At 34.6% G+C, this 72,089-nt stretch overlaps 3 protein-coding genes and 1 pseudogene across 3 annotated transcripts; all 4 read right to left on the bottom strand.

Moving 5' to 3' along the window:
- Nucleotides 1–41,072: 41,072 nt before the first annotated feature.
- Nucleotides 41,073–47,547, bottom strand: LOC114180649 (uncharacterized). The gene is made up of 10 exons (XM_085672003.1): nucleotides 47,514–47,547; nucleotides 47,236–47,294; nucleotides 46,892–47,105; nucleotides 46,542–46,783; nucleotides 46,250–46,456; nucleotides 46,081–46,173; nucleotides 45,913–46,014; nucleotides 45,617–45,832; nucleotides 45,270–45,372; nucleotides 41,073–41,281 (listed from the first exon to the last, which is right to left on the bottom strand). The coding sequence occupies exons 1-10, from the start codon at nucleotides 47,545–47,547 to the stop codon at nucleotides 41,166–41,168; spliced, it is 1,386 nt and encodes a 461-aa protein (XP_085528129.1). The 3' UTR covers nucleotides 41,073–41,165.
- On the bottom strand, nucleotides 43,907–44,799 carry LOC114182667 (BEACH domain-containing protein B-like). The gene is made up of 3 exons (XM_085672128.1): nucleotides 44,461–44,799; nucleotides 44,173–44,357; nucleotides 43,907–44,048 (listed from the first exon to the last, which is right to left on the bottom strand). The coding sequence occupies exons 1-3, from the start codon at nucleotides 44,686–44,688 to the stop codon at nucleotides 44,036–44,038; spliced, it is 426 nt and encodes a 141-aa protein (XP_085528254.1). The 5' UTR covers nucleotides 44,689–44,799; the 3' UTR covers nucleotides 43,907–44,035.
- Nucleotides 47,548–47,599: 52 nt separating the features above from the next.
- LOC146887053 (uncharacterized) lies at nucleotides 47,600–48,338 on the bottom strand (annotated as a pseudogene).
- Nucleotides 48,339–48,349: 11 nt separating this feature from the next.
- Nucleotides 48,350–51,240, bottom strand: LOC146887052 (uncharacterized). Its single transcript, XM_085672001.1, has 3 exons — nucleotides 48,656–51,240; nucleotides 48,469–48,574; nucleotides 48,350–48,358 (listed from the first exon to the last, which is right to left on the bottom strand). Exons 1-3 carry the CDS (start codon nucleotides 49,243–49,245, stop codon nucleotides 48,350–48,352), a joined length of 705 nt encoding a protein of 234 aa, XP_085528127.1. The 5' UTR covers nucleotides 49,246–51,240.
- Nucleotides 51,241–72,089: the final 20,849 nt, after the last annotated feature.

Raw genomic sequence — 72,089 nt, 5'->3', positions numbered from 1 at the left:
CTTCTTCTAGCTTTGCCTCATAAGCTGCTGTCATTTTTTTCTGTCTGTTGCTCCATCTTCTTAATCCTAACCTGTGCATTTCGCAGCTTGTTTATTGCCTCCCTTTTATCTCTCGCCAATTCTTCACATAATGCAATTTTCTCACGTTCAGACAATGCCACTGCTTTCTTCTCTTTGCATCTCAAAGCTAACTCTTTGTTAGCTGCCTCGAGATCTTGTTGTACTCTAAAGTGATGGTTTCTTTCCTCTCTCTGCTTCTTTATTAATACATCACAAGTTCTGATCCTGGCTTCATTGTCATGTTTGAGATCTATATATTCATGGTGAGCTTTCTGAAGATCATTAACAAGCTTAACATTTTTATGCTTCATCTTTTCTATTTCTTCCTTAAGGGTTTTGACTTCCTCACTCTCCATATCTTGTTGTTCTGGCATGAAGGCAACTGGTTTGAACGGTAGCTTCACCACTTTAACCCTATTCATTACCCATTGCTGATAAGACGTCTTCTCATTTACTACCCATGGCCTAGAGTCTTTCTCTGCACGCACCACACTGCCCCAAGCACTTCTAATTCGCCGGAGTAAATCATTAGAAGTCCCTTCTTCATAGCAATTCCACACTACAACTAAAGATTCTGGATTTGGTGCACCCCGTATAGGATATCCAAATTGTCTTTGTGCTAATATCGGATTATAATTAACACAATATTTGGTTCCTATAAGAGGTACATTTGGGTACTCCCCACAGTGTATGATATGTGATCTCTGCTGCCAGGATACCTCTCGTTTGATCATTCCATTATGTAACTTAGCAAAAAAACACACCCATTCTTGCGCTCCTTTAGCTGTTGGCTTGTAATTTGGACTAATATGAGAAGTAAACCATTTATATAATACTGGCAAGCAACATGACAACTTCTTCTTCTTAGATTCATAACACATATTCAAATTTCCATAAACATCAGCTAAAATTGTTGTGACTGGGTTTTCTGCATTGATCTTATATGCTATGAAAACATTGATGGCTGAGAGATCAACAAAGTTATCAGCCACTTGACGTAGATGTCCCTCTAGAAACCCTTGAGGAATGCCTTTGATGGTTCCCTTCGTAATCATTTTGCTTTCTAACTCTGCAGAGTGTATCTTCAAGATTCCTGCTAGTGTTGAAACAGATGTATTTTGTGTTGCATGCTTGTAAGGAATCTTGCCTTCTAATGGTAGATCTAGAATATCCCCAAATTCCTCCACTGTCGGCACTAATTGAAAATCCTTGAAGGTGAAGCACCGGAGCGGCGGATCATAGTATTGGACCAAAGCAGTAACAGCTGGAACCTGAGTATCAATCTCTAGAAGATTCAGTAAATTCCCATACTTCCTTCGAAAACTGTTCCTCTGGATAGTCTTCATCTTCCCCACCAACTCTTGAAGATAAGTCAAGTTTCCTTCCTTTGCTCTAATTGACTGCTTCTTTTTTAGTAACTCTGAACCAGAATGCTCTCCAACTCCAGATTCCCTATTAATTTCCATTTCTTCTCCAAGAAAATGACACAGCTTTATAATTTTCTACCTAGAATGGATACAATGAAAATGTAAAAGAAAAAAAGAAAAAAAAATTACAGACTACATGATGCTATGAATAATTTACATAACTTATTACAACCCAAAGAAAAGAACACAAACCAAGAAATACAAATAAAAAAATAAAAAATAAAAAAATAAAAAATAAATAAACAGAGAAGGAATTATAGGAATACACATCTCCCTTTCGTGCCTTATAGGGTTCAAGCGCATCATAGGATTAAGGTATGTATATGTGCTCACTAGGATAGTCGTCTATGTCCTAAGGATAAAAAGTCACTAGAATTATGGCCCACTTCACGACATTTCTAACAATAGCTGGTAAACAACACGATGTGAGAGTATCAAATGAAACAAACAGACTCTAGCTGGGGTTCTCACAATGACCACTTGGGAAGTACATCCACTATGGCACTGCTACACAATCTCCTTCTAATTCTAAGCTACTCAAACCCGGGTATAGGGTCACACTCATGTCATGTACAAAATATAAGGTGAGTGTGTGAAGGGAGAGAAAACATGCAAACCTAAACCCCTACCTGCAAAAGAGATCCATACAAAAACATATTTTCTACCCTAAGGTTCAATATCCACAAATATGTCATACACCAACAGGAATATATACATAAATTGAGAAAGGGAAAAACAAAAACATCTAAATTTAATACATCGTGCCCGCCCCAAAGGCGGTACCTTTAATTAAATTTGCAAAAGAGATGTGTTTATTTTAAATATTTATTTTTCCCAAAAGTAAGAACATAATTATTTTTGAGTGAAAAGGACCCGACAAGGATTAACCTTGGTCCTACGTATTCTCATTAAAAATGAGAAATCAGGGCTATGTAGTTCTTTATAAAATTTTTTGATTAAATGATTTAATTTTTGAAAGTTGTCTTTTGACATATTTGAAAAGAAATGTCGTGCGACGCGAGCGGTTGATTAAACATCAAACACCTCTTTATAACTTATTTATTGATAAGAAAGAGAGTGTCATGTGACGCGAACGGTCAATTAGACACCAAAAACATTTTTAATATTTTTGCATTTTTAAAGAAAGGGTCGTACGACGCTAGCGGCCGATTAGACACCAAAATAATTTTTATATTTTTATATTTTTAAAAGAAGTGTCATGTGACGTGAACGGTCAGTTAGACACTAAAATAATTTTTATATTTTTACATTTGAAAAGAAAGTGTCGTACGACGCGAGCGGCCGATTAAACACCAAAACAAAGAATAAAGAAAATAATTTTAAATTTTTATTTATTCTTATTTTTGAAAATTATTTTAATTTTTATTTCAATTTAAAATATTTTTATTTTTATTTTGAAAATGACGTGATTGAAATGTGAAATTTACTTAAAAAACGCGGAAATGTGATACATAAAGAAAAACGTGGGGTGCATAAAGTAAACGCAGGGTGCATTAAAGTAAAACACGGGGTGCATAAAGTAAAGCGCAGGGTGCATAAAGTAAAGTAAACACATTATATTTAAGAAGAAAAATAAAGGAAATGGGTGTGTGCTTAGTGAAAACGCATGTACGTAAAGTAAACTAAAACTTAATGAAAGGGGTGTGGCGTTATTACATTGGGGAGTGCATGAAGCAAATAAAAGCAAGCGTGCATAAACTGAAATCTGGAAGTGCGTGAAGAAACAACTTAAATATGCTAACCTTAATTAAAACAGAGGTGGTGCGTGAATGAATTATAGTGGTGCATGAAGTAAAAACTTAAATCTACTAACTTTAATAAAAGAAGAGGGGGTGCGTGAATGAACTATAGTGGTGCCTGAAGTAAAAACTTAAACCTGCTAACTTTAATAAAAGAAGAGGGGGTGCGTGAATGAACTATGGTGATGCAAGAAGTAAAAACTTAAACAAACCCTAAAGCCATATATTAAAAACGCAACTGTTACTTCGTCTCCTACCTCCCGCGGCCACCACCCAAACACCATGACCGTCCGTTTTTTAGACCCACAAGCGGACCACCACCGGCGGCGAACGGTCAACAACGGCGGCGAACGGCCAACAACGGCGGCAACCCCTAATGCCATCAAAACGACGTTACCAACTCCAACACCTTCTCACATCGCATCACCCCAGAATCCAACACTGGTTCAACCGTGGCTCGCTATCTCTCTTGCCGTGACCACCACAGCAACGCCGGTGACCACCGTGAACCAACACTTACTAAAGCCGACACCAACATTACACTTCCCAGAATGACAAATGTTCACCGCTGAATTTTGTTTTCCAGTGACAAATCCACTCCTTTCTACTTCTTTCTATTTCATTATTTAATTGATTTGCATTGTAAAAAAAAAATGAGAAGTATTTTTGTGATATGAAAACTATTTCAATTATTTTTACCAGCATATAATCAATCAATCAAAAGCCTCAACTCAGAACATCATACAACATTCAAAAGGTTTGAAGATAGAAAGTGCGTACCTCTTTTGCAATTCTGCTTTTGATTCCAAAAAATTGTTGGTTTACCAATTGGTTCTCTTTTGTTGCAATTCCGAATTCAATGATTTCAATAAAAAAGTTGCATAGCCATGGTGCCAAAAAAATGTAGAGAATATTTTTATGGTGAAATTAACGTGTGTGTGTGGTAACCCCTTGGTTCTTGTGTTAACTTCATTAGCAGATGGAGTGGGCAACAGTTGGAAGAAGTTGGGATAGAAGAAAAAAACTGTTCCCTCCAATCCACAATTTTTATTTTTAATTTTTAATTTTTGAATTTATTAATTAATAAAAAACGAAAAAATATTTTTTAATTATATATATATATATAAGATTATTTTACTTAACACTTAAAAACATAAATTAAAAACTTTTATTATTTAACTTTTATTTATTATTATTTTTTTAACAATTTTTTATTTTTTATCTTCTTTTTTTTATGTAACACTTATTTTTGAATATATATATATATATATATATAAATATATATATATATATATATATATATATATATATATATTATTTTATTTTTATTTTATTATTATTATTGTTATTTTAATTTATATATTTTTTATTTTATTTTTTTTATTTTTATATTTTATATATATTTTTTATTTTTAAAACAACATTATTTGCCCGGACGAAATTGGGTGTTGACAAACTTCATGAACTCAATGTGTCTCAACATGCACATCACAACTTTTACAATGAGAGGTTCAATGATTTGGATGGCTAAATCCATGGCATTTATGATCTGCTGACTTCATTCTAGACCAGAAATAATCCTTAGGATGACTGAGTGTGTTATCCTTTAGGATCATTCATTGCATTCATGTGTTTGTGATATTTCAGTTTGAGTTTTGTCAATTTTAGTCAATGATTTTAATTTCAATCGGTTGAAGGTATCAGTTTTATGTTTCAGTTTCCTGTTGGTTGTATCGTGTTCTATTATCAATGAAAGGTTATCCTCTACTTGTGTTCTTAATTTACTACTTCTATTTGATAAACCTTAAAAGGGAGAGAAAATTTGAACAAACTAAAACTGGACAAAATTAGAAGAATTACAAGTGGAATTGATAAACAAATTTGGAATTGAACCCATATTATTGATAAGGATAACATTTGCATTTGTGTGTGCTTATCTTCTGTGTACTGCTCTTGCAAATAATTTTCACAAGCTCAAGCTTAGATGGCACTTCATTAATTGAATGGCATCTAACCAAATGAAAGAAATTGGCAATAGAGGTTGATGTGATCCCCCATGGAGCTTCCTTAGAGGTGGCTACAGGTTTGCTTCATCAAATCAGGGGAAGAATGTTGACATACATAGCCTAGATGATTTGATACTTGAAGATTTGATGAAGCTTTGATGAAGATACTTGAAGATATTGCCTTGGAACCATGCTTATATTAATGAAGTTATGGAGATTTGATGCTACTTGTGTTGATCAAGGCTTGTATGCATGCCCTCTATCTGGATCAATCATGGGAAAAACAAGCTTGGAGATTGTTATTTTTTTATAGACCATTTAGCATTAATTAGATGTATAGGGTCTTTGTTATGTATTTTAATCTGTTGAAATATTTTTCAACGGGTTAAATGATGTCTTTAAAATTGTTCATTGGATTTTTAACATATTAAAATCTTAGATGCAGTAGTCTTAACTAGGACTTATTCTGTTAGTCAATTTATTTTGTAATCGACTGAGTTCACTTAAGTTAAGTTAAATCAATCGATTGATTTGAAAATCAACCTGTTGAATTTCGTAATAATTTGACTATAAGAGTTGTATTTTTTGATAGAGAGGTAGCAAGACCTTTTTTTAGCGCGAAATCATTCTGAAAACTATGAATTCTCTCTTTTTCGTGATCATACAGATTACAGTTGCTGAATATTGATCTTAAATCATTCTTGGCGTATTTTACTTGGTGTTTAAAGCTTGGAGAAGATGGTTATTGTAGGCAGGGTTGTGCTACCACTGAGGTTTGATCTTTCTCTAGCTTTTTGGTTGTGCCTGGTGGTTTTCCAGGTCTACAGGAGGTGTCTTTTGTGATGGTTTGATTCTTTTGTCATTCAAGAGTCTTTTGTGTGTGTTTTTGCATATTTTGAAAGTGTAAGGGTGTAAACTTTTTAAATCTTTTGAAATAGTTCAAAGTCAGTCTTGGGTTGCCTTAACTAACTAGATGTAGCTCAGGTTTGAGTGAACCAATATAAAAATCTTGTGCATTGCTCTTTTCTCTAACCTTTCTCTCTTGCATTACAATTTAAAGTTTAAAGAATTGTTATCTAAACCATCTTTTTTTACATTCTTGTGAGATTTGGTGTCTCTACAACATTGATCATGTTTGTATAACTCATTGGAAGCTATCTTGATTAATCTTTCACATTGATCTTGCTTTAAATCACAAATTCGCATTTCTGCATTTTCTCAGTATTTTAGTCGATTATTTTTGTGATTGAATCGATTAATTATATCAATACTGCATCTATTTAGTTAAATCAATCGGCTAACTCTATTTTTGATCGATTGAAAGTGTCCAGTCCAGGAGTGTTTGCATCCATACTTGGTTATTGAATTGATTCAATTAAAAAGAATTTTAGGCTTTTAAAAGTCATCCTATTTTTTAACTAGTCAATTCACCCCCCCCTCCCCTCTTGGCATTTCAACCGTTTCAAAACTTACAACATGGACCCCATTTTTGTTGACTACAAAACATAGGAAGACTACACTATCTACACAAAAATTGCATTTTTCTATCTTTGCAAAAAGTTGATTTACCCTAAGAATTGAAAGAACATCCCTAAGGTGACCTACATGACCACTAATACTCTTACTAAACACTAAGATATCATCAAAATACACTACAACAAACTTACAAATACAATCCCTCAAGACATGTTTCATTAAGCACATGAAAGTTCTCAGAGCATTGGTTAGGCCAAAGGGCATGACTAACCATTCATAAAGGCTAAATTTGGTCTTAAAAGCGGTTTTCCATTCATCACCCTCTCGGATGCATTGATGCAAGGATCATGTGCCAAGTGTCCTTCACAAGTGTCATGCCTTGGCACCATAGGTAACATGTGCATTGAGACCATTCTCGGCCAAGCTTCCAATTGGGCTTGAATTGGCCTAATTTCTAAGCTAATCATCAATGTAATTTGGACAATTATTTCAAGAAAGTAAAGCCTAACAAGTGGCCCAAATTAAAAGAATGTGTTTATGTTTTTACATGAAACCCATCATATTTTGATGTCCTCTTTAGCCCATGAGAAAAGCATTTGAATCCCTTGAAGATTATTGCCATCTTGATGTAAGCCCTCTTGAATCTTTCTCACCATACTTCTAGTTATTGGGCCTTTTATTATGCTTGAACTTTCTTCTTTAACTGTTAGTCATCATGTCGCCTTGTCCTCATAATATTTCGCCTGCAACAAGGATAAGTCCTCTACAAGCTTGGCCTTATCCCTATCCTTTCGGCTCTTTTTGTAGCAAGTTAGCAGCCCTTCGACTTAAAACAAGAGACTTACTATTAAACTCCAGCATAGCGTGAATCATAGTAGTAGGGTCAATTTCTTCCAACACCTTCAATACGAACTTATTAAGGGTGACCTCAATCCCATTGCGCATGGCCATATCCAGTCTCTCTATCTCAAATCCTACACTTTGCTCCAAGATACCAAACTACTACCTAGACAAAGAAGTTAAGCTCTCAGCCTCTTTCTTTCATTGTTGATACCCCTTTGAGTTGTTGACACAATTTTCTTTTTACTACTTTAAGGACGATGAGTGTCTACAATAGCTTCCTTCAAATTCGTAATGTCTACCTCTGATGGAGCTTGGTCGAGACATGGAGCTCCAAGTGCAGCGAAAATGATGGAGGAAGCATGGAAGAGTGGAAGACAAGTTTGTAGGCTCTTGCTTGCAATGGATAGGTGAAAGGGTGAGTGATTTAGAAGTAGCTCTAGCTTAGGAAAGGGGCTAGAGGTAAAGAGAGTAAGCTCTCTAAACGACGACTCTCAAGTGGCAATAGTGAGGAGTATTTTCAACTCAATGTGTCTATTGCACAAAAATTCAAGAGTGATACAAATGAGTGAATTTTTGTCTTTTATTTGAAGCCATTTACACATGAGAAAGGAGAGTCATTGGATGGTGTGGGCCTTGATCTTCGCCGTTGGTGGAAGCTTGGAGAAGGAGGCAATGTCACGCCCCTTGGATCTTGGCTTGAAGAACAAGAAGTGTTCTTGGCCTTTGGATGTGATGACCAACCTTAGTCAAACCATGAAGCAAAGGAACCTCCTTGCCTTGCATTGGTAGTCTCGGCCAAGCATGAAGAGAAATGGATTGAGCCCAATTTGAACCCCATCCTATGTTCCTTTCACGTCTTATGTATTATTGGAAAGCAAGGCCTAAACATTAGCCAAAAATAAATTCTATTCTATTGCAATTACATGTAATCCTTCATATCTTGGTGATTTCCTTAGCCCATGTGAATAATGTGTGGAAGCTTTGGTTTTGATGGTCATTTAGAGGAATACCTATTTGAATCTTTTTCATCCTAGACCTTATTGTTCGGCCTCTCAATGGGCTTCCACTAGATGTTGGGCTTGAAGGATCATGTATGCTTGGTGGGATCACATCAACCTCTCAAGACTTTTTTGCCTCCTTGGTTAATTTGTTCCTTAAGCTTCAAAATAAATTCTCCTCGGCACCAACTCTCTTAGCATGTTGAGTCATGTTTCCTGCATGTATAAAGAAGTGTTCATATTAGCTAAATAACATAAAAAAATGCAACTTTTAAATTACCTTGTATTTCAATAACTAGTTAGATGGACAAATACACCCTATATTTTTTGTAGGCAACATGGGAGGTAATTTCTTCAAAATCCCTACAATCCTCTTATATTCCTCTGACAATATATCCTTAGTCATATCCTTATATCTCCAATGGTTATTTGTCCAATAAAATGAAAATTTTGGCTTGTCGTCGTCCCTATAAAAGTTTTTTTGGCCAGCAAGCTTCACAACTACCCTACATAATCCATCTTTGAATTTTTTAAAAGATTATGAGTAGGCATTAAGTACATTGACACCCAGGGACGGTTTGCATAGAAATACATAAAACACTCAGGTGAGAGACAAAAATAAAAAGCGCGACAAAGCAATCTAAACGCTTGTACGAAACCTAACTATTCGAATGCAACTATATTGGCGCCAAAGTTTAAAGACAAAGAACACCCATGGTGAATTTGTAAAAATGGTAATCAGACGTGTAGCTACACAAAGTGACATATATATGTAAAATAACTCCTCTTCATACCCTTCTTGGCCATGACAAACATTGTCCATGACACAAACCCTCTTTGACGACACAATATTTGGTGAAACACCCCTCTCAAAAATATAAATACTTTATAACCAAGATTTCAATATCCTAGACCACCTATACAAAAAGAACTGACCTCGGACTAGAGGGTCTACCCACTAATACCCACCCTTACAAGGTAATTAATCTCAACTAGAGATGGCAAATAAACCCGTCCCCGTGGGTATTGCCCGAACCCGTCCCCGTTTTGACGGGGAATCCCCGCATTGACTGGGTATGGGTATGGGTATGGGGAATCCCCGACTTTTTCAGTTGGGTATGGGGATGGGTATGGGGATGTACATATACCCGCCATAATACCCGTCCCCGCCATATCTTCATTCTCGTTTAAATTATTAAAATATTCACAATTAATTAAGTAACTCCTATATATATATATATATTTTTTTTTTCTATTTTTTTTTCTTTTAATTATTTCATTTGTCATGAAACTCATTCTCATCTCCAATATATTTTTTATCTTATCATAACCTTTATGTAATTATGTTAAAATGATGTATGTTAATAAAAAAAAAATATTATGCCTCACATTTGAATATTTATATTATTTTTTAATATTTTTATTTATTATAAATTTTCCTTTCACATGAGAATGTTTATATTCTCAATTTAAGATAATATAAAAAAAATTCTTTACTTATTATTATTATTATTATTATTATTAATTTTTGTTTAATTTGAAGAACTCTTTTGTTTCATTGAAATAATTTTCGTTATTTTTCAACCATTAAGTATATATGTTGATATTTGAAAAGTTTTCTTAGTTCTCTAAGATATTTTTCATCTTATCATACCTTAGTTATACATTTGATTTCCTTTGTGTGATTTTTTTCGATAGTCTCTCAAATTATTTCTAAAACACACATTTGTTAGTTTTTTAATATTTTTATTTATTGTTTTTATTTTTATCATGTAGAATAATATTTCGATATATTCTATCTAATTATTTTTTATTTTATAACTCATTGTTAATCATAATGTAATTTTTTCACTTTCAATTCTGTTTGAAGTGGTTAAAATTTTATATATATATATATATATATATATATATATAATGATATTTAGGAATAGTATATGATAATTCACTACAAGAAAAACATGAAATGGTGACTGATTTAGTTAGTAACCCATATCAGTCACTATTTTTCGTCATTGGTGGTAGTAGTTGATTTATTGTCTGAATCAATGACTAAATTAGTGACTGATTCAATGATCGAATCGATACTTGATTTAGTGACCAATTTAATTACTAATTTATTTGTAATTTAATGACAAATTTTTTTGTCACTAATGATATTTCTATTTAATTTTAACCACTTCAAACGTAATTTAATAATTAGTTCTCTAATGTATTTTTCATTTTATCATACCTTAATTATACATTTGATTTCCTTTGTGCGATTTCTTTCGATAGTCTCTCAAATTATTTCTAAAACACACATTTGTTAGTTTTTTAATATTTTTATTTATTGTTTATTTTCATCATGTAGAATAATATTTCAATATATTCTATCTAATTATTTGTTATTTTATAACTCACTATTAATCATACTGTAATTTTTTTCACTTTAATTGTATAAATAACTTTTATTTACTACAATATAAAAATTTAATGTAATTGCTATGAATATTTTTTTGTCACTATCCAACATATATTGAAGTTCAAAAGATACAAAATCTATGTCAAAATTTTATTATTATGTTTATTATTTGTTCTTTGTGTCATTTTGATCAAGTGATGTATTATAACTTTTATTAGTGTATAAAAAAGAGATTTATTATAATTTAAAAAATTGAAGTAAACAAACATTTAAAATATATTTTAATTTGAATATTTTTTTTCCTTTTATTATTATGTTTATTATTTGTTCTTTGTGTCATTTTGATCAAGTGATATATTATAACTTTTATTAGTGTATAAAAAAGAGATTCATTAGAATTTAAAAAATTGAAGTAAACAAACATTTAAAATATATTTTAATTTGAATATTTGTTTTCCTTTTATATTTTTTTGAAATATTTTTTAATTTTATCAACTAAGTTCATCAATGTTGTAGTTTGCAAATTTAATAAATGTTTTGGTTCACATGAAATTTTATTTGGTATTCTAATATAAAATGTAAACAATTATAATTTATTTTAAGGTATTTGACATCGAAGAAAATCCTCCTAATATTGAATATTTCATAATATTATGTTTTCTTTACCGTAATTTTTTTTCTTTTATAAAAATTAATATTGAAGTAGTTAGAACACGGGTACGGGTATGGGTACGAGATTATACCCGTTACCCGGTGAGGATGGGGATGGGAAAAAAGTTTGATACCCGTTGGGTTTGGGTATGGGGATGGGGATGAATTTTTTATGCGGGGATGGGTATGGGATAGCGAAACCCGTCCCCGCCCCGCCCCGTTGCCATCCCTAATCTCAACATGCTCTTCATATGGATCCTCTCTAGTGTCAGCCACCATCTCCATCACTAATCACATTGCTTTAGACATCGAATCCTTAGACGATGACGACCGGTTACCCCTACTATCGGCCCCTTCCTTGTCCCCATATTCGAACCACTACGAAACATACCTTTTAGATGGAGGCCCTTCCAAAATACTCTTCTCACAAATATCTGGCTAACTAAAACAAAACACAGACACTTGACAAGAAACTAGTGTAGATGATCCCCATTGTATAGCAAAAATTTGGTAACCTTTCGTCTTCCCACCCTCACAATCCAACCATCTGATCTTTGCAAAGATCAAATGGTTAATGGAAGGTTGCAACTCTGCATCTTCTCAACCCCCTTGTTTCTTATACCATAAATAGCAACCTATCTTCACCTTTGCACCTCTTCACCTTCCCTTACCATCCTGTCAAATCAACCATTTCTTATACAACCTCTCCGTTGTTACATTTTTCGAGGTTGGGTTCTATTATGCTTATAGAAAAATAGACTAAAGAATAACGAAAATTTCTTTGCAAAAAGGCAGACAATCGAGGGCCACCAACTACCCAAACTTGCAAAATTCATAAACAACAACATTAAGAAAATATCATGATTCATGCTACAATATAACTCTATAGTCTTCAACACAAATCATGCCAAAGACTAGGGGGCTGATTACCAGCCCCTTTCAGAATAGGTTCACGCCTAGTCCCAAAAATATAACCCATGGACTCAGCCAAACACCGTCGGACACTTGTTGCCAAAACGGTAAGTACTCGACCCCACATTGTATACACAAGAGCGAAGGTACCTTAGCCAAAATTGCCAATCATCTATAGATGAGTGGGCTTCCGAGACCATGTCCTTATAGGTAAGTAGGCCCCTTATTCCAGGTAATGTACCAGCTAATGACCCTTAAGATTATTATAAATACACGTGGCTCAAGGCAATTAAGTATGTTTTTCTCATTAATCATAAAATCTCAGATTTGACTATTAACTAGAGCATCTTGTTGACTTAGGTGTTAGAGTGCCTTTTGTAGGTACATTCCTCATTCGCTCTAGGAAGGACTAGAACTTGAAAGAGAATCAGTACTCCTCAAAGAAGAACATATTGAATGATTTGATGTCTTTGCAAGGATTTACTTCAGTTTCGTAAGAACACAAACTTTTAAATAGTAAGTTTCAGAAGAAATCCACCAAAAAATATCTTCCTATTTTCAATAAAACATATTTGTATTGGATTTTAGGATTTTGATCAATAACTGGGACGATTATAATTATATAAAAAATAGAAGTCATGTTGATATGAGTGAATTTTTTTTTATTTTCTAATTGAGTTGATTTAAGAATTTCTTGATTAAATCTTTTGTGAAAGAGTTTTAACCTTGTGAGTTTTGAGCCTTAATGTAAAGGATGGATCGTCATGTGCCATTCCTATTTTTCTCGAGTCACATGCTCATGTTTTGTTTGTATTCAAATATTTAGTTTGATTCTTTTTATTTTGCAACTTAGGTAAATATGCATGATTGTTACATGTTGGCAAGTGTACCAAATCGAACAAGTAATATAGTGGACAAGTCCAAATATTGCATCCCACAGGGACTAATGTGGTCTAAATTTATTGGTTAGTTACTAATAAAGGGTGAGAATAACAAAACATTTGTGGGTTAAAGGAAAAATAAATATAAAATATAAAATATAATGGGAATTGACACAATGGAAACAAAGAGCTTGATTTAGAAAAATATTAGATAAAAGCTTCACTAGGATTGAGTTTCACGATTCCATTCAAAGGAAAACTTAACAAACAATATAATTCAATTTTTGTCTCTCATACTCACATTGTTTTTAACATGCCTCGATTTCGTAGCAGACAAGCCTAAACTAAAATAATAAAAAAACTCTATTTCTAGTAATTTTTATTATTACGTTTGCATTAATGACTAATGACCAATACGTTGATGCTTAAGAATTACAAATGACCACATCTATATCTAGCATGTGATATCAAAAGTTGTTTTATCCTACTTAGATTTCCCAAGCTATCTTTTGGATTAGCCAATACTCCCACATATGCACCATATCTAGAACATGCAATTAAAGATCACAAAATGGGTTTCGAAACTATCTACCGAATTAGTATGGACACCCGATGTGCAAAATTCATAAACTATTCAGTTAAAACAAGAATAAATCATAAAAGATTATGGAAAAGAATTATATTGAATGAAGAATTCTTAGAGAATGAAGAATATATTACACCCAACCCCGTGAATGAGAGAGTTAGCTACTCCTAGGCATATTGAATACTAGACTGTTGTTTAAATTGAATGCTACCATCCTTCAGAATGCCCTTTTACCTTCAAGTGTAGAGATATCAAGTTTGTTTCTCTCCAAGTGTGTTTTTGGCCTATGCTAGGCCCTCAATTTATAGACTTTCATAATTGGACTGAACCTAAGATTTGAACTTGATTTTGTACTTGAATAAATTGTAAGAGATAATCCTTGATATATATCTTTTAATCTTTGGATTTTCTATATCTTTGAATTATTCTTCATTTATTCTAAATTATAATTTGAGTAACCAACATTGTGGATACCTGATATTGTTGATAATCTTTGAGTATTCAATATTCCGCTCATTTTGTTGATAATCTTCCTAAATCTTTGAGATTTCCACTTATTTGCAAAATATATTCCACACATTTATCTTTTCCACTTTTATTGAATAAAAGCTAAAATATCAAATAAAATTAAGCAATAAAATAACAATAAGATATAAAAATAAATAAAATAAATACATGATAATGTCATTTATCAATGATTTGATATGATTGAGACATTCTTATTTCTCGTTACTTAGGCAAATAAACCCACCTTGATATTCAGTCGTTGATAGCCCTTTTAAGCTTGTAACTTACTTTTGTTTCTAAACCCAATGAAAACCCTTAAAAGAAAACAAATCATTCTCAATTACTTTAGGAAGAAAGAAGGAGCTAATGGATTGTGTTAGGAATGGGTAATGAATAAACTGTAGGGATGAACATAAAAAATAAAAAAAAATGGAAAAAGGAAAGAGAAAAAATGATGAAAGAGTTTTGATAAACAAAACAGAAAAAGAAAAATAGAAAAGTGAAAAATATTGCTTTCTCGGAAAAAAAAAGGAAAAAAGAAAAGAAAAAAAGAGAGAAATGACAAATAGTTGTTGAAATTAAGCTCCTTTATTATTTCTATATTTTTTAAAATGCCAAAAATCCTAAAAACTTTTTCTACCTTTGCCTTCGCCCCATTACAACTTTTGGACAGTCCTCAAGATATTTGAATGCATGTTTTTCAAAAGTTTGTGAATATTATAGTCTTTTTAAATACCATGAGTGTTTTCTACTTACATAAGTATTTTGAATGAAATAAAAAGTTGAAACACTGAACGAATTTTGGTGAGAAAATATTAGAGCTGTCAAAATGAGTTGGAACTCGCGAGCCAACCTGGTTCTCCACAGGTTCGGACCGGGTTGGATTAATTTTTTTTTACAAATTTCAATACGAGTTGATTTTTAACCCGACTCACCTAGAATCTGGCTCCCCATGAGTTACTCGTGGTGAGCCGGATTGGCTCACCAACCCACAAATGAAGGGTCACAGAAGTGGTTTTTATTAAGTTAGGCTTTGCATTTGGGTCATGTTAGGTTATTTTTTTTAGCCAATACATAAATAATTTGTATTTTTGTGATTTTGGATTGTATTTGGATTGTATTAAAGTTTATTTAAATTTTAATTAGAATTATAATTTAGTTTTGACTGAAAAAAATAAAAAATTGTATTTTTTTTAATTAATTGAATATGTGAGCCAACCCGTTTAACCCACCAAACCGTGGTGGGGCAGGCCGGGTTTGAATTTTTTTGGCTCCTAATAAGTGAGTCGGGTTGGGTTGACTCACTAAATGATCAACCCGTGGTGGGTCGAGCCGGGACAGACCATGTTACCCGTTTTGACAACTCTAAAAAATATACATTTTTACTTGCGTGATCTCTTTGATATTTGACTTTCTTGTAATTAAAAAAATTACTCATGGGTAAAAAATATTTTTTTTTTCATTTCTATGTGAACAGTAACTTGATTTCTAGAAGATTGATTTATTTCTAGTGATGATCATTCCTTTGATCCAATGTAAGGAATAAAAATAACCTAGAACAAAGTTTTGAAATTACTCAATTTTTCCCAAGTGCATATTATCAATCTTGGATCCTTTGATCTAGTATGACGAGTGCATATTTATGCTTTTATTTAATATTTAATCTTGGATTCTTAATAATTTTTTTGTGCTTTAAAAATGATTTAATTAGGAATTTTGAAAATTAGGCTTATTGAGCTTGTAAAATAAAAGCGTTTAAAAAATAACTTTTTTAGTTGCATAAAATATTATTTTTAAGTTTAAACTCATTCAAGATGTGAAAATAAATTAATTAAAGCTATAAAACACCTAAAACATTACGAAAAAATCAGCATATTTCGAAAACATCTATCCTATATTCTCTAATCAACTTATACACTTCGCTCTTAAGCCCCAATTACAAGCTTTCATGTGTCCACCAATTTGGCCAACCGAAATATGCCATGTGACATTATAACATACTAACCGAATTTTTACTAATTTAAATAAAAGAAATAATATAAATAATAACTCAAGCTTTAAAAGTCTTTCCCAAATTGCGGGCAAATTTAAAACCTTTATTAATCGCACCATAATTTCAACATCCGAAAGTAATTTATTGCAAAACATGTACCAATATTGTTTAAATAATAAACTCCAAAATAGTAAAAATAGTTCCTTAAGGAACCCCAATCGCTAACCCCCACTCTGGCTCTAAACATCAACAACACCACCTAAAATATCATCTGCTCTAGTGTAACAAGTTACACAATCATCGCCAAACACACAGAAAGGGTGAGCTCAAAATAAGAGAAATAATAAACAATACATGTAACCCAAACCCTTGTTATTAAGTTAAACCAACGACCCTTCTGAGGACTACCATCCTTAGACACTAGCAATCATAGCCACCACCGTGCGCATCCCGATTCTACACACTTTGATGATATCCTTAAGATGATTATTGTTGCCACAAGCTCCAACTCGTGGTTCCACCATCTATCGGCCACCACTTATAGATCACAGGCAAGAATTATCTTATTACGAAGTACAATCTGCAAGATCAAGTGAAGCTCCCCAATACGAACCACAATCCATATTTATCACATGACTACCAACCTCACCAACCATTCCCCGTGAAGAGCAATCAAGTGAAACCAATCTGTTCGAGCCACAACTCGCACACTTACATCGGAATTCCAATCACCATTAGGCTATAACTTGGAATGGCCACGTGCTTAACTCCCCATAACAAGCTACAACTCGTAAATGGGCCCCCAACAAGTCATCTCCTCAAGGCATCCATCTAAAGTTGTGTAAAAATCTTCCCACGCAATCCATCACTACACAGAGTATCACCAAGCACAACTCCAGCATCACCAGATAAAATTAATGTAGACCTATCAAGTACAAGATTATATAAATGAATAGTCCGATAACAATTTATCGTTGTATTTTATATAATTTTATTATATAAAATTATTATTTTCTATTTTATTATTATTGTGGATTAATATTAATTAATAAATTGTATTATTAGTAAATATCAATTATATTGCACAATTCCTGGCGGAGCTCATCCTACTGCCAGGCACCAACTCTTGGGTTTTCCCAAAAACCCTGGCATCACGCCATCGCTTGGTGGGTGAATTGTTGTCGTCAGGCACTAACTCTTTAGAATTGGGTCATGAGCCAATTTTTCCCCTATCGCCTGGCAGAACACCCTACACTGCCAAGCGCCAGCTCTCGAGAATTTTCCTAGCACCTTTAACCGCCAGGCGCCACACCAGTGCCTGCACATTTACGGATTTTCACACCCCAAAACAGGTTTTAAGGAACCTAGTACTCAATGCCAATAATTTTGGAATACAAAATGCATGTTCATATAATTCAGTAAGACTCAATTGCACTACCACACATCAACATGCCACAATATCAAGTTCATGCACATGTATTCACCAATTTAAACTATGTTAATACTTGAATTTAACAAGTCTTGATCATATTCTATGGAAGTTAAACCGACAACCAACCAGTGCATCTATCTCATGCCAAGACATGCAATTTATCTCACAACAACACTTGCAATCAATCACTTTAAACCAATCCATCATGCCAACTCACTTAACATTTACATATAAACATGGTTTCATGCGTTTATTCACACCAAATTCAAAATTCCTCTCAAGCAATAGCTATGAAAGCTTCTTTCAACCCATCACTCATATAACCCAACTTTAACACCCACACTTAATCATATTTTCACACATTGGCTTCACAATATTTTCATTAAGTCTACTTAATATTAAGTCTTACACATTACGAAAGATAACTCCTTAATCCAAAACCCTTATTCTGCATACAATTCATGCACATTGTACTTGACTCCAAAACAGTTTCTGAAACATTCTACTCATTCCAAATGCATTATGCCAAGCCCACAATTTATCATCACTACATGATCATGCACTTTAGAGACTTCCACACAACCAATCATGTGTATCATATATCTCCAACTATAGGCATGCAAACTAAGATCACACCGTTCAAACTAAAGAACAACATGTTATGAATCGGGAAATGCAGTTTTACAAAAATTGTGCAGACTAGAAAAATATAGTCGCCTAACGACTAGATTTTGTCGCCCAGTGAAACAAAACCAGAGACTTGGCGCCATTCGATAGGAAACCACCGCCCGACGGTACCTGTTATGCGTAAAATATAAGAAACAGCGTAATTACACCTACATTGGTCAATCTAAAGGCACTCAAACATGCAGAGTTTAGCAAAAGTTCATCCATCATGCATAAAACTACCCAAAATCAAAGGTCCACGTACAAACAGAAACCACAAAATTGTAGAAAATGAACCAATCCAGTTCGTGTCGGGCAGGCCTTCCTTACCGCCAGCCGATTTTTGAGCAGAACCTAGAAACTTAGTTCAAACAGCATGTGTCGCTTAGCGAGACTTCATTACCACCAGGCTATTTCTAGAAAAATTCCAGAAATGCGAAAATAAAAAATTTACAGAGGGAAATACAACACAAATGCATTCCATACATCACACAATCACTTGAATAAAAATGAAATAACGAATTGCAGCTCCCCTAACCTGATTTTCCTACACCAATGCTCTTCTAGAGTTCCCTTTTTGATCCATAATGATTCAAACACTCGTCTCCTTCCATGAACGCTCTCTATCCCTTCTAACTCTCTCCTTTGATTAGTTTTAGGTGTTCTAAAACTCTTCTTGGCATCCATACAAAATGACACTCTTTAATGCCCTACTCCCCTTTCCACATTAATTTTTCAGCCCAAAATTAATTAGTTTAATTACAAAAAACGAAAATGGAGTTTAAGGGGCATTCAAGTGTCATTATCATGTGGCTCCTACACTATAACAGCTCGACACTTACCTCTCTAACTTCCCACCTCTCTAACTTCCTGATGAGTGCGTATTTTTGCCCTCATTCAGTATTTAACTCTGGGTATTTAATTGAATTTGTGTGCTTAAAGAGTGAGTTAATTGATAATTATGATAATTAGGTTGTTTGAGCTTGTGCGATAAAAATGTCTTAAAAAGTGATTTTTAGCTGCATAAATTATTTTTGGATATTTTAACGTTTGTTGATGCAGCTGAAGTTAAGATTAATCTTATTTAAAGGTGAGAAAATAAATAGATTGAAATTACAAAACACCTTTAAATAAAGCTAAAATTAGTTGGAAGAATCACTTCTGCGCCCCAGTTTTTACTCATACACTCCCCTCTTTCTAAATGGGTCTCACCAAAACCTATTCTGCACCCCCTAATATGTCTATTTGCACCCCTCCTATCACTTAAACCCAATTCACTCAGATCATGCCATGTGGCAATCCTCCACTAATTAAATTAACCAATAATATAATGCCACGTGTCATGATCTAGCAACTAAAAATTCAGCCAATAGCATGTTGCCACGTCATCACCTTCAACCTCCCAAACCCTAGCCTCCATCTCCATGTCGGCAACCACCTCTCTGCCGTCCTCTTCGCCGGAAAATGCTGCAGCGCGCCACACACACAGATCCATGGCAGCGGAAAACCACAGAGACGTGCAATTCATCCCTGCACCAGCTTCACGGCCACCGCGAGTTTTTCTTCCCGCACCGTCAGCCATGGATCTCGCCGGAGTAGCACCCATTCGGAAGTAGATCTGCGTCAGCCACCACAGTTTCCTCATCATCTCCACGCAGATCGTGTCCTCTTCTTCACGCATCTGTTGCCTCTCTGTTTCGCATCTGCACATCACAACAACATCGCGCACCACCGTGGCCACCGCAGACCTGCAATCAAAGTGTGCAACCATGGCCACCGCGAACCTGCACCACCACCTGTAACCAGAACGCACCAGTGGCAGTTCGAACCTTCGAACAGATTGGGAACGCAGCAAAACGCGAGCCAGAATCCACGAACCAGCGCGCATCTGAACCAGCAGCCGTTCATCGCTTCCACCACCGCGCCTTCGTCGTCGGAAAACGGCAGCCGCAGCCATCATCAGGTAGTAGCTTTGTTGGAGAAGAGTAAGAGAGTGAAACCCTAATTCTGGAGAGAGAAGGAGCTGCCACGTGTCAGTCTGCTATTGCACGGTCAAATGGTCAAATCTGGTCAAGCATTCAAAAGCTGGTCAAACAGTCAACTCTGGTCAAAGACTGGTCAAAGGAGAGGGGTTTAACTGCAAATATTGATATTTTTGGATGCCTTTGCAAAATTGGACTACAAAATTGAAAATAGGCTATTTAGAAAATTAATACAAATATTATTTGGTGATAATTTATTAGATATCTTTAAATAATTTATTTATTTAATTATATCATAAATTATTAACCAACTATATTTATTAAATAGTCTATATCTCTCCAAATATCTTTGAATATTTATCTTTATCTTTATTTTAAAAGATATTTGAGAGATTTTAGCAACAGAAAAGCCCAGTCCAATTCCTATATAAAGAGACCAAGGGAGAAGTAGAAAAAAAAGCTCGGCACTTCGAAATTTAGGAACCCTTAGGGGACCTAATTTCTTTCTCTCTTTTCTTCTCTCTTTATTTTGCATTCATGGAGTTCTAAACTTCTTGGGTTGATTCCATTGTAATTTCATTATGGATTTTGAGGTTAGAATGAATTAATTTCTTTGTTCTTTTTATTATTGTTGAGGTTTTAATTTATCTGTCTTTTATCTTTGAATCACGTAAAAAGTAATGATTTAAAATCTATATGCATGTTGATCATATGAGTTCAAGGGTTTTTAAATTGAATAGAGACTTTACTTTGATTTTATTTAGAAACTTTCATGTGATTAAATGAGTTTTTACCAATAATTGAGACTTTACTTTGATTAAAGGTATTTACTCTAATGAAAATTAATCGAGACTTTACTTTGATTAATTAAGCTTTTTATTTGGTGAGGAGATAAAAGAATAGACATGATTAGGCATAGTAAAATTTGATTGAGACTGTACTTTGGTTGAATTTACTGTGGATAATCTAAAAGTTCTCACTTTTAATTGAGACTATACTTTGGTTAAAAGTGAGAACGCCAACAAATTCATTGAGACTTTACATTGATTAATTTGTAAATCTACAACAATAATTAATTGAGCAATAATCTTTAGATAACCGATGATGAATCTATTTTGAAAAAGCAATGGAATCAATCTATTTTCTTTACTATTGTTTTTATTTCTTTTTATCTTTTAAACTTTATTTTTATCTTTGTTTATATTAATCCCCTATATTTTTTATTTTATTTGACTAACTCATTTGTATAGTTTTATAAGAACTAATTTGTTAAAAATCAATTCCGTGTTCGTTGGGAGACGACTTAGGGTTACTTTACCCTTTCTATTTTCTTGACTACTATCTTAGCAATACTGAAGTTGCTATAGTTTAGTAGTATTAATTTGATCGCGTCAACGACAGCGATATCAAATTTGGCGCCGTTGCCGGGGAACACGGTTAGAATTTTTATCATTTTAGTTCTTATTTTTATTTTTATTCTTTTGATTTTATTTTTTATTTTTATTTTTATTTTTTTTATCACTAACATTTTCTTTTCTCAATTTTTGTTCTAACATTTTTTTAATTTTCTTTAGTTATTTTATTTTATTTTATTTAGTTATTTTTTTAAGCGTAATTTTTGTTTGAGGAATTTTGTTGGGAAATTTGTGAAACTAGTTGGGAAAAACTTTGGCTAAGGAAAGATAAGGTACTTAAGTTGTCCATTGAGACGCACCTCTCTTTCCTGGAAGTCTACTCAACAAGCTTTCAACTTATCTCTTTTCAGAAAACCTCTTTCAAAAATGCAAAATAATTTTTCATACGAAAGTAATCAACATTGTAGTTTTCAAATGGATTACAATTGTTATCCACAACAACCATGTGATTTTCAGCAACAAATTGTCGCACCTACTTCTACACCTGATCTAAGTGGGTTAACTTTACGACAATTTAATGATCTATATCCTAGATCATCTTTTTTGGGATATGAGCAACAACCATATTCTGAGTGTCCACCTCAACAACCATATGTCCCAAATAGTTTTCAGCAACAATATGTACCACCACAGCAAATTGAAGCAACCAATGGACCATCCTATAGGGAAGTTATGATATTAATGGGTGAAGTTATAGAGAAATTAGAGTCAATGGATGAAAGGTTGCGAGTTGATCAACGATGCAGAGATATTGAGCAAGAGTGGTATGAAAATAAGCAAATATTGTCTGATATGTTGAGGGATGCAAGTAAGAACAACTTCATAGAATTACTTGTAACTGTTAATACCACCCCTCAACCCCATCAGAGATTTCCTGAAAATCCATATTTTAACGAACTTCGTCATAAAATCAAAGATGTGCTTCTGAAGTTGGCCATCAGAGCTGAACAAATGTCTGAAGATTTGAGTCAGCTAATGAATGTTGTAGTGAGAAAGGTCACTTTGGAAGATATGATGAATATGATGACTGAAATGATGAAGATGAATCAGACAGATCAGAAAGAGATGATGAATGCCGCGACACAAAGCTTACAGAATCAGTCTAAAAAACCAATAGCGGAATCACATCACACTGATATATCTACTGATGGATATAATCATTTTCATAGTAATATGTCTACTGATGGACATATCAATTTTGCTAAAGATGTTGCTGATGAAGTAATTGAAGATTCTCACACAAACATATCTACTGATGGATATGTTGATGATGCTCCATGTGAATATAAAGTTGTACCTGTTGATGATGTTATGAGTACAAATGATCATTTTCAAGAGCAAAGTTGTGAGAACAATACAATGGAGGAACCAAGTGCAGTTGAAGAGCCAACAATATTCGAAGATGCAACTGAAGCATCTACTATTGCAACTGACTTGGTTAATGATGAAGCAGTAGAGTCAACAACACCAGGTGAAAATTTTTGCTCAGAAGATGAGATTATGAGGATTACTGATGATCCGTTTAACCATTCGAATGCACCTGATGATGCTCAAGTTGAGTTGAAGCCACACACTCCACACATCAAGTTTGTTGATGTGAAATATGCAAATAAGTTTTCAGTGGTTATCTTTGTTGACATGGCTGTAGAAAAAGAAGAAAGGTTGCTGCAAAAGGTAAAAAGCTTAGATTCAAATTCTTTTGAAATCATTGTTGATAGAAAAATTAATTTGCATGCATGTTTGTTTTTTGTTTCTGTTTTTAATTTTAAAAATATTAAAAAAATTTCAAAAATATGTGTTTTTGTTTTCTTTAATAAAATTGTACAAGCTGACTTGTACTTTATAAAATTAAAGAAAATAAATTTTGACATATGGCCAGATTGAGCCAATAGTCACAAATTTTTTCGTTTCCTCCCCAAAATAAGTCCATCAAAGACATTTTCTTTTGAAATAAGTGTGAGGGAGACAAACTGTAGGTAGGATTTTTCTTTTTTGTGTTTTTCAATTTTTTGTTTTTGTTTTCATTTAAAAAGAAAAAAAAATTGTGATTTCGTTTTGAGAAAATTGTGAAAGTTAACTTTTTACTAAGTAAAACTTTTAAACAATATGTCTCATAAGAAATCCACAAAAAAATATTTCCCTGCTTTCAATAAAACATATTGACATTGGATTTTGGGATTTGATTCAGTAATTGGGATGATCATAATTCTAGAAAAATAAAAATCATGTTGATATGGGTGGATTGTTTCTATGATTTGCTAAATGAGTTGATTTGAGAATTTCTTGATTAAATCTTTTGTGAAAGAATTTGACCTTGTGAGTCTTGGGCCTTAATGTAAAGGATGAACTGCTATGTGTCATTCCTATGTTTTCTTGAGTGACTTGCTCATGTTTGTTTATACTCAAATGTTTAGCTTGACTCTTTTGTTTTGCATCTTAGGTGAATATGCATGATTTGATATGATTGAGGCAATTCTTGTTTCTAGCTACTTTGCCAAATAAGTCCACCTTGATATTAATCCATTGGTAACCCCTTTGTGCTTTTAAACCTCTTTTTCTTGTTTGAAGCCTATTGCATAACCTTGAAAAGAAAAAGACAATATTCTACCTTAGGAAGAAAGAAGGAGCTAATGGATTATGTTCAGGAATGGTTGAGGAATAAAGTGTGTGGGTGAGTACCTCACCCACAAATTAATAAAAATGGCAAAAGGAAAAATTGTTGATGAAAAAGTGTTGAAATAATTGCTTTCTATAAAAAAAAAAGAGAGCAACAAAGCAATAAACGAAAAAGACTTGTTTTTTAAATTATGCTCCATTATTCTTCCTACATTACTATTTCAAAAACCCAAGAGTCTTAAAAATTTTCCTACCTTTGCCTTGGCCCTGTTATAACCTGTGAAAAGTCCTCAAGATCTTTGAATGCATATTTTCTGAAAGTTTGTGAATATTAGAGTCTTGTTAAGTATTATGAGAGTTTGCTTACATGAGTATTTTGAGTGAAAACACAAGCCAAAACACTTGAGAGAATTTTGGTGAGAAAATACACATTTAACTTGAGTGCTTTCTTTCATAATTGATTGTCTTGTGAATTCAAAAGATTAACTCATGTGTGAAAAAAAGAACCTTTCCGTTTGTATATACATGATAATTTGATTTCTAGAATATTGATTTGTCTCAAGTAAGGTTCATTCCTTTGATCCAGTGTCGATGTGAAATAAAATACCTCAGAAGAAGTTTTGAAATTGCTTGATTTTGCCCAGGAGTGCAAAAGGATAAGTGTGTGGGTATGATGAGTGCGTATTTTTGCCCTCATTCAGTATTTAACTCTGGGTATTTAATTGAATTTGTGTGCTTAAAGAGTGAGTTAATTGATAATTATGATAATTAGGTTGTTTGAGCTTGTGCGATAAAAATGTCTTAAAAAGTGATTTTTAGCTGCATAAATTATTTTTGGATATTTTAACGTTTGTTGATGCAGTTGAAGTTAAGATTAATCTTATTTAAAGGTGAGAAAATAAATAGATTGAAATTACAAAACACCTTTAAATAAAGCTAAAATTAGTTGGAAGAATCACTTCTGCACCCCAGTTTTTACTCATACACTCCCCTCTTTCTAAATGGGTCTCACCAAAACCTATTCTGCACCCCCTAATATGTCTATTTGCACCCCTCCTATCACTTAAACCCAATTCACTCAGATCATGCCATGTGGCAATCCTCCACTAATTAAATTAACCAATAATATAATGCCACGTGTCATGATCTAGCAACTAAAAATTCAGCCAATAGCATGTTGCCACGTCATCACCTTCAACCTCCCAAACCCTAGCCTCCATCTCCATGTCGGCAACCACCTCTCTGCCGTCCTCTTCGCCGGAAAATGCTGCAGCGCGCCACACACACAGATCCATGGCAGCGGAAAACCACAGAGACGTGCAATTCATCCCTGCACCAGCTTCACGGCCACCGCGAGTTTTTCTTCCCGCACCGTCAGCCATGGATCTCGCCGGAGTAGCACCCATTCGGAAGTAGATCTGCGTCAGCCACCACAGTTTCCTCATCATCTCCACGCAGATCGTGTCCTCTTCTTCACGCATCTGTTGCCTCTCTGTTTCGCATCTGCACATCACAACAACATCGCGCACCACCGTGGCCACCGCAGACCTGCAATCAAAGTGTGCAACCATGGCCACCGCGAACCTGCACCACCACCTGTAACCAGAACGCACCAGTGGCAGTTCGAACCTTCGAACAGATTGGGAACGCAGCAAAACGCGAGCCAGAATCCACGAACCAGCGCGCATCTGAACCAGCAGCCGTTCATCGCTTCCACCACCGCGCCTTCGTCGTCGGAAAACGGCAGCCGCAGCCATCATCAGGTAGTAGCTTTGTTGGAGAAGAGTAAGAGAGTGAAACCCTAATTCTGGAGAGAGAAGGAGCTGCCACGTGTCAGTCTGCTATTGCACGGTCAAATGGTCAAATCTGGTCAAGCATTCAAAAGCTGGTCAAACAGTCAACTCTGGTCAAAGACTGGTCAAAGGAGAGGGGTTTAACTGCAAATATTGATATTTTTGGATGCCTTTGCAAAATTGGACTACAAAATTGAAAATAGGCTATTTAGAAAATTAATACAAATATTATTTGGTGATAATTTATTAGATATCTTTAAATAATTTATTTATTTAATTATATCATAAATTATTAACCAACTATATTTATTAAATAGTCTATATCTCTCCAAATATCTTTGAATATTTATCTTTATCTTTATTTTAAAAGATATTTGAGAGATTTTAGCAACAGAAAAGCCCAGTCCAATTCCTATATAAAGAGACCAAGGAAGAAGTAGAAAAAAAAGCTCGGCACTTCGAAATTTAGGAACCCTTAGGGGGACCTAATTTCTTTCTCTCTTTTCTTCTCTCTTTATTTTGCATTCATGGAGTTCTAAACTTCTTGGGTTGATTTCATTGTAATTTCATTATGGATTTTGAGGTTAGAATGAATTAATTTCTTTGTTCTTTTTATTATTGTTGAGTTTTAATTTATCTGTCTTTTATCTTTGAATCACGTAAAAAGTAATGATTTAAAATCTATATGCATGTTGATCATATGAGTTCAAGGGTTTTTAAATTGAATTGAGACTTTACTTTGATTTTATTTAGAAACTTTCATGTGATTAAATGAGTTTTTACCAATAATTGAGACTTTACTTTGATTAAAGGTATTTACTCTAATGAAAATTAATCGAGACTTTACTTTGATTAATTAAGCTTTTTATTTGGTGAGGAGATAAAAGAATAGACATGATTAGGCATAGTAAAATTTGATTGAGACTGTACTTTGGTTGAATTTACTGTGGATAATCTAAAAGTTCTCACTTTTAATTGAGACTATACTTTGGTTAAAAGTGAGAACGCCAACAAATTCATTGAGACTTTACATTGATTAATTTGTAAATCTACAACAATAATTAATTGAGCAATAATCTTTAGATAACCGATGATGAATCTATTTTGAAAAAGCAATGGAATCAATCTATTTTCTTTACTATTGTTTTTATTTCTTTTTATCTTTTAAACTTTATTTTTATCTTTGTTTATATTAATCCCCTATATTTTTTATTTTATTTGACTAACTCATTTGTATAGTTTTATAAGAACTAATTTGTTAAAAATCAATTCCGTGTTCGTTGGGAGACGACTTAGGGTTACTTTACCCTTTCTATTTTCTTGACTACTATCTTAGCAATACTGAAGTTGCTATAGTTTAGTAGTATTAATTTGATCGCGTCAACAACAGCGATATCAAATTTGGCGCCGTTGCCGGGGAACACGGTTAGAATTTTTATCATTTTAGTTCTTATTTTTATTTTTATTCTTTTGATTTTATTTTTTATTTTTATTTTTATTTTTTTTATCACTAACATTTTCTTTTCTCAATTTTTGTTCTAACATTTTTTTAATTTTCTTTAGTTATTTTATTTTATTTTATTTAGTTATTTTTTTAAGCGTAATTTTTGTTTGAGGAATTTTGTTGGGAAATTTGTGAAACTAGTTGGGAAAAACTTTGGCTAAGGAAAGATAAGGTACTTAAGTTGTCCATTGAGACGCACCTCTCTTTCCTGGAAGTCTACTCAACAAGCTTTCAACTTATCTCTTTTCAGAAAACCTCTTTCAAAAATGCAAAATAATTTTTCATACGAAAGTAATCAACATTGTAGTTTTCAAATGGATTACAATTGTTATCCACAACAACCATGTGATTTTCAGCAACAAATTGTCGCACCTACTTCTACACCTGATCTAAGTGGGTTAACTTTACGACAATTTAATGATCTATATCCTAGATCATCTTTTTTGGGATATGAGCAACAACCATATTCTGAGTGTCCACCTCAACAACCATATGTCCCAAATAGTTTTCAGCAACAATATGTACCACCACAGCAAATTGAAGCAACCAATGGACCATCCTATAGGGAAGTTATGATATTAATGGGTGAAGTTATAGAGAAATTAGAGTCAATGGATGAAAGGTTGCGAGTTGATCAACGATGCAGAGATATTGAGCAAGAGTGGTATGAAAATAAGCAAATATTGTCTGATATGTTGAGGGATGCAAGTAAGAACAACTTCATAGAATTACTTGTAACTGTTAATACCACCCCTCAACCCCATCAGAGATTTCCTGAAAATCCATATTTTAACGAACTTCGTCATAAAATCAAAGATGTGCTTCTGAAGTTGGCCATCAGAGCTGAACAAATGTCTGAAGATTTGAGTCAGCTAATGAATGTTGTAGTGAGAAAGGTCACTTTGGAAGATATGATGAATATGATGACTGAAATGATGAAGATGAATCAGACAGATCAGAAAGAGATGATGAATGCCGCGACACAAAGCTTACAGAATCAGTCTAAAAAACCAATAGCGGAATCACATCACACTGATATATCTACTGATGGATATAATCATTTTCATAGTAATATGTCTACTGATGGACATATCAATTTTGCTAAAGATGTTGCTGATGAAGTAATTGAAGATTCTCACACAAACATATCTACTGATGGATATGTTGATGATGCTCCATGTGAATATAAAGTTGTACCTGTTGATGATGTTATGAGTACAAATGATCATTTTCAAGAGCAAAGTTGTGAGAACAATACAATGGAGGAACCAAGTGCAGTTGAAGAGCCAACAATATTCGAAGATGCAACTGAAGCATCTACTATTGCAACTGACTTGGTTAATGATGAAGCAGTAGAGTCAACAACACCAGGTGAAAATTTTTGCTCAGAAGATGAGATTATGAGGATTACTGATGATCCGTTTAACCATCCGAATGCACCTGATGATGCTCAAGTTGAGTTGAAGCCACACACTCCACACATCAAGTTTGTTGATGTGAAATATGCAAATAAGTTTTCAGTGGTTATCTTTGTTGACATGGCTGTAGAAAAAGAAGAAAGGTTGCTGCAAAAGGTAAAAAGCTTAGATTCAAATTCTTTTGAAATCATTGTTGATAGAAAAATTAATTTGCATGCATGTTTGTTTTTTGTTTCTGTTTTTAATTTTAAAAATATTAAAAAAATTTCAAAAATATGTGTTTTTGTTTTCTTTAATAAAATTGTACAAGCTGACTTGTACTTTATAAAATTAAAGAAAATAAATTTTGACATATGGCCAGATTGAGCCAATAGTCACAAATTTTTTCGTTTCCTCCCCAAAATAAGTCCATCAAAGACATTTTCTTTTGAAATAAGTGTGAGGGAGACAAACTGTAGGTAGGATTTTTCTTTTTTGTGTTTTTCAATTTTTTGTTTTTGTTTTCATTTAAAAAGAAAAAAAAATTGTGATTTCTTTTTGAGAAAATTGTGAAAGTTAACTTTTTACTAAGTAAAACTTTTAAACAATATGTCTCATAAGAAATCCACAAAAAAATATTTCCCTGCTTTCACTAAAACATATTGACATTGGATTTTGGGATTTGATTCAGTAATTGGGATGATCATAATTCTAGAAAAATAAAAATCATGTTGATATGGGTGGATTGTTTCTATGATTTGCTAAATGAGTTGATTTGAGAATTTCTTGATTAAATCTTTTGTGAAAGAATTTGACCTTGTGAGTCTTGGGCCTTAATGTAAAGGATGAACTGCTATGTGTCATTCCTATGTTTTCTTGAGTGACTTGCTCATGTTTGTTTATACTCAAATGTTTAGCTTGACTCTTTTGTTTTGCATCTTAGGTGAATATGCATGATTTGATATGATTGAGGCAATTCTTGTTTCTAGCTACTTTGCCAAATAAGTCCACCTTGATATTAATCCATTGGTAACCCCTTTGTGCTTTTAAACCTCTTTTTCTTGTTTGAAGCCTATTGCATAACCTTGAAAAGAAAAAGACCATATTCTACCTTAGGAAGAAAGAAGGAGCTAATGGATTATGTTCAGGAATGGTTGAGGAATAAAGTGTGTGGGTGAGTACCTCACCCACAAATTAATAAAAATGGCAAAAGGAAAAATTGTTGATGAAAAAGTGTTGAAATAATTGCTTTCTATAAAAAAAAAAGAGAGCAACAAAGCAATAAACGAAAAAGACTTGTTTTTTAAATTATGCTCCATTATTCTTCCTACATTACTATTTCAAAAACCCAAGAGTCTTAAAAATTTTCCTACCTTTGCCTTGGCCCTGTTATAACCTGTGAAAAGTCCTCAAGATCTTTGAATGCATATTTTCTGAAAGTTTGTGAATATTAGAGTCTTGTTAAGTATTATGAGAGTTTGCTTACATGAGTATTTTGAGTGAAAACACAAGCCAAAACACTTGAGAGAATTTTGGTGAGAAAATACACATTTAACTTGAGTGCTTTCTTTCATAATTGATTGTCTTGTGAATTCAAAAGATTAACTCATGTGTGAAAAAAAGAACCTTTCCGTTTGTATATACATGATAATTTGATTTCTAGAATATTGATTTGTCTCAAGTAAGGTTCATTCCTTTGATCCAGTGTCGATGTGAAATAAAATACCTCAGAAGAAGTTTTGAAATTGCTTGATTTTGCCCAGGAGTGCAAAAGGATAAGTGTGTGGGTATGATGAGTGCGTATTTTTGCCCTCATTCAGTATTTAACTCTGGGTATTTAATTGAATTTGTGTGCTTAAAGAGTGAGTTAATTGATAATTATGATAATTAGGTTGTTTGAGCTTGTGCGATAAAAATGTCTTAAAAAGTGATTTTTAGCTGCATAAATTATTTTTGGATATTTTAACGTTTGTTGATGCAGTTGAAGTTAAGATTAATCTTATTTAAAGGTGAGAAAATAAATAGATTGAAATTACAAAACACCTTTAAATAAAGCTAAAATTAGTTGGAAGAATCACTTCTGCACCCCAGTTTTTACTCATACACTCCCCTCTTTCTAAATGGGTCTCACCAAAACCTATTCTGCACCCCCTAATATGTCTATTTGCACCCCTCCTATCACTTAAACCCAATTCACTCAGATCATGCCATGTGGCAATCCTCCACTAATTAAATTAACCAATAATATAATGCCACGTGTCATGATCTAGCAACTAAAAATTCAGCCAATAGCATGTTGCCACGTCATCACCTTCAACCTCCCAAACCCTAGCCTCCATCTCCATGTCGGCAACCACCTCTCTGCCGTCCTCTTCGCCGGAAAATGCTGCAGCGCGCCACACACACAGATCCATGGCAGCGGAAAACCACAGAGACGCGCAATTCATCCCTGCACCAGCTTCACGGCCACCGCGAGTTTTTCTTCCCGCACCGTCAGCCATGGATCTCGCCGGAGTAGCACCCATTCGGAAGTAGATCTGCGTCAGCCACCACAGTTTCCTCATCATCTCCACGCAGATCGTGTCCTCTTCTTCACGCATCTGTTGCCTCTCTGTTTCGCATCTGCACATCACAACAACATCGCGCACCACCGTGGCCACCGCAGACCTGCAATCAAAGTGTGCAACCATGGCCACCGCGAACCTGCACCACCACCTGTAACCAGAACGCACCAGTGGCAGTTCGAACCTTCGAACAGATTGGGAACGCAGCAAAACGCGAGCCAGAATCCACGAACCAGCGCGCATCTGAACCAGCAGCCGTTCATCGCTTCCACCACCGCGCCTTCGTCGTCAAAAAACGGCAGCCGCAGCCATCATCAGGTAGTAGCTTTGTTGGAGAAGAGTAAGAGAGTGAAACCCTAATTCTGGAGAGAGAAGGAGCTGCCACGTGTCAGTCTGCTATTGCACGGTCAAATGGTCAAATCTGGTCAAGCATTCAAAAGCTGGTCAAACAGTCAACTCTGGTCAAAGACTGGTCAAAGGAGAGGGGTTTAACTGCAAATATTGATATTTTTGGATGCCTTTGCAAAATTGGACTACAAAATTGAAAATAGGCTATTTAGAAAATTAATACAAATATTATTTGGTGATAATTTATTAGATATCTTTAAATAATTTATTTATTTAATTATATCATAAATTATTAACCAACTATATTTATTAAATAGTCTATATCTCTCCAAATATCTTTGAATATTTATCTTTATCTTTATTTTAAAAGATATTTGAGAGATTTTAGCAACAGAAAAGCCCAGTCCAATTCCTATATAAAGAGACCAAGGAAGAAGTAGAAAAAAAAGCTCAGCACTTCGAAATTTAGGAACCCTTAGGGGGACCTAATTTCTTTCTCTCTTTTCTTCTCTCTTTATTTTGCATTCATGGAGTTCTAAACTTCTTGGGTTGATTCCATTGTAATTTCATTATGGATTTTGAGGTTAGAATGAATTAATTTCTTTGTTCTTTTTATTATTGTTGAGGTTTTAATTTATCTATGTCTTTTATCTTTGAATCACGTAAAAAGTAATGATTTAAAATCTATATGTATGTTGATCATATGAGTTCAAGGGTTTTTAAATTGAATTGAGACTTTACTTTGATTTTATTTAGAAACTTTCATGTGATTAAATGAGTTTTTACCAATAATTGAGACTTTACTTTGATTAAAGGTATTTACTCTAATGAAAATTAATCGAGACTTTACTTTGATTAATTAAGCTTTTTATTTGGTGAGGAGATAAAAGAATAGACATGATTAGGCATAGTAAAATTTGATTGAGACTGTACTTTGGTTGAATTTACTGTGGATAATCTAAAAGTTCTCACTTTTAATTGAGACTATACTTTGGTTAAAAGTGAGAACGCCAACAAATTCATTGAGACTTTACATTGATTAATTTGTAAATCTACAACAATAATTAATTGAGCAATAATCTTTAGATAACCGATGATGAATCTATTTTGAAAAAGCAATGGAATCAATCTATTTTCTTTACTATTGTTTTTATTTCTTTTTATCTTTTAAACTTTATTTCTATCTTTGTTTATATTAATCCCCTATATTTTTTATTTTATTTGACTAACTCATTTGTATAGTTTTATAAGAACTAATTTGTTAAAAATCAATTCCGTGTTCGTTGGGAGACGACTTAGGGTTACTTTACCCTTTCTATTTTCTTGACTACTATCTTAGCAATACTGAAGTTGCTATAGTTTAGTAGTATTAATTTAATCGCGTCAACGACAGCGATATCACTTCCCTGATGACTGCTAGGGTTTCTAGGGTCTCTCAAATGTAGAAAAAAATGGTAATTGTGAAAAGGACCATATCACGCTTGTAAGACCCGTGAAATTTAACTAATTAATTAAATAATTAATTAACAAATATGGTTAGTGGGAGCCTTTATGGCATTTTATTCTGACATGTATGACATGGAAAAGTATTGGCTCAAGTGGTTGAAAGTACTTTATTGTGTGAAGGGACTTGGGTTCAAGTTCCATGTATGTCATTTGTGTGTTATTTAAATTATTATTATTACATTAATAATGTGTTAGGTCATGAGGAGTTATAACATAATTATAGAATTATGTGAAGTATCACGAAACATGAATTGGTTAAATGGTTGTGCATTGGTTTGGACATTGGCATGGTTATGGGTTTGAATCTTGGTAGTCCCACATTAAACTTTCTTTTTGCTAGAATTATGTTGGCATGAATATGAAAAGCCATAAAATCCTAGCAGCCAAGGGAGGGCTGGAAAACCATCATAAGACAAACATTGAATTACCATTAAGCTAAGTTAAATGCCAATTTTCGTTTTAGAACATTAACATATCTTTAAGGCACCATTAAAAGTACATTTTTAGGTGAGAAGAAGGGTTTTCTAGGTTGCCAATGTTGCTTAGCAAGTAGAGCACGAATTCAGAGAGTGTGTGGTGAGAATTGAATGCTTGTTTGGAGCTGAATTGTGGGAGCAAGGGAAGCCAATTTAAGTCAAGAAGAACTATCACATATTCAAATTTAAGCAAAGGAAACTAGGTTAGGGGAGCTGCCATTTCCTGTTTTAATGATATTATATGCAATTGTGTTATATATTGATACATGAAAGTTTTCTCCTGAATCAAATCCTTATATTGTTTAACTTCTTGATGTTTGTCGTATGTGGTTTTAGAGTATGTGTGTGTTTGTGGTTTCTGTTCTATTGAGTTCTCTTGGTGACCCAATCATTGTTATGATTATCATGATTCTTCTTTTTGCCTTTTGTGACCCAATCATTACTATGATTATCATGATTTTTCTTTTTGGCTTGACGAGATGTTTAGAGTTTTTCTTCTAAATACAACAGACTTAATATTATTCTTATTATTCTCATTATTAATTTTATTTTATTTTACCATTATTATTATTATTATTATTATTATTATTTATTACTATTATTATTATTTTATTTTACTATTATTTTTTATTATTTTATTATAATTATAATAATGATTATTATTATTTCTATTATTTTACTTTATTATTATTATTACAACTACTATCATTTTTATTTTTTTTATTTTTATTATTATTTTTATTTGTATTATGTTTATTTTTGTTATTATTTTGATTATTATTATTAATTTCATTTTATTTTATTTTATAATTATATTTATTAATATTATTATTTTATTTATTTTACTATTATATTATTATATTATTTTTATTATAATTGTTTAGTTTTATAGATTATTTTACTATTATTATTTTATTTTATTAATATTACTGTTTTATTATTATTATTTCATTTTATTTTATTATTATTTATATTATTATTATTATTATTATTATTATTTGTATTAGTATTTTTATTATTATTATTATTATTACTATTATTATCATTTTATTTTAATTTATAATTATCTTTTTTATTATTATTATTATTATTATTATTTTATTCTATTGTTATTGTTATTATTATCATTGTTTTGTTTTGTTAATGATTTTTTTATCATTATTATTCTTTTATTATTATTATTATTATTATTATTATTATTATTATATTTTATCATTATTATTATTTTATTTTATTAATATTATTATTTTATTATTATTTCATTTTATTTTATTATTGTTTTCATTATTATTATTTTTGTTTTTCAAATTTCGTTTTATTACAAATATTATTATTATAATAATAATTTATATTATTATTATTATTTTGTTATTATTTTTCTTATTAATATTACTATTTTTATTTTTTTTTATTATTATTATTATTTTCATTTTATTTTATTTTATAATTATCTTTATCTTTATTATTATTGTTGTATTTTACTATTATTTTATTATTATTATTATTATTTTTATTATTTTATTTTATTTATTATTTTATTATCATTATTATTTATTATTATTGCTTTATTTTATTTTTATTATTTTATTATTATTATTTTATCTTATTAGTATTGTTGTTTTACTATTGTTGTTTCATTTTATTTTATTATTATTTTCATTATTATTTTTTATTTGTATTGTTTCGTTTTATTATTATTATTATCATCATTATTGTTATTGTTATTTTTTTATTATCATTATTACTATTTTATTGTCCGTGCGATATTTCGGGCAATGGTTATGTATTCTTCTTACTTTTGTATATTGTTTGGTTGTTTAGGATTGTGTTGGACTATGATCCAGTCATGTGATTATGACTGGATAATCATATTTCATGTTATGGATTGTATGTATAGTGCTTAGGGTTCTTTGGAGCTTGCTTCAAAGTGCCAAAAACCAGTAGTAGTGACACTACTAATGTGGCGCCTAGCGGCTTGGGGTGTGCTGCTTGGCAGTTGGGGTGTGCTACCAGGTGATAAGGGAAAACTAGAGAAGTTTGGAAAGCATGGCGTTTGGCAAAAAATGTGATCCCACCAGGCGGAAAAGATCTGGTAGAGGCTCTGGAAAGCGTATGGCGCCTAGCGGCGTAAGGTGTCCGCCAGGCGGTCTAGAAGCCTTTTGCCCCTGACGACTCGTGTGGAGCAACAGACAATTTTTGATGAAGCAGACATTGTGTATTGCCTCCTTTGGATGAGCGTGGTCTACAAGGCTTTGGACGATATCTCAAGGGTCAGATGCTGGAGTATTCCTAGAGTTATGGCTCAGGATGGAGGGTAATACGAGCATTCTTTGAGTTGTGGCTCAGAATAGCGAGTGTTCTCGCATGTGTTCTACAAGTGGTGGCTTATAGGTTGGATAACAATGATAGCTTGAGCTTATAGGTGGTGGCCATGTGATGAGACCAAAGGATGGTGTTCTTTTAATGTGTGTGTTTTGTTATATAAATTGTTGCATATGTTTATATTCCTTTATCTCACCCTATCTGCTTGTATTTGGTGATGATCGTGTATGCGGTACACGGGAGCAGATGACGTTGCAGGTGGTTCTGGTGGAGCGTAGAGCCGGAGCGGGGCTAGACTTGGGAGAAGGATTTTCTCATAGTTTTATATTGTTTTTATGATTTCAAATAAATTGTAAACATGGATATTACTAGACTTTTGGACAATTATAATAGTATTTATTATCGAGGATTTTTGGATTATTGTTAAGGTAATAAAAATTTTAAAACTTTCCGCGTTTTGGGGAAATGATATTTTAGTAAATGCAGTTTAATTATATTTTCTCTATTTTAATATTTAAATCCGTAATATCCGATCGAGATGTTACAACGCTAGCCAAAGTTCAAACTCACATCCCTCCAAACCATCAAGTATATGCACAACCAATAAACCATCACATGACTCTTGACATTTGATGCACAAATATAATTATAACCCATGTCACATGTTCATGCATGCACATAAAATAAATCAATTAATTAACATATCACACTAAAGTCATACATAAACCATGAAGAAACACATATCATGATCTTACACACCAATTTGTCCAACCATTTATTGCTACGTGGTAGCATCCTAGTTCCCAAAATAAGACCAATCACATCATTTTCAACCTCCCATGTCCACTGCACAACCACATCATCTTCTTCCATCAAACACAAGACCAGCACCAGACCTCCTTGAGCGTCTCCCAAATCGCACCAGTCGTCGACATTCAGTGTAAACAACTCAAACAGCAGGCTTCGCTACACTCCACTAAGCTACACAAAATTGTAATAGATCATAACACTAATAGCGGTTCTCCCTCGTCGTCAGCCTCATTAGAGACCGCATGAGCGTGCCTCTCCATTGTAGAACGACGCTCGCCAAAGTACCCACAACCATCAAACAACCATGCAAAACCAGATCATGACACTCGCCGAGTAGATCACCCATCAATAAATGTGAACACCATCTACAACAACACGACAAACCAGGCATCCACCATGAAGAACCACCACATGCGTCACCTGAAAACGCATAACCAAACCAAAATATATGCCCATGTGGACAGCTTCAGTGATGATGACCAATGACAAAGGCTATGTAGATCTGTTCTTCCTTGTCTAGCATGAGAATAATGTGACGAAAACTCACTGTGGGTTAAATGAAAGTACAAGTAATTGCAAGAAATTAGGGAAAAATTAATAGTTGATAATTTATTAGATATTTTTAAGTAATTTATTTATATAATTATATCAATAAATACCAATTGATAATATTTGTTAACTATTTTTAAAAGTAGTTATATCTCTTCGAATTTGTTTAGATATTCATATCCATCATGTATTTGTGATTATGATTATTTAAAAGATATTTGGAGGATATTACATTATTAGAAATTCATAAATAAGATATCACCAACAGAAAAGTCAGAACCAAAACCTAATCAAATTCTATATAAAGAGACATAAAGGGAACCTTAACAACTTTGGTTAGGTGTAGTTGCCATCCAGCACGTCTCTAACTTTCTTTCCATTCCTTTTTTCAATTTTTCTTTTATTTATGATGTATACCACCTCATCCATGGAATCTTAAGCTTCTAGGTTGATTCCGTTGTAACTTCTTAATGGATTATGAAGTTATAATTAGGGGTGTCAAAGTGAGCAAACCTGGTTTATTTCTTTGATTATTGTTGTGGTTTATGTTTTTCTGTGTCTTTTGTCTCTAAATAAAGTAAAAGTAATTATTTTTACATTGTAACTAGTTGGCATAGTGTTTAATCTATATTAAATGAGTCAAAGGGTTTTTAAATTTAATTCAAACTATACATTGATTTAATTTAGAAACTTTCATGTGATAAAATAATTTTTTACCGATAATTGAGACCTTACTTTGATTAAAGGTAATAACATTAACAAGAATTAGTCCAAACTTTACTTTGATTAATTTATTTTTTACTTAAAGTTGTATATAGGTTACATGGAAACCCTAGATTTGATGCCATGTGAAAGTAATGAAAATTAGGTTTAGAGTTAATTTCCCTTGTGTATTTATGGGCTAAATACGTTTTTGGTCTGTTCATTTTCAGTAAAAATTGGAATTAATCTCTCTTTGAAACTTTGGCCCAATTTTGTCCCTTAATTTTAAAAATATATGGATTTAATCCTCGAAATTTAACGATGTTAAAATATGTTCAACCATGGATGATAATGTTTGGCAACATCATTGTACAAGTGTTAATTAGATTCATATTTTAATGAACTAAATTAGTTAAAAGGCAGTTGCACACTCTCCAAAATATTTAAAGTTAAAAAATAACAATTTAATTTATTTTTTTTAAAAAATTATTACAATTGACACGTGTATAATGACGTGGTCAAACATCATCATCCATTACGGAACGTCGTTAGACAGCTCGGCAATTTTTTAACATCGCTACATTTTGAGGACTAAATACACGCATTTGTAAAGTTGCTGGAATAAATTGGGTCAATGTTTCGAAGAAAGACTAACTTCAATTTTCACTAAGGGTGTGTTTGGATAAGAGGATGGATTTGAAGGAGTGGAAATGAGAAAATGTGAAGAGAAAAAGAGGTGAATGTGAGGTTGTTTGGATTAAGAGAAAGATGAAGAAAATTGAGAAGAAAATTTCTAAAAGTGTGTGAAAGATTTGATTGATGTGTATATTATTTAATATATTACTATTATTAATTAAAAAACTTAATATCATTAATGATTTTTTATTATTATTATATTACATGCACATTTTCCCTATATTTCTCTGCATGAGAGGAAGGAAAGTTAAAAAAAAAGGCTTAAATATACATTTGGTCCCTATTTTTGTTGTTTTTATTCAATTTGGTCCCTATTTTCATTTTGGGTTCAATTAGGTCCTCATTTTCGTCAAATTGTGGTCAATTTGGTCCTTTTCACTAACCGTGTTTAAATAGTTAACGTTTTTGAACAATACATGCCACGTGTCAACTCCTAGTTTTTTTATTTTTTTATTTTTTATTTTATTTTATTTTATTTTTTTATTTCTTTTAATTTTTTCAAATTTTTTTAAATTTTTTTATTTCAAAAAGTTTGTCCACGTGTCAAGTCACAATTGTGCCACGTGTCAATCCTAATGCCACGTGTCAGTTTGGGGTAGTACTATTGTTTTTGTTCAATTTAGTTCCTATATTCGTTATTTTTATTCAATTTAATCCCAATTTTTCTTAAAAAAAATCAATTTGGTCCCTTTCAACTTGACACTAAATTTAATATCTTTTACACATATTATATTAATATTTTTTCTAAAATTGATATTTGAATTTATTATTTTTTAAAATTCAATTATAAATTATTAAATTTAATTATAAATTGAATAAAATTCCTATATTTAATTGCTAAATAGAATACAATTATTTAAAATATTATAAGAATATAGTTATTAATTTTTTTTCTAATATTTATATTCTAAAGTACTTTTAAAATTGATATATAAAAATATTCAAAATATTTTAGAAAAGTAAACTAATATTTGTAAAATTAACATTTAAATATAAAATATTTTAGATTTCAATATCTAAACACTACAAGAAAAAATATTTTTAACGGAGGTTTATTTTTACATTACCCAGGGTTAAAACCTCTACTAAGTTCTTTACCCGGGGTTTCGATTTCCCCCGCTAAACCATCCCTGGAGAATGTGTTAGCCGGGGCTTTTATGAACCCCAGGAAGCACCAATCAATAACGGAGGTTTTTTATCGTCTTGTATTTAACATAGGTTTTAAAACCTCAGTTAAGTTTTGTGGGTTTAAAACCCCGGTTAATTACCATGAATTTTGAAACCTTCATAAAATATCGTGGATTTTGAAACCTCCATAAAATACTATGGGTTTTAGAACCTCCATAAAATAACATAGGTTTCAGAACCCCCATAAAATACCCTGGGTTTTCAAAACCTCCGTAAAATACTATAGGTTTCAAAACCTCCGTAAAGTACCATAGATTTTTAGATTATTATTATTATATTTTTTTAATCATTTATCATTTATATATTCATATATATTTTTTCAATCACAATTATTTACATTTATTCTATTTTTTTAATCTATATTTAATGAATTTATACCTAAATAGATATAAACTCATCAAATTGATAAATTATTTATAAATGACTAAATGTATATCAAAGTACAACAAATATACGAATTCAAATTCAAATTCAAGTACAATATTAGTCAACAAAAACTATCATGAAGTATTGTAATGGTTCTTAAAACATTAAATGATTCAATTAACTTCCACATTATATTATATTCTTCAACTATCACATATGATTTTCGTCATGTCCAGAACTTGTTGTATTAGTTGGCACACGTCCTTGATCAGAAACCTACAATATAAATGTGAATCATAATTACAAATATAAACTCTGAAAAATAAAAGAAGTTATGCAGTCTTAAAAATTACCGGTGCAGGATTAAACATAGTCAACTCAGGAGGCAATTGACCTTGATAATTTTGAGAAAAAAAGTTCATGATTGCATCAAGTCTTTTGTCACGTTCTTCATTTCGTTTATTTTGTTTATCCAATTGTGACTTTAATGCAGTGACCTATATTAGAACACAATCTATTATTAAAATCGTAAAAAACACATAAACATTATAAATGGTTTCACTTCTTGTTTTTCACTTCTTGGTCAAGATTAAAAGTACATGCTTGCCTTATAAGTGAATGTACCAGACATAAAATATTACAGCTTACTCTTAATGGCTATTGCAAAAACAAAAAAAATGGAAAAACCCTGCTTAGCTCAGTCACATTGCAGAAGTTACAGGATTAAAAAGATGGTTACCTCCAAATTCTTTGTCCTTTTGCCATCTGTAAGGCTGATTGTTCAAAGCATTGTAAGCATCAGTTATTAGAACAGCAGGCCGCACAAAAGAACCAAGAGCAGTTCCATTCAAATGCCTAGAAAAAAAAATATATTGATGAGAAGATTCCTTGTTGCTCTCTAAAGGTATAAAAGGTATATCAGAATCAGAGAGGAACTGTAAAAAATATTAAACAATACTGGTCGAGAAGGTTATATGCAAGGTTTGGGAGACTACAGATTTCTTTCAAGTGTGGACAACTTTTTGTCTCACACCAAAAAGCTTTATTTTTATGAATTGATAATGCATGCTTTAATTTCACATCACTAATTAATGTACACTTTTATATCATAACTTCTACAGCACGGATAAATATTTCACATGGTGAAAATATGTAAAGTGTTACCAAAAAAAAGTATTAACTTTTGAAAATAAGGTGTATTCACAGATAAACTAAACTTTCAAATCAAATTTTTCTAGTTAACAAAAATCTTCCATTGCTCATGCAAATAATTGTAGACACTAGAGACTGGAAACATGTGAACTTGTTATCGTTCAGGCCTCTTCTATTTGCCAAATAACCATGAGTCACATAAAAATATATTTTCACTGTATAGCATGACAAACATAAAAAATTAGGTGAACACCTTCAGCATTAACCATTGATCCTTTAAAAGGCTATACTACGTGACATAAACTTTGGCCATTTAGCCCCACTAAATATTTCAACATGAGGCAAATATATCTTTTTAACTTGGCCCAAAACAAAGCGATTTTCATCTTTGACTCCTTTGTGAGAAATATCCTTAGCTTCAAGAGACCTGTTGCCAAGACAAAGGGTTCCAGTTTGGAGGGAACTTTGGATTTCCTAATGGTCTTTAATTTCATGCAATAAATAAAGGTTTGAATGGGATTATGGTCCAGATACTAACCTATATTATATACAAATGGTAGTTGAATCAGGATTCAAATAATGAATCATGAGGGTTCAAAGTTGAACCGTATATTGAAGATTAATAATAAAACATCCTCTCACATCCACAAACTAAGAAAACAAATTTAAGCACATATTCATGATCAGTAACAAAAAAATAAATCTAGGAGCATGAATTCTGTTAAAATATGTTATAATAGAATAATATTAATATTCAAAATAAATATTCTGCTATCATAATTATTACACATTAGAATATAACATTGATATATATATATATATATATATATATATATATATATATATATATATAAAGTTTGAGAATGAGAAACATTACAGGCTTCGAATGAACTCTATTACCATGAACTCCCTTCAACTACAACGAGACTCCAATGGAAGTGATAAGCTTTCTGACAAAACCATTGTCATTCCCAACAAACTCACGGCAATAGCTGATAGCTTCAAAGGAGAACATTCATGGTACAGCTGCAAAATACCAATTTTTTTATGGATTAGACAGATAAAAATTCTGCAGTAACATGTTTTGAGTGAACCCTTTATGTGCTGGTTTTCTTTTTGTTTCTTTTTCTGAGTTGGTCTTGTGCAGGTTCATTGCTCCTCAAATCCCAACAGACTTTTCAACTAAAGTACAGGAAACCACTTATAATGTTCACAAGGTATAAATGCTTTCGCATATTTAAAGCCCTGTGAGTGCAGAAAATTATTTACTTCTTCTTAATTGGTTTAGTAACATGTTTCCAAATAGAGTAATCAGCTGTGTATATAGAGCTCACGAAATATGATAATTTCAGTTAAAAAATGGTTAAAAAAATTTAACAAGTCAATTTGGTATCTATTTGATCAATTTTGAATATTTTTTAACAGCTTTAATTATACTAGCATAAAAGTTACATATTCCTTTTCTTTGTGAGTGCGGTTCTATTTATCTTTTTTTGGATAGGGTAAAAAAAGTTCCTCCAGATAGCAGAAAAACAAGATAATAGAGACAGATTAACAATCCTGAAAACAGAACAGCACAAAACACGGGAAAGCAACAATATATATAAGTATCCATGCATCATAATTTACATCTAATTAATTTGATCATAATTGTAATCAATAGCGAAATTAATTTACCGGATTCCCATTTACTAGATCATTACTAAGCATACTCAAGTCCGCATCACTAATCAAATTGAAGTCAACACCATCATTCTGAAAATAGTAGGGTGGAAGAAGAGTGGGTGTTGTTGAAGCCGATATGCTTATATCAGACATCAAGGCATTGCAGTAGGGATACTTCTCAACCTACATCACCAAAACTTTTATATTGTTTTTTTTTCAGTAAAGAAAAATATAATAAATGCATATGGTGTTAACCTTGTAGTTTGAGAATATAACTGGCTTTTGTCTCTTGGTGTCGAAAGTTGGGATTACAACATTAGAAAGTGTTTGACTAAGTCGTGTGTCCTTCAACAGTTCACGAGTTATGTTGTGTAAAAACTCCTCGTCAAATTGCGTATCTTTTCCATGTTTGCATGTTGGTTGTTTCAATATCACAAACACAAAACGGAAGCATGTTATTATGATTTGTGGTTAATTGTTAATATTGATGATGTTCTGAGAATATTAATGGTGTTATTATACCTAGATGAATTGAATACATGAGGGCCATTTTGTTTGTAGAAGTCTACAATTTGTGCAGGAGTAAAGGCAGCACGAGTAGGATCATGAGGGCTTGGTGTGGCTAACAAAGCTGTTATGAGTGCACTAGTGCCACTCCCTCCTATCACATCAAAGAAATGTGCTAAATCTGCATTTGGATCCCTAGCCTGCAACTCAACCATATTCAAATACCTAAATATAAGAAGCATACCATAATAATGGTAATAATAAAGATAATAGATCACACTGACTTATATTTTAAACGCTAACCTCAAATCGTTTTGTATCATGTGCTCCAACAGGCTTTGAGAGATCTTGAAATATAGATGACTTGTTAAAATCAAGAACCTCTGATGAGTGGTCAGCCAAGACCCAAGGAAAAACGGGATATTGGGTCAAATCATTGTAAGATCTTCTAGCAAGTGTATTTAGAATCATTAAATACTCAAAATTTGTTACATCCCTCCTCCTCCAGTTTTCTTTGGCAGTTTCTGTCATTTCTTGTGCCACTAGCCGATCAACAAAACTAATAGATCCACTCTTATCCCTTCCACTTCCCTTAGGAAATGAATATTCGTTTCTTGTAGTAACTATCAAGTTTCCTATATCTATTGCATCCTTTATGGATGCGAAGTTTAAAACCACTGGGCAACTGAATCACTAGATCAAACTGACGAAAGATATATTTACTAGCATATTGATATATCAGGGAATAATGTGCTAAATGTACGAATTAACTTCAAATAATGTGCTAAAGATATATAACAAATATACGAATTCAAATTCAAATTCAAGTACAATATTAGTCAGCAAAAACTATCATGAAGTACTACAATAGTTCTCAAAACATAAAATGATTCAATTAACTTCCACATTATATTATATTCTTCAACTATCACATATGATTTTCCTCATGTCCAGAACTTGTTGTATTAGTTGGCACACTTCCTTGATCAGAAACCTACAATATAAATGTGAATCATAATTACAAATGTAAACTCTGAAAAATAAAAGAAGTTATGCAATCTTAAACATTACCGGTGCAGGATTGAACATAGTCAACTCAGGAGGCAATTGACCTTGATAATTTTGAGAAAAGAAGTTCATGATTGCATCAAGTCTTTTGTCACGTTCTTCATTTCGTTTATTTTGTTCATCCAATTGTGACTTTAATGCAGTGACCTATATTAGAACACAATCTATTATTAAAATCGTAAAAAACACATAAACATTATAAAACATTCAACCTATCAACAAAAAATATACTACATTTCTTACTCCTACTTATAGAAAACAATCCAAAGCAACACAACAACAACATTAATAGTGTCCAATAATATTCAACACAACAACATTTACAACCTTGGCATGACAATCCAAAGAGAACAACATCATATTGTTACACATGACAATCCAAATCAATAACCTGATTTTGCAATTCTGAATAAGAAGGACAAGATGAGGATGTCCCAAAATGAAAATTCCTAGTATATCCAAACACACGAGAAGGGCAAGGTCCCAATCCCATTCCTCGGACACGACCACAATGTTCTTTACTTCCTAGAACATGAGCTAGTGAATCTTCAATTGATATATCTTGTGAAAGGGAAGATGTATTTGTCTCATATGCTTTAATTTTTTCCTACAAATAATACAAAATGTTATCAATGAAGGTAACATTCAATTTGATTCAGTATTTGTCTTTAGAAAACTTATACTTACTCCAATCTCTCTTGCTCCATCATTCACAAATTCCCCATTAGCATGTTTATGTGTTGCTATCCAAACTTCTCCCCTACTAACTTTGCGACCAAGCTCTTGCTCCTATAAAACTTAAGAAAATCATGAATCATATATGATATAACAAAAATGATTGATGAATAAAGTTACCATCTCATTCTTCTTCCGTGCAATGCTCTTCGATCCACCTGTGTGAGGAACTGTTTGCTTCTTTCTATTATCCTTATTTTTTTGGGCAATTTCCTAAGCATATATGTAGAAAATTACTAAAAATAAGTAAAGTAACACTTAAAAGAATAGAAAAGATAGTTTTTATTACCTTAGTCCTTGAATTTAAACGGTAGTCAACAAAAGAAGCCCATTGGTCTCTATTCATTCCTTCTGGACACATTGTAATAATTTCATCTCTATTACGTGTTCCATCATCTCTTTGTTGCCATAGTTGTTGTCTATACTCACTCCATTTTATGTTAAGTGATTTGAATATATATGTCACATGAGCATCAGATTCCACTAGAAACTTAGCCTTCAAAATTATTACACAACTAGTTTAACAACAATTGACATATAACAAGAATCAAAACATATAAAAGAAATTATAGGTCAATTACTTGAATGGTTTTCTTAAGTATATCTTCTTTGTAATCATTAGGAATCTTCCTCCAACTTTGATAGCTGATTGGAAAGGCATTAACATTTCTTGCAACACGACCTAAAAACCTATTCAACAATGCTCCGCTATCATCAATTGGTTGGTTGTCACTATTCCATTTCACAAGAATCCTTTCATTGGAAGATAAAAACCAAACATCATTCAATGTTAATTGTTTTCTAACTTGTGTGCCTTCATCATCTGTCAAAATACATATGAAATATATTGTTGGTTTAAGATAAACATAAAACACAAATACTATATGGCTTGGACAATTACACATAAAAATCAATAAATTAACAATCTTACCAATGACATCAACAAGCCATGACCTTTTACGTGATACATGCTTTGATTGATTACTTTGCATCTCAATATCCACATTTTCTTCCCCTTCACTATCAGATTGTAACCTTGGTGTTGATTCAGATGTAGAATCATGCACAAACTCATTTCTGAGTTGATTATTAAATTCAAATTCAAATTCATGTGCAGAATTGGTCTTGCTAGTGGAGAACAACCTCTTCTTCAAACATTCTACAAATTAACTCAAGTCACTAAATAAATAGATAATACATGAAATTTAAAAGTACCAAAATGATATGCAAATGAGACATCTTACTAGATTTAGATGTTAAAAGCATTGAATTCATGTGAGGTGGGGGAGGAGGTTGCTCATTATTATTCTCTATAGGATGAGAATTCATGTGACCTGCTGCATAATAATTAGATTAATACACAAGAAAAAGCAAGATACTTTTTAACATGGAAATATAATCATCATACCAAATTGAGATGCAAATTGAGGTGTTATGATGGACTGTGGCGGAAACGAAAGTTGAGGTGGATTACTAGGCCTTGAAGTATGAGTAGGTGAAACTTTTCAAATCTTACTGTAGGTGAAACCCGTGGTGAGACTTAGTCAACTTACTTGGGCAAGATGGATGAGGCACAGGTGGACACATTGTAGATGATGGTTGGCCACTTCTATTTTGGGTAGGGATTGAAACTTGGTCATTAGTCTTCTTCATGCATATTTTCTTCATCATCAAGAATTCTATAAACAATAACATTAATACAAGTCAATTCACATTCATTAAATTATGATTATCTAATATAATGCATGTATAAGTAATATGGATGATAATTTAAACAAAAACTAATATAGAATTGTTCAATTTCTCTATGACCTTGTTAATGGTATATTCCCTTCTCCATCTAGAAATAAAGTTTCCAAATTTTGTTGTTCAAATGGTTCACATTCATGAAAAGTGACATCATTATCTCCACCAATGTCATATAAGTCTCGTGGCTTTAGATGCACAGGAATGCTCCAATTTTTATCTAATTCATCCACTACATAATAAACCATTTGAGCTTCTGCAGCCTGAATGTATGGTTCGTCATCATCATTATCACCAATGTGTATTAAACGTGTAAAGTTTACTAATCTAAATCCCAAGTCATCTGTTATAATCCCTCTAGAAGTAGTTGTATCAGCCCACATACATTTGAACAAAGTAACAGAGAATCGACCATTATAGTTGATCTCAATTATGTCTACCAATTTTCCATAATAAGGCACACCCCCAAATTACATTTGATTGTCAATGCTACTTGCATAGCTCCTTGTCCCAAAAGTACCAAATATTCCACTATTTTGTGTTTTAAGTCCATGATCTCTCTCTAACGTACGAAACTTGAAGCCATTAACATTGTAAGCATTGTAGCGTTTTGCACAATCAATTGGGCCCATAGCTAAGAACTTCAAATCATCTGAGTAAGGTCCATTTAAGTCATTCTTTATCTTAAAAAAAAGAAAAATATGATCAACATAATTGGATATCTTTAATATTATCAAATTTAAGAATGTAAATTAGACATACCCGACGAGAAAACCATTCCACAAATTCTCTATGAACCCTCTTATCTATCATAGAGGATGATCGTGTACGACTTCTTAATTGTCTTCGTACAATTTCTCTAAATTCTCTAATTTAAATAAATGAAATAATTACATGGTTAGTCCTCAATGTAGATGAATTATAAAAGTTTTAAAGATAAAGTACTTACTGAAGAAAAGGGTTAACTTGGGCACAATTAGTCAATACATGACGATGTGCTTGTAACTTTTCCTTTGTTGATAAAGAGAAGTAAGTAAAACCCCCAACTGGTTTTCCAACTGGTGGAAACAAACCACTTACACTAGATGCCATGGTGTCAGGTTCGTCATCAACACGCCTTATTCGATTAAATATAGTCTCAATTCCATCTAAATATCTAGAACAAAAGGTTAAGGACTCTTCAGCTAGGTAGCCTTCAGCTATTGATCCTTCTGGTTGAGCCTTGTTACGCACATAAGACTTCAATTTTCCCAAATATCTCTCAATGGGATACATCCACCTATATTGGACAGGTCCTCCAATCTTGGCATCTTCCACCAAATGAACAATCAAATGAACCATGACTGTAAAAAATGCAGGAGGAAATAACATCTCCATGTGACATAATGTAAGAACAACTCTATTTTGCAATTGGTTAAGTTCATCCACTTTTAAAACTTTATTGCACAAGTGCTTAAAAAAGGAACACAGATCAATCAAAACAGAGCACACTTCTTTAGGGAGCGTCTTCCTCATTGCCAAAGGTAAAAGTTGCTCCATCAAAACATGAGAATCATGACTTTTCAATCCTCCAAGCTTAGATTGTTTGACATCAACACATCTACTGATGTTACTTGAGTAGCCATCTGGAACAGTGATGTTCTTCAATGTTTTCAGAAATATATGTTTATTTTCTTTTGTCAATGTATATATAGCCGGAAGATATCTGTTATTTGCATCAGGCCAAAGATCAGGTCTAACACCCCAATCTTTTAAGTCATTTCATGCCTTTAGGTTGTCCTTTGACTTTTTACCTTGGTTCAATAATGTATAGACCACATTATCACATACATTTTTTTCAATGTGCATAACATCTAGTTTGTGGTGCAATAAATTATTCACCCAATAAGGAAGTTCAAAAAATATACTCTTTTTTCTCCATTGTAGAGGGCCATCAATAGGGTGGTGACCTTTCCGTTGTCTTTTCCCCCATTCCTCAACTTCTGGTTCTTTCCCAAATACAATATTAAAATTCTGAACTTGTTGTAAGACATTTGTTCCTGATATTCTCAAAGGAGGATTTCTAGTTTCCACACTTCCATCAAAACGATTACGGCATAATCTAAATTTGTGCCCTGCATTTAACCAACGTCGATGATTCATGAAACAAAATTTACCCTGAATCTTCTTAGGAGTTGTGTCAAAATTAAACCTAGGGCAAGCCAACCCAGTATGTGTGTTCCACCCAGATAAGGTTCCAAGACCAGGAAAATCACTAATAGTCCATAATATAGCTGCATGCATATGAAACACTTCTTTCTTATGTGAATCAAAAGTTTCAACCCCAGTGTTCCATAGCTCTTTTAATTCTTCTATTAATGGCCTTAAATATACATCAATATCATTTCCTGGTGCTCTTTTACCAGGAATGATCATGGAAAGAATGAATGAACTTTGCTTCATACACATCCAAGGAGGAAGATTGTAAGGTATAAGTACAATAGGCCAAGTACTATGACATGTACTCAAATCACCAAATGGATTGAACCCATCAGTAGCCAAACCAAGTCTGACATTTCGAGGGTCTGAAGCAAATTGAGGATTCATTAGATCAAAGTTCTTCCATGCTTCAGAATCACTTGGATGCCTTAATATGCCTTCATGTGTACTTCTTGATGCATGCCATTGCATATGCTCAGCTATTTTAGAAGACATAAACATTCGTTGTAAGCGCGGCTTCAATGGAAAATACCTTAAAACTTTAGCTGGAACTTTCTTTTGTCTTTTAGTAACACCAACAATACTATTGCTCTTCTTTGTTTTCTTCCATCTAGATTCATTGCATTTCATACAAAATTCCCTATCTTTATCTTCTCCATAGTATAACATGCAATCATTTAGGCAAGCATCAATTTTGGTGTAATGAAGGCCAAGCTTATTAATGATTTACTTAGCTTCATAGAATGAAGATGGGATTTTAGCATAATCAAAAGCATCTGCTAACAACTCCAGTATCATTGACATTGCCTTGTCAGTCATTCTGCATAGACATTTGATATGGTACAACTTGAGCAAGAAAGAAAGTTTAGAATATTTGTCACATCCTTCATACAAACTTTGTTGTCCCTCATGCATAAACTTCATATACTGAGCAATTTCATCAGGCATCATGTGGCTTGATTCAGGTCGCATATTCTCATCATTGTTTACAAAATACCCGAATGCATCATTAACCATGCCACATATGGGATCATTATCAAAACCTGTATCCTCACTCGATTGGAAAATTGGAGGTGTTGAAATCGTATGTTGTACATAATTTGTCTCACCATGTAGAAGCCAAAATGTATACCCTTTTGGAAAAGGATGAAGAATTAAGTGTTCATATGTTGCTCCTCGAGTTTGCCATTTGTTAAGATTGCATTTCGGACATGGACAAATTATCTTACCCTCAACGCTCTTATTAGCAAATGCAAAGTCCAAAAATTTATTCAATCCATCCATGTATTGTTGTGTATTTCGAGGCAAATCAATCCAAGACTTATCCAAATCCATTAAGAATAGTCTGTTAATGAGAACAAAAATAAATTTAATAAAGAAAAAATGTAACTAATGATATAAGAATAGAAAAATGTAATGGAGGAAGAGCCTTAACACAATAGAATTTCACATACTTGCACGAGAGAAGGGGCATACCTATGAAGTTAGTGAGAGTGTTCACATTAATGGAAGTGGTATCACAATTTTCTTTTCCCTCTGGAGTGAAATAAAAAGGTAAAAGTTTTCCCTGTTCTACTTTCACAATTCACAAAAGATATGCATAAATTATCTGTGTGCAAAGGTAACATTATGATCTTAAAAAATAACATTGTTATATATAAGGCTTATCCTCATTTTCAATGAAAATGGTGCTCTTAGTATTAGGAAAGCACAATATGAGGTAGGGTGATTTTTATTGTTATGTTTCATTTTAGTTATCTCCACTTTTTATTTCAAATAGTTTTATTGTACACATTAAAATGATAATTTTTATTCAGATATTAGTGATTTTAGATATGGAGACCGAATTTATAATTAAATCTTATTATAGTTGGTTATCAGAATATTTATTTGATACTTTTGAGATTTTTTATAGCATTGTAATTGTTTAAAGTGACTAACCATTGTTAATGATTGAATTTTTTTTCTTAGGTCATATATTACTAGGTTTTATTAAATGTAAATATGAAAAGAATCTTTTTGATCAACTAATTGTATAGATATTTATGGCAGTTAAAGTCGATTGATGAGACGTTTAAATATTAAATTAGTAGCATTTTTTAACTGTAAATTTCTATCAATCACACATTGTAATTAATAGTGGTTTTTAATTTTCAGTTTCTATCTTTTATTTTCTTGACAAAATTACCAGTTGTCATTGAAAAATCGTTAAAAACATGTTTTGACATATGTATTTCTGACAATTTTCTTGACCGCTAAAAATTTAATATTTATTTGTAGTGTTATAATGAGATACTGATATATATATATATATATCACTTTTAAAATCTTGTTTCATTTTCAAAGAATGAACTAAAACATTACTAAATGTTTTAAATTTATGTTTTTATATTTTTCTATGTAGAAATATTCGTATGAAATTCTAATCATTTTACCATATTCTAATTGATGCAAACAAGGGACAAACAAAAACTATTGATGCCAAAAAGCAGAAGTATCTAGAAAACAATAAATGATCCAAATTTAATTTATATACCCCACACCTCTTTCTGCGCTCTAAATAAAAATAATTAAACTACAATATTCCTAACAAAAAAGAATACCAAGAAGGTTACTCACATCACAAATATCCTAACTGGGTTGTCCCCTATTAAAATATGCTACATCTTTGTGCCCAATTATAAACTTCACATTAAAATATTCATTTCCTTTCATTTTTTTCTGGGCACCCCAAAATTTTTAAGGGACAAACATGACTTTATTTTTTCAATGGGAAAACCTACAAGCAAGCCCATGTTATCTTGTTCTTTTCCTTCATCATGTTTTTTTTTTAGCAAATCTCTTTCTTATTTCAAAGATGAAGCAAACAAACCGAATCCTCTGATTTGATCTTGGTTTCATTCCTCATCAAATCACTTCTCCTCCCTTTATAGAAATCTTAGATATGCTTTTAACACAAAGTGGTGGTGGAATCTCTTCACCAAGTTTAGATTAGACACAAACCTTCTTATGACTACCCACCATAAAAACACCACCTTCTTCCCCACCCCACATGGTCAAATAACCACTCCTAAATTTATCAATACCCAAGATCCATCTCAAGCTACAAATCAAGGTACACTTGATTATCATCACTTTTCATTTTATTACCATCAATGAATCAAGATCCATATATCTCATGATTTTTCTTTTTCTTTCTATTCTTGGACCAGGTTTAGCCTTGCAAACACACTCCTTCAATTTCCACACAGAAGTTACGGAAAGGCCTTTGGTCTCCAGAGGAATATGAGAAGCTTCTGGATTACATCACCAAACATGGTCATGGATGTTGGAGCTCAGTCCCCAAACTTGTTAGTATATCTATATCTATTATCTATATATATATACACATACATATACTATATCGTTTCATTGATGCAGCGTGCACAATGAAGGAGTGGAGTCACTTCATTCTAATCTTAATTCTGCATGCCAAGTTTGCAGAGATGTGGGAAGAGTTGTAGGTTTAGGAGTGGGTCTTATTACTTTATTTATCTCATGTTCTTCAACACTCTCTTCCTCTTTACCCTTATTATTACCTCCTTATACTACCCAAAGACAAAAAGAAAAAAAAAACAAATCTTGTACACATCGGAAACATAAACCGTTAATACAATGTTTCACTGATCATTAAACAATCATTAAACAAAAGAAATAGAAAAAGTCATTCCTATTACTACAAAAAAAGTCATATCCTAAAGTAAAAGGCCTAACATATCATCGTATAATCAATTACATTTGTCTAATGTGATGTTCGTAAAAATCTACTTAAAAGTGAAGATAGTTTATCTATGATATAAAGTTTATTGTTCCTGCAGAAGAACAAATAAGATAAGTTAGGCACGAGTGTCACCTTACCATGTAGTCCGCTATCTCTTCAGTTGGCCTCTGCCCATTCGATACATGTCGGCTTGAACCCAGGAGGGGTTACCTGCAGAAGAATCTTCGAAGCTCAAGTAAGTCAAAGCTCTCAGAGAGTCAAATCAGCGATTAATGAATGCGTACCTTTAAATGATGGGGTCCACGTGTATTTATAGAACATTAATGACGTTTGACCATCGCGTGGGCTGGGTTTTGACTTGGGTCCCAGCTTGGGCCATGAGTGGGCCTAGGCCCCAAAACAGGCCCTAGAGGCCTATTGAAGGCGGGGCATCGATGTTAGTTAACGTTCTAGGCAAGTAGTCGGTTTCGACCGGCTACCTGCCTAGATGACTTGTGCTGGTGGTGTCCGGGTACTAGATGCTGGGTGGTTTCGATGTGTATACTGTTTACTTGGTTGAGTTTGGCTAGGTACGGTACACCAGTCCCCCAGCCTTGTCCGATATGGGTTGTCGGTCAAGGATGACATGTGTTGGTGAACTAGCAAAACCGGCTAGGTGTGATACACCAGTCCCCCAACCTTTAAGTGTGATGAACAGTGTTAAGGCTTGGGATTTGCGAGTGTCAGAAGGTAGGTGAAAGGGCGTCAGGTGGTCACATCGTTAAATTTCTGGTGCCGTCGTTTTTTAGGTGTCATATCCTTCATAATGATGGTGTCGATTGGTCTGGGGTTTTATTTTGGCGGGAAGAGTTTTAGTCGTTTGGGATCGTGGACTATAAATATGGGTTTGAAAGCAGCTGAGGGTTTACTTGGTTCATTTGCCAGAGTTTCGAATTCAGAGATCTTTTGCGCATCATACTGTCCGAATAGTTCCCAAATTCAGCCAACATCTTTCCATAAAAATGAAAACAGGTATGTCTAGTAACGATAGCACATCGTTATCTGCGTCTAGTAGTAGTCAAAGTATTGAGTCGGATAGGAGTAGGGATGACCGGCTTGGCGGAGAAGGTATGAGTGTTGGAGTTGGTACAAGCGGAATGCCGATGGAGGTGGTGAGGGAAGTTCGAGAGGATCCTCCTGAGGAGCTGGAGGAGAGTAACTGGCCGGCCAAGGGCGGTTATGCATGGGTCGCTGCTGATGTTCGTGACCAGTCATCACTGTTTAGGTGGTCTCGCCTGTTAAACTCTTGGCTAAATTGTACACCCGTCATGTCTAGGGGGGTCAGCGGAGATATTGTTTCGCTGGAAAGGGTGAGCGCCATCGACCGGGTATGCCACGGGCAAGAAGGGGCTACTGAGAAGTTCTTTTATATGTATATGTGCCATTTTTCTCAGCTTCACGTACGACTACCCTTCGACGACTTCACTATGGGCGTGCTGCGGGCGTTGAATGTGGCGCCTACTCAGCTACACCCTAATAGTTGGGCTTACTTACAGGCCTTCCGCATTCTATGCGAGTCGTTGTACTTGGAGCCTTCCCCCTATGCATTCTTGTATTTTTATGATACCAGACCCCGGAGGCCGGCTACTTGGCTTTCTTTAATCAGTCGTCCTAGCATTAGCAGGTTGGATGCATTCTCCCAATCTTTCAAGCACTTCAAAGACGGGTACTTCAAGGTCGTAGTGAAGGAGGGAGGTGAGCCATATTTTCTGAATGCATATGGGAGTACCAAGTTCCCTTTTAGTTGGACCAATAATCCTTCTCGTTACAAAGATATGGGTGTGGAGGAGTTGTCGGCTGGAGACAAGGAGGTGGTAGGGATATTGTTGAGATTTGTGGATAAATTGCCTACTAAGGGCCTAGTTAGGGTTTATAATTCGGTGCATCCGATAATAGATATTGAAGGTATCTATTTATTACTTAAGCTGTGTTAATGATGCTAAGTTGTTTTGATCCGAGTTGTGATATGTTATTGCAGGGCATATGGCGCAATCTGGTAAGAAGAACTTGGCGCTTTTTCAATCGCTGAGGAAGGAGATGGCCGCCAAGGCCAAGGAGGCTGGGAAAGCTGATGTTCCAAATTTGCAGGAGTCCGTTGTGGAAGTTCATGTGCATGGTGGAACGAAGAGAAGAGCTGAGCTCCCGCCTCGACCTGGGAAGGGTAAGGACGTGAAGAAAATAAGGGCAGCTATCCTTGGGTCAGCTAGTGGGGCGGGATCGGCTAGCGGGGAGAAGTTGCCGGAGGCCGGGCTGATTGAGTTGCCGGAGATATCCGTGAGGAAGGACATCTCGATCAATCTCCCGGACACTGTTGTGAACTCTATCGATAACATGGAGGTTGATCATATCGTGAGGACAATGGTTGAGTTTGGAAACAAGGCATTAGTCTTGGGTCGACGTGTGGGGTCCCTTTACAGAAGGGAAGTGAAGGAGGTGAGGGAGTTGCAGGGTAAGGTGGACAAGCTTGCGGAGGAGAAGGCAGCGCTAGAGAAGAAGAAGGAAGGGTGGGAAGCTGAGAGGAAGAGGTTGGCGTCATGGAAAGTGCGTTGTTTAGATTCTGAGGAGAAGCTGAACAAGCGTATAGGGGAGCTGGAAGAAGACTATGAGGATTTAAAGGACAAGTATGACGGAGCTGTTGGGGAGTTGGATGACTTGAAGAACAGCGTTATCCAGGAGCATATAAATGGTTTCGAGAAGGGGTTGCGGCAGGCGGCTTTCTTCTATAAGGATGTGGATGCCCTGGATTCAAGATTCGATGTGGATAAAGATGTGGTTGGCGGAAAGTTGGTAGGGGAGGATGAAGAGGGTGGGGAAGAGGTTGGGAATGAGGCGGCCGAGGAAGAGAAAGATGCGGACGTGACCGTGGAGGCTGATAACAACAAAGCGGCATAGGACCTTTAATGTTTATAATTTGAAAACTGGAATTATGTCTGTAATAATTTGCACACTATGTCTGTAATAACTCGTACATTGTTTGTTTTTTAACATGATGAATGTTTTGTGTATGCTGTGTTTTATTGGATGCCGATAACCTGTGCGATAGCGGTGCGTTATTATTGGGGGTGATGTATGTGATGTTTTGTAAATTAGGTTTTGTAAATTGGGGGTGTTCGACCCAGGCCGCTTACTTGTGGTAAGGGTGGGGAACTTAAACGAATTAGCCATGAGTAAAGGGTGTTCGACCCAGGCCGCTTACTTGTGGTAAGGGTGGGGAACTTAAACGAATTAGCCACGAGTAAAGGGTGTTCAACCCAGGCCGCTTACTTGTGGTAAGGGTGGGGAACTTAAACGAATTAGCCACGAGTAAAGGGTGTTCGACCCAGGGCGAGTAAAGTAGTGTAGAGTCATAAAGTAGGGAACCACTCATTTTATTTATTCAAATAGGGGTGCCTCGTTAAAACCTCCTTGGCCAAAACCCTCCTTAGGGAAAAAAGACCAAGTGAGGAAAAAGAGTACACCCGTGGTTACAAGTATTGATCCGCTTATGGTACATGTTCAACTGAAGAAGAACTTGAGGTGGGATACATTCCATGTGTTGGGGATTTCTTCCCCAGATAGTTGCTCTAGGCGATAAGCCCCACCTCCTGCGTCTTCTCGTATGCGGTATGGGCCATCCCAATTGGCGGAGAACTTGCCATCCTTCTTTCTAGCACTGCTGGCCATTCTCCATACTAGGTCTCCTATGACAAACGATCGTGGTTGCAGGTTTGCATTATATTTCCTGGCAGCTCGTTGTTTGGCGGCGAGATTGCGTATTTGGGCTTTTTCTCTGAGTTCGGGAAGGAGGTTGAGATGTAAGGCCATGTTCTGGTGGTTGTGAGTTGGGTCGTACAGTTCTCGGCGCAGGGATGGTTCGCCAATTTCTACTGGTATCATGGTGTCTGCGCCGTAGACTAGGCTGAAAGGGGATTCATTTGTTGACGATTGAGGGGTGCATCTGTAGGCCCATAGCACTTCAATTAATTCTTCCGGCCATCGGCCTTTAGCGGTATCCAATCTTTTACGCAGTTCTACGAGGATAACTTTGTTTGCCGCTTCCGCTTGCCCATTGGTCTGTGGGTGTTCTACAGAACTTGTGATATGTTTGATGCCTAAACCGGTGTAGAATTTTGCTAACTCCTTGTCAATGAATTGTCGGCCGTTATCTGTTATGATGGTATGCGGTATACCATATCTGCATATGACATCCTTCCACACAAACTGCTGGACCTGCTGGGCCGTGATGGTGGTCAATGGCTTGGCTTCAATCCATTTGGTGAAGTAGTCAACGGCTACGATTAGGAACTTAACCTGTCCTTTGCCGGGTGTGAAAGGGCCTAGGATGTCCATTCCCCATTTAGCGAATGGCCAGGGGGACAATATGTGATGTAGCTGTTCTTGTTTTTGATGTATAAGGTTGCCGTGCTTCTAGCATGGTTTACATTTCTTGACGTAGTCTTGGCAGTCCGCCTCTATTGTGGGCCAGAAGTACCCGGCTCTGAGAATTCTTGTGGCCATGGTGCGCGCGCCTGAATGATAACCACAGATTCCTTCGTGTAGTTCCTTAATGACGTACTGGGCTTGTTCTGGCGTGACACATTTAAGTAGGGGTTGGCCGTATCCGCGTTTGTAGAGGTCGTCACCTACCATAGTGTACCTGGCGGCCTTGGCCAGCCAAGTTTTGTCCGCGTCGGCAGGAGGGTTGCCGGTTTTGAGGTACTGAATGTAAGGGGTGGTCCAGTTTGGGTTTTGGGTGGGGGTGATACTGTTTGATGGGGTGTGTGTTAACGTTTGGCAAGTGTGTGTAACGGAGGGTGTGGATAGTGTTTGCTGTAGCAAGGACCGGTTACGGTTTTTGAGTTTGGTGCTGGCTAATTTGGAAAGAATGTCGGCTCTGACATTGTCGGTTCTGGGTATGTGTTCGACGCGGACTTGTTCAAAGGCGGATTGGATGATTGCGCGTACCAGATGGTAATATTGTTGGAGGATGGGGTCTTTGATTTGGAACTCATCGTTCAGATGACCTACGGTGAGTTTGGAGTCGGTTTTGCATGTTAACCTTTTGACGCCGACTTCACGGGCTAGAGAGAGCCCGGCGAGGATAGCTTCGTATTCGGCTTGATTATTCGACGTTTTGAAAGCGAAGTGGAGAGATTTCTCAATGAGGATGTCGTTGGGGCCCTCCAGTACGATGCCGGCACCGGCACCCCTTGGATTCGAGGAGCCATCTACATGAAGCGTCCATTGGTCCTCAGTAGGTGCTTGCTGGAGGTCGTTGACGAAGTCTAAGAGACATTGGGCTTTGATGGGGCCGTGTGGTTCATAGCGGATGTTGAATTCAGAGAGCTCTACGGCCCATGATGACATGCGTCCGGCTAAATCTGGTTTTTGTAGTATTTTTTGAATTGGGTAATCGGTCTTGACGGTTATGGTGTGGTTTTGAAAATACGGGCGTAAGCGGCGTGCGGCGTGGACCAAGGACAAGGCTAGTTTCTCTACCATTTGGTATCTGGTTTCAGGATCTTGTAGTTTCCTGCTTACAAAGTAAACAGGATGCTGCGTGCCTTCTGCTTCTTGGACAAGGGCAGCACTGACGGTGTGATCGGTGGCCGTGATGTATACTAGCAGGGGTTGGCTGATGTCGAGTTTGCGGAGGATGGGGGGTGAGGTTAGGGATGTTTTGAGCTTGAGGAAGATTTGTTCAAAATCTTCAGTCCACGTTTACCGGGCGGATTTCTTTAGGAGCTGAATTATGGGTTGAGTTTGTTCTGCTAGTTTTGGCAGGAAGCGAGATATAGCCGTGAGGCGGCCAATTAGTCGCTGGACTTCCTTGATGGTGGTGGGGCTACGCATCTCGATGATGGCCTTGCATTTTTCGGGGTTAACTTCTATGCCGCGCTGGGTTAACATGAAACCGAGGAATTTACCCCGGTCGACGCCGAATACGCACTTATCGGGGTTTAGGCTGAGGTTGTACTGGCGAAGGGCGGAGAAAACTGCCTCTAAATCTTTAGCGTGCTGATGATGGCTCGGGGACTTGACGACCATGTCATCGACGTAAACTTCGACACAGTGTCCTGTGAGGTGGCTGAAGACTTTGTCCATTAGCCGCTGGTAGGTTGCCCCAGCGTTTTTGAGGCCAAAGGGCATGACTCTATAGAAGTAGTTGGCATCATCTGTGATGAAGGCGGTCTTGTGCATGTCTGCTGTGGCCATGGGTATTTGGTTATAACCTGAGTATGCGTCCAAAAAGCTAAGTACTTTATTTCCTGTCGCGCCGTCTACGAGGCGGTCGATGTTGGGTAGGGGGTAGGCGTCGCGAGGGCACGCCTTGTTCAGGTCTGTGTAGTCCACGCACATCCGCCATTTACCATTGGCTTTCTTCACCAAGACAACGTTAGAAAGCCAGGTGGTGTACTGCGCTTCATCTATAAACCCTGCGCTCAGCAACTTCTCGGCTTCTATCTTGGCTGCCTGTCTGCGTTCTTCCCCAAGTTTGCGTTTTTTCTGGGATACGTAGCGGGCTTCTTTGTATATCGAGAGCTTGTGGGATGCGACTTTAGGGTCTATCCCAGGGAGGTCGGCGGCTGACCAAGCGAAGAGATCCGTGTTGTTTGTGAGGATGGGTGTAATTGTGGCACGCTCATCAAGATTTAAACTAGTGCCCAAGTTGATGGAATGGCCGTTGGGGAGTTCTAGAGGGGTTGTGTCCTCGACTGGTTCGAGGCGGGCATCCCGGCCTATTCTGGGGTCAAGATCCTCGCCGGATAGGGCTATGCGGGAATTAGGTGGTCGCTCGATGTGGTTTGTCTGTTGGATTGGGAGTTGGGGCCTTAAGCTTGCCATGTAGCATTCACGTGCCAAACGTTGATCACAGTGGATGGTTAGGATGTCACCGGATGGTGCTGGGAACTTCATGGCCAAATGCGGGGTGGAGACGACTGCACCAAGGGTGTTGAGGGAAGGACGGCCCAGGAGTATGTTGTAGGATGTGGGTGCGTCGACTATAAGGAAGCGGATTGGGATTGTTTTTGTTTGGGTTCCTTCCCGAAAGACGGTATGGAGGTCTATGTAGCCCCGGGTGGATACTTGTTCGCCATAAAAGCCGTATATGGGCTCATCATACGGTATCATAGCGGTGTCGGGGAGTTGTAGCTTTTGGTAGGTAGTCCAGTAGAGGATGTCAACGGAGCTGCCTTGGTCTATCAGGACTTTCTTGACGGCATAGTTTTCAATTTCAACTGTGATGACCATGGGGTCGTCTTGCTGGTGGTCGAGGCCATGGAAGTCGTCATCTGTGAATACGATGGGGGGCATACGTCGTCTGTGATGGGATTGGGTGATGTGGTTGATGGATTGTATGTGGCGGAGGTGTTTCTTTCTGGCGGAAGAGGTGGAGCCTCCGCTTGCGAAGCCACCAGAGATGGTGTTAATGGTGCCTCGTAAGGGGGGTCGGCAGGGGTAATGTTGGTGGAAGCGGGCTGTGGTTGTTGGTCATCGGGTTGGGTGGGGTGGTTACTGTGGTGGGTACCGCTTGGGTGTCGTCTGTGGTCGTGTCGTGGAGGGTGGCGGGTGCGGGAGGAGGAGGTGTGGTCATCCCTGCGGATGAAGTGGCGAAAATGGCTGGCGCGTACCAGTTCTTCGATCTTATCCTGGAGCGCTTTGCACTCTTCTGTAGTATGGCCGTGGTTGCGGTGGTACCGACAATACTTGGTCATGTCGGCGTTAGGAGGGGTGGTTGTCTTTCGCGGTGGGCGGAGGAGGTCAGCCTGGAGGGCCTCGTCTAGGATGCGGGAGCAGGCTACTGTGAGTGGGGCGTATCTGGTGAAACGAGGTTGGCGGGGTTCACGTGGGCGGGTGTCAGGGCGCGGGTGAGGCTGTGGGGTGGGATTGGGGGTGGGGTTGGAGGTGTTGGCGGCATAGTCGCTACAGAATTTGGTGTGAAGAGTTTGCATTTCTTCCATGCGAACGTAGTCAGCTGCGCGCAGCTTGAGTTCATGCATGGATGTGGGTGGGTGGAGGTATACATTGTTGGCGAAGGGTCCGGGTTGTAGGGTGAGGGTCATACATTGGAGTATCATTTCCTGATTGAGGTGTGGTGTGCGAAGGGCTGCTTTACTGAAGCGATCGATGAATTTTCTGAGTGGTTCATTGGGCTCCTGTCTGATGCCCAGTAGGGATATGGTGGTGGTTTGGTGTGGGCGGCTGCCGGCGAAATGTGTGGAAAACATGTGGGAAAGGGTGTCGAAATTATCAATTGAGTAGGGTGGGAGGGTGGTAAACCATTCTAGGGCGGGGCCTTTGAGGGTTGTGGGGAAAGCTTTGCAGAAGACTGCGTCTTGGGATGTATATAGGGCAACGTGTGTGATGTACACTTTCAGGTGTTCATCGGGGTCGGTTTCGCCACTGTAGCGATCGAGGTTGAACGGTTCCCACTGGGCCGGGAGAGGGGTGTTAGCGATAAAATCGGTGAATGGGTGGCAGCGTCTGTGCTGGTGAGGGGGGGAATGTGGGGTGAGGGTGGGTGGTTGATCATAGCGGGAAAGGTGGAGGTGATGTTGTGAGGAGGAATGTAGGTTGTGGGAAGGTACTGTGGGTTGTAGGGTGGGACATATGTGGTATGGAGGGTGGTGGGTATGTTGTAGGGGATGTGGGTGGTAGGGAGGGTGGGGGCGGGAGTTGGGGGTGCGGTGAGTCCCGGTTGACCGGATGGAAAGTGGTGAGGATGGGTAGAGGTAACGGGTGTCTGTTGGGTGGTGGTGAAGGTGTGGGGGGTGGGATCGTATTCACTTTCTTCCTCTGTAGGCTGGAAGGCCGGAGACTTCACAGCTTCAGAGGTCTCTTTGGCTTTTCCCTTTAGGTCGGCATCTGCCTCGATCCTCCTTCTGAGACGGGAATTCTCTTGTTTAAGCGCTTCCATTTCTTCAGCGTTGCGCTTCTTCAGGTCTGCGAGCTCCTGTTGCATCTTCACCTGGCCGTCTAAGATGGCGGCCAAGTCAGGGGTGATGCCGGAAGGTCCAGAGGGACCAGCGTCCACTTGCTTGCTAGCTCTAGCTTTGCTACGAGTAGAAACCATCTTCAGAGAAAAACGGGTACTAAAGGTGTTCGTCTCGGGCCCCACGGTGGGCGCCAATTGTTCCTGCAGAAGAACAAATAAGATAAGTTAGGCACGAGTGTCACCTTACCATGTAGTCCGCTATCTCTTCAGTTGGCCTCTGCCCATTCGATACATGTCGGCTTGAACCCAGGAGGGGTTACCTGCAGAAGAATCTCCGAAGCTCAAGTAAGTCAAAGCTCTCAGAGAGTCAAATCAGCGATTAATGAATGCGTACCTTTAAATGATGGGGTCCACGTGTATTTATAGAACATTAATGACGTTTGACCATCGCGTGGGCTGGGTTTTGACTTGGGTCCCAGCTTGGGCCATGAGTGGGCCTGGGCCCCAAAACAGGCCCTAGAGGCCTATTGAAGGCGGGGCATCGATGTTAGTTAACGTTCTAGGCAAGTAGTCGGTTTCGACCGGCTACCTGCCTAGATGACTTGTGCTGGTGGTGTCCGGGTACTAGATGCTGGGTGGTTTCGATGTGTATACTATTTACTTGGTTGAGTTTGGCTAGGTACGGTACATTTATAAATAGAAAAAATAATTATTCAAGTTTTATTCGTAAAAGAAAATTAATATCCCTCTAAACTTTTGTCTCTTTTATTTTTTTTTTCTAACTTATTTCTAAGATTTTAAGAGATCTGTTCATTACCTTTTAATTATCAAAATCTATCATAGATATTTGGCATAGAGTAGAGAGATCCAAGTATTGAATGCATTGAATGCATGAGTTTTACAAGAAGTTCTAGTTGATTCTTATATAGAAGTTTGTCCATCAGTAGATTGGTTTAGTCCCCAGATGAAAAAGATCTCACAATTTTCTGTCTGCTATGTAAGAATGCATGTGTTTGGGAATGCATTATACCATATCACACTTGTTTAGATTAAAAATTAGGCAACTTTGTCCAAAAAATTGTTGCTGATATCTTGTTGAATTCTTTTATGCAGATATGCTATTTTTTCTATAAAAACATTGCATTTGGATTTACCCTGTTTTGGTTTGAGGCATACGCTTCTTTATCTGGTCAAGCTGCTTACAATGATGGGTACATGTCATTTTACAATGTCTTCTTCACTTCACTTCCAGTAATCGCTCTAGGTGTTTTTGATCAGGATGTTTCTGCCAAACTTTGCCTAAAGGTACTATATTGTCTTTTTTATTTTTTTTATTAAATCTGCTTTTGTATGTATTAAAGAATATTGAAGAACCAGAAGATAGACATACGATTCTCCTTATAAGACAGGAACTATATACTTTTTTGCTCTATGGGATCTTTATATTACCAGTTTATCTTGGAGCTTTTGAGTTGAATACATAATTTTTAATTAGTATATGTTCACACTAGAGTTTATATTCATTATTTAATTTTGTAGAAGTCTTGGCTCTGCCTTTAGGCGATGGAAAAAGGAGTTTGCTAGCAGTGATGTTCCTACATTCACTCAAAATATGCCATTACTGATTTGGATGCTTTTTGACATTTTTAAAGATGTTTTTCTCTAGTTTCTCTGTGTCTGAATACATCTGCTTTAATTGTAGAGTTCTTCCTAAAGTGTTATCAACTTAACTCTGATGTAAAAGTTCACCTAAGTACTCTGAATGCCTTGGATTTTCTCTTATCTAAGTGTTTTAATTACTACATCTTCTATTTAACTATACTAGCCTAAAGTAATACATTTATAATTTTCTTATGCAGTCTCTTTTCCCCTCCCTCTCGTTGCATGGTTGCAGTGATTATGAGATTTTAGACTTTGAAAGTGTTTGTTGATAATAACAAAGGAAAAGTTACGACAATCCGAGGGCCATTTTTAAAGCAAACCAACCCAAAGCCACTCCTATACTATGCTAAGCAAACCAAACCTTCTTTTATTCTATTGTCATGTCTGCAAAACATCACAACTCCATTTTCACTCCTTAAAATGTGAAAAACAATTTTCATTTCTCCACTGGAACAATAACACAAACATCTAATCTACTTCAACTCTTTCACTGTGCATACAGAACACAATCACCACCCCCTCCTGCATTGTTCATCACCATGGATTCCGATTCACACAATTTGAGTAACAGTTATAGTAGAAATAAAAGTGGTTGTATTTATTGTTCTAAGAGAGAAGAATTATACCCGTCCACGTCCACGCAATGGAGATGCAAAGTCACTGAACGAGAAACGGAGACGCACTTTAGATTTCAGAAAACGCGGCACCTATAATTGAATCTCTGAACAAAAACAAGCATCAAGGATTTCAAAGTCCGAAATTAACCACAAAAACGAAAAAATTTGAAAACCTAAAGAAAAGAAAGGGAACACCGTTACCGTTTGGAAGCAAGGTGAAATTCTAACGAAATCGTGAGCAAATCGTTCGGAAGCAAGGAAGCAACTGCAACTGGTTTAACTGAGATTAAGATTGAGAGTGAGATTGAGAGTGAGAGTGAGATCGAGAGTGAGATTGAGAGTGAAATCGAGGAAAACGTAGCTTGATGAAGTATGAGGAAAGTGGATTTTGAAACAAAGTGAATTAGGTAAGTTTTTCGAACATTGGTATACTATGTATGTGTCTGCTTTTTCGTACTATGTCTGTTTTTCGAACGTACAAAGTGATAAAAAGATTTTTAAAAAATATATATAAAAAGGATATGGAAAAAAAAATGTGGAGGGAATTTTTCCTGGGGTTCATCATAAAACTTCTAGTATTTATGAGAGGTTTAGAAAACCTTTACTATGTGTAAAAATTACCAGAGGTTTTATAACCTCCGTTACCAAATCTCCATTAAAATTAATTTTTTTTGTAGTGAAAATGCCATAAAAATATTAAATATTTTAAATTTAAATGTGAATTTTAAAAATGTTAATATATATTTTTAAAATTTTAATAATTATATTTTAATAATATTTAAATAATTATATTCTATTTAACAATCGAATCTAAGAATTATATTCAATTTATAATTAAATATTATAATTTATAATTGAATTTAAAAAATAACTAATAATAATGTCAATTTTAAAAATTAAATGGTTCTATTTTAACAAAATTTGGAACTAAATTAAACAAAAATGAATAAAGGGGCTGAATTGAACAAAAATAACGAATATCGGGACTAAATTGAACAAAAAGAAATAATACAACCACAAACTGACACGTGACACTAGCATTGACACGTGGCACAATTCTGACTTGAAACGTGGACAAATTTTTTGAAATTAAAAAATTACAAAAAATTAAAAAAACAATTAAAAAAATATATAAAAAAAACCAGGAGCTGACACGTCGCATGTATTGTTCAAAAATGTTAATTATTTAAACACCTTTAGTGAAAAGGATCAAATTGACCACAATTTGACGAAAATGAAGACCTAATTGAACACAAAACGAAAATAGGGACCAAATTGAATAAAACCAACAAAAATAGGGACCAAATATATATTTAAGCCTAAAATATATATATATATATATATATATATATATATATATATATATATATATATACAACATCTGTTTTACTTTGTTTCTCCAACTTCAACTCCAAATCACTACTCCCCTCTTTTGCGTCTGTTGAACCAAACAAGGGCTAAAAGTTAAGTGTTTAAAAACATATTTAAATATATTTATAATGAAGAATAATATAGAGAAATATGAGAAATACACATAAATATGATAAATATTTTAAGATATTGTGACTAACAATATCTAAGCATATCTAACAATATCTATTAGGAATATACAGAATTAGGAATAGTAAAATTTGATTGAGATTGAGATTGTACTTAGTTGAATTTGCTATGAATAATTTAAAAGATTCTCACCTTTAACTGAGATTATACTTTGGTTAATAATGAGCATGTCAAATCAACTAATATTTTACATTGATTTGAAAATCTAAGATAATAATCAACTGAACAATAATCTTTAGATAATCGATAATGAATCTATTTTGAAAAAGTAGTAACATAAACTTATTTTACTAGCATTATTTTAAAGCCTTTTATTAATTTGTTATTCCCTATAATACACAAATATGATACGCCTATCGGATACGACACATATTTGATACACTAATACCTTAATTTTGAAAATAGTAGGACACGACACATGATATATGCATATTGAAAAATATACAATTTATTTTAAAAAAAAAAACATGAGAAATATATGATTGTTTTGTGTGAATCCAAATTAAAATCAAATATTTTCAACATAAAAATTTATAAATTATTGTCATCATAAAAGCATTTTATTGATAAGTATCGATAAAGTACCTTAAAGTATCGGATACGGGTACATGTCGAATACAGACACATAACACAAATTGAAGTATCGGTGCATCATAGGTTATTACCTTTTCCGTATAATAGTATTAGGCATATACATATTAGAATTTCTTAAACATTTGCATATTAATTCTTTTATGTGCCTTTTTGTAGATTTTTAGACATATTATCTTTTGCATATTTTTACAAATCATTCGTATTTACTAATTTTAATTGATTTAAGCTAGATCTTTATTTTTTATCTTTTATTATTTATATTGTGTGTTTACTAACCATTTGTATATGCTTTTATAAGAATCAAATTGTTAAAAATTAATTCCATATTCGTTGGGATACGACATAGGGTTGATTTTACCCTTTATAATTTGTTGACTAGTAGCTAAGCAATACTGAAGTTTCTATAGTTGATTAATGTTAATTTGATAGCGTCAACTTCAACTTATCATGCTCCTAGATGGATGAAAAGAGGGCCTTGGAGATTAGGCCAACACCTTGGACGATATTGAAGTGGAGAAGAGCTTTGATTGACCTTCTAGATAGTTAAGACCATGTAGAGAGAGCCTTGGATAGTAAGGAAGACTTTTGTTGACCGACTAGATGGCTTGGAGAGAAAGAAAGTGTACAGGTTTAGCTTAGGTTGCCCTAGTTTCTATAACCTAATATTTTTTAATTGTTAAGACGTCCCTACCCACGCCTAGGGATGTCAACGGGGCGAGTATGGTACAAGTAGTAGCTCCCTCGTACCCTACTCGTTGGATAAATATCCACCCCGTACCCGTACCCATATTCGTCGGGTATCTGTTATGCAAGTACCCGCATAATTTTTTATTATCCACAGATATACACGGGTACCCACGAGTATTTACAAAAATATAAAAATAAATATTTGACAACATATTTCAATTATAAATTCAAATAAAATAACATTCATAAATTTTAAACAAAGTCCAAATAACCTATTTAAATAGTGTTGAATGATAGTTTACAAAGAAATGAATTTTTTTTAAAAACTAATTGATAAAAAAATAACTCAATCCAAATCAATATGTTAATATTTTAATCATTTTTTTTATTTTTTTTAATTTAAATTAGAGTATATTGGGTACGGGTATCCACGGGTACGGATACTATGATACCCGTACCCACCCTTTTAACATCCGGGTATTAAAAATACTCGTACCCATTACTCGTGGGTATCCATTTATAATATTCATTTCCTACCCGTTGCGGGTTTTATCCGTGGATACCCATGGGTACAAATTTTGTTGACATCCCTACCCATGCTTATTTAAAGGAACCTCTAAACTACATTTAAAAGGTTGATTAATATTGAATTTAAGACACCTTAGTGCGCTTTTGTGGCCTTTGCTCTTGCGAAAGTGTTCTATTCTTGGTTTTATCTTGAACCTTGGTTCAAGTGGTGACAACCACCACTTATCTTAGGTGGCTTAGTACCCCAAGTGGCATGTCTTCTTTTCTTCCCCATTCCTCTTCTATTCTCTTCATCTTTTTGTTTCATTTTTCAGCTTATATGTCTTATGTTCATTTACATGCTTCCACTATTTATGTTGTGTTTCTTGTGTTGTCTTTATTTCTTCCACTTAAATGAATCTTTCTCTTCTCTCTTTCAAGCTCCTTTAAAGTGCACCTCCACATCTAGATAATCTTTTGGTTATCTTAATGTCCAGTGTGAATCTTCTTGGAGTTTTCTTAAGAAACTTTGATGTAAACTCCTTGTACTCATTAAAATTGTAAAATGAACTTACATCACACAAGAAGAACCAAAAACATGACAAAATCCAACACCACAATCTACATTCGTATATGAAACTAATTACTATAACCTCCAAGAGGAAATTTACCAACATTCATTCAGAACTGAACAATTCATGACATCTCCACCACAACCTACTATAAACAACAAACGGCACTCATTTGCATTGATTTCAATTGATTTCTTCTCTAACTTGTTCGGTAGAGTATCTTATCACATCATCTTTTACCAACACTTACATGGAATATATGTATCCAACACACTTCAATAATGAAGATGGAAATCCTTCTGCTCCCTTTCAAAGTACTACACAACCAACAAATTTTCAATTTGGTGAGAAACCCAAAACGAAACAACCATAAGCACACTAATGCAACCCACTACGTAGCAAATGTTCTCATCATGGTGGGAATGATCACCATTATAGAGAGTAAGATCTTCGCATGTCATACTGTGTACTATGTACAAAATTTCTAACTATTTAACTGTGAGTTTTATCTTTTTATTCCAATATTTGCACACACACACACACACACACACACACACACATATATATATATATATATATATATATATATATATATATATATATATATATATATATATATATATATATATATATATTGAACATCTGTTGCATATGATTTATGAGACAACATAATATATGGTGTACTAGTGGAAAGTGTATTAAATAGTGATTCTAATGAGATTAACCTAACTCTATTAGTTATTGGACTCACGTATAGGAAAATTCCTAAGTAGTGATAGTTGAAAGAGGTTCTTATGATTTAAGATGGATGTATATATGAAATAATGACCTTGTCTTCAAATGGATGTTAATAGGAACTTAGCTTATCATATGGAAGAACTTAATCATATAGGTAGGTAGAACTCATGTGCAAGACGTAGCTCACAAATCTACCAGGAGAGTCATGTGACAGTTGTAGAATCTCTATAGTATGATTCAATACCCTTAATCTTATAAAATTATATCATGTCATTGTGGAGAAAATGCATGTTTGTTATTGACATGTGTGCATTGTGATTGTTTTAGTGTTTTGTGTGTTATTCTTTTACTATGATAGTGTGTTGCACGGAAGCATATGATAGTGCAGGTGGTGATGCACAACAATAGACAAGTGGAAATGTTGCCTTAGCTTTAGGAACTTTTACATATATGTATTTGAAGTTTTATATTCCTATAAAAAAATTATATAAGTGTAAAATTGATTTTATTAAAAGCTTAATTATTAATAAGGAATGAGAAATATTATGTGTATGCAAAATCTTCAATGATTGTACACAATATATAATGACCTATGATAAATGATACACTATATTTGGAATAGTTAGACGATTTTTGGGAGGACAATTGATAAACAATTAACTAGAGGTCTTTTAGGGTTAATTTGATACTATAATAGGGTGTTACATTTTTCATATCCTACAAGTTATTGGAAACATGAATTGTAGAATCCAAATCAATACACCATGTGTTATGTTTGAAATCTACCATATTACATTCATACCTAAGTAGTTTGTGACTTATGTAGACGAAGATAGCTAATTAGTGATAGTTGAAAGACATTCCTATGGTCTAGAGAGGAGGTATATATGAAATAAGAACCATGTCTTCAAATGATAATTGGAACTTACCTGTCATATGGAAGGACTTAGTCCTATAGGTGGGGCAAACTAGTTTTCAAGGCATAAATCACAAATATACCAAGGGAGTTATGTGATAGGTGTGCATTGTTTGAGATTGACATGTGTGTTGCGATTGTTTGGTGAAATATATGTCATGCAAAAAATGTATGTTCTTTCTTGTATGTTAGCTTACCTTGTTGATAATTGGCATTATAATTTTTTTTTATTTTATTTATTTTTACGTTTAATTGTTATTTTATTTTTGGATTTTATTTGATATTTCAGGTTTTATTCAATAAAAGTAGAAAAGATAAATGATGGGGATATATTTTGCAAATAAGTGAAAAAAAATCACAAAGATTTGGGAAGATTATCATTAGAATAAGTGGAATATTGATTAATCAAGAACTATCAACAATATCAATTATCTACAAAGTTGGTTACTCAAATTACAAGTTAGAATAATTTAAAGATATGGAATCTCCAAAGATTAAAAGATATATATCAATGATTATCTCTTTCAATTTATTCAAGTACCAAATCAAGTCCAAATTTTAGGCCTAGTCCAATTATAAAAGTCTATAAATTGAGAGCCTAACATAGGTCAAATACACACTTAGAGAGAAAGAAATTTGATATCTCTATACTTTAAGGTAGAAGGGCACTTTGAAGCTAGAGGCATTCATTTTCAATATTCAGTATGTCTAGGAGTAACTAACTCCCTCATTCACGGGGTGAGGTGTAATGTATTGTTAATTCTCTATAAATTCTTCATTCACTATAATTCTTTTCCACAATCTCTCATTTTTTATTCTTGTTTTAACTACATAGTTTATGAATTTCGCACATGCAAGAGCCTATACTGATCCAAATGATAATTTGGAAACCCCGATTATGATTTTTAATTTCATGTTCTATATATGGTGCATATCTAGGAGTACCGACTGATTTGAAAGATAGTTTGAGCAACTTCTGTAGGATAAAACAACTATTAATTTCACATGCTAGACATAGATGTGTTTAGAAGTCACTCTTAAGCATCAACATATTGGCCATTAATGCAAACGTAATAGGAAAAATTACTTGACATAGAGTTTTTAGTATTTTAGTTTAGGTTTGTTTGCGACGAAATCCAAGTATATTACAAACGATGTAAGTGTGAGATATGGAAATAAGAATATATTATTTGTTGTTTTTACTCAGAATGGAATCATGAAATCCAATCCCGGTGAAGTTTTTATCTTATATTTTTTCAATCAATTTATTTGTTTCTATTATGCCAATTTATGTTATTCGTTACATTTAAATTCTAAATTTAGTTTTAATCTCAACCAAAAATGTTTTGTTCTTCGTACCTTTATTAGTAAATAATCCATTAAATGTAAATCACATTAGTCCTTGTGGGAGGCAATTTATGGACTTGACCACTATATTACTTGTATGATTTGGTACCCTTGTCTAACATGTAACTTTGGTGTTTTGTGTGTTGTTTCTACTATGATCGTGTGTTGCATAGGAGCATATGAGGATGGTGATGCACAATAGTAGACAAGTGGAGATGTTGCCTTAGTCTTAGCAAATTTTTCATATATGTATTTGAAGTTTTGTATT

Source organism: Vigna unguiculata, chromosome 4 (assembly GCF_037176805.1).
Source record: "Vigna unguiculata cultivar grain cowpea cultivar isolate G323 ecotype 2 chromosome 4, ASM3717680v1, whole genome shotgun sequence".
NCBI lineage: Eukaryota > Viridiplantae > Streptophyta > Magnoliopsida > Fabales > Fabaceae > Vigna > Vigna unguiculata.
The sequence above is the reverse complement of the archived record's forward strand: the minus strand, read 5'-3'. Positions and strand labels throughout refer to the sequence as shown.

Bases quoted from the DNA above. Each gene is read 5' to 3' on its own strand.
- LOC114182667 (XM_085672128.1), bottom strand. From the start codon at position 44,688: ATGACAGAAACTGCCAAAGAAAACTGGAGGAGGAGGGATGTAACAAAT. The intron at 44,358-44,460 runs GTTAGCGTTTAA...GTTGAGTTGCAG, and splicing joins ATGATACAAAACGATTTGAG to GCTAGGGATCCAAATGCAGA.
- LOC114180649 (XM_085672003.1), bottom strand. From the start codon at position 47,547: ATGTGTCCACCTGTGCCTCATCCATCTTGCCCAA. The intron at 47,106-47,235 runs ATGAATTCAATG...TGTTTGAAGAAG, and splicing joins AACCTCCTCCCCCACCTCAC to AGGTTGTTCTCCACTAGCAA. The intron at 45,833-45,912 runs GTAAGTATAAGT...TATTATTTGTAG, and splicing joins ATGGAGCAAGAGAGATTGGA to GAAAAAATTAAAGCATATGA.
- LOC146887052 (XM_085672001.1), bottom strand. From the start codon at position 49,245: ATGGAGCAACTTTTACCTTTGGCAATGAGGAAGACGCTCCCTAAAGAA. The intron at 48,575-48,655 runs GTAAGTACTTTA...TATTTAAATTAG, and splicing joins CAAGTTAACCCTTTTCTTCA to AGAATTTAGAGAAATTGTAC.